Below are 72089 nucleotides of genomic sequence, written 5' to 3' on the forward strand. Positions count from 1 at the left end.
AAGAAGATGCCATGAGCATCATTCCTGGGCATGATGACCCCGTGGCCATTACTATCATACTGGCTAATGCCAACCTCCACCGAACACTGGTTGATCAGGGAAGCTCATCGGACATCCTATTCAAATCCTCCTTTGACAAGCTCGGACTGTAAGAAAAATAGCTCAGAGCTTATCCCAATTGTCTGTTCGGGCTCGGAGATGCCTCGACCCAACCCCTCGGGTATATCCCATTACACACAACTTTTGGAAAGGGGATCCAGACCAGAACACTGAGTATCGACTACATCGTAGTTGACGTGAGCTCCGCGTACAACGCCCTCATAAGTCAGACAACGCTAAATTAGCTCACCGCAGTAGTCTCCACTCCACACCTATGCATGAAATTCCCAACACTAGAAAGGATAGGCACCATAAAAAGAGACCAGAAGCTCGCGCGATGCTGTTACAACGAAAGTCTGAATCTTAAAGGCAACCCCAGAGGAAAAGAGACCAACACTATAGAACTCGGTGGAGCCCGAGCCCGCGAAGGACTTCGCCCTCAACCAGAAGGCGAGACCGAAGAGGTCCAAGTCGGAGATACTAAAGATAAAATAACAAACATAGGCGCGAATCTAAAAGGATACCTAAAGGAGCTACTAATAAGGTTCCTAAAGGAGAATTCCGACCTATTCGCGTGGAAGGCCACGAATATGCTCGGTATAGATCCCAGCTTAATGTGCCACAAACTATCGATGTATCCCGGATCTCGGCCAGCACAACAGAAGCGCAGAAAGCTTGGCCCAAAAAGATCACAAGTCATGGAGGAACAAGTACAGGCCTTACTAGAGGCGGGATTCATAAGGGAGGTCAAATACCCACTATGGCTAGCCAATGTCGTGCTGGTAAAAAAGCCAAATAGAAAGTACCTTTCCTTCATGGATGCCTACTCGGGATACAACCAAATCCCGATGCATCAACCCGATCAAGAGAAGACTTCGTTCCTGACCCCAAATGCAAACTACTGCTATGTAGTCATGCCATTCAGATTCAAGAACGCGGGGGCTACATACCAGAGTGATGAACAAAGTTTTCACCAGCACATCGGGAAGCTGATGGAAGTCTACGTAGACGACATGCTGGTAAAGACACAAAGAGAAAAAATGTTGTTACCCGACCTCGCTGAAGTATTCAGCACCATAAGAAAGCACAGGATGAGACTGAATCCCATGAAATACACTTTCGCGGTAGAGGCCGGCAAATTCCTAGGGTTTATGCTCACCCAGAGAGGGATTGAAGCAAACCCAGACAAATGTCAGGCCATACTCAACATGAAAAGCCCGGCCTGCGTCAAAGAGGTACAACAGCTAAATGGAAGACTAGCGGTCCTGTCTAGGTTCCTAGCCGGATCGGCCTTGAGGTCTCTTTCTTTCTACGCAACACTAAGGAAAGGAAAGAGGTTCGAATGGACCCCAAAATGTGAACAAGCCTTTCAAGACTTTAGAACATTCTTGGGGTAACCACATATCCTAACCCGACCTCGACGAGGAGAAGAGTTGATCCTATACCTTGCCGTGGAAAGTCGGGCAATAGCCTCATCCCTAGTCAGAAAAGATGAGAACGGATAAAAACCCATCTACTTTATTAGCAAGGCTTTGCAAGGGGCCGAACTAAACTATCAGAAGATAGAAAAATTTGCCTACGCCCTCATACTTACTTCCCAACGACTTCGACCATACTTTCAAGCCCACATCATTAGAATACGAACCAAACAACCCATAAAAGATATCCTGCAGAAAATTGACATAGCTAGAAGAATCCTACAAAGGGCGGTCGAGTTGTTCGAATTCGACCATAAGTACGAAGCTCGAATAGTGTTTCGAGAGTTACCTGAAACGATGATGTCGATCTCGAACAAGATCTTCTGGTGTGATTAGAGCTGCCGTATCTGATTTGTTAGAGCTGGAGGTGCTGCGGGTACTTGGTCACCGGAGGGTGGTGGTACTTGCAAGAGACTCCGAAGCTTAAGTTAGCACGGGCTTTAAGCAGGTTTTTTGTAGAATTGGAGTATGAGTTATACCTGATGGTGCGGTGTTTCTAACCACAGCTAACCGGCAAGTGCATCGGGTCGTACCAAGTAATACCTCAGGTGAGTGAGGGTCGATCCCACGAGGATTGATGGATCAAGCAATAATTGTTAAAAGATTTACTTAGTTAGGCAAGCAGAAAAGGGTTTTGAGATATTCAAAAGGTTTAAATTTGAAAATATCATAAGGCAGGCACGCAAGTAAATAAGTTGAAAATAAAATATTGGAGAAACAGTTAAGGCTTCAGAGTTATCTATTTTTCTGGATTAATTTTTCTTACTAACTATTTTAATCATGTAGGATTTAATTTATGGCAAACTATATGTGACTAGACCATAATTTCTTAGACCTTTCTAGTCTCCTCTAAAATTTATTAACTACCAATTCCTTGGTCAATTAATTCCAATTAGAAGCTGCATGATCAAATTCCAGTTTATATGCCACAAAACTCTAATTACCCAAAAATAAAAGGATTATATGTCACGTATCCCGTTAAATCCGGATAATTAAAATTTAGGAGAATATATTTTCAAGCTGTTGTTCAAGTAAAGAGATTTTCCAAGTTTTACAAGAACTCAAATAGAAAAAGGGTCATACTTCTGTTCCACCCAAATTCATAAGATGAAGAACGAAAACAATTCTTAAATTATAAATCCACACATGAATTAAAATAGAAAAAGCAATAAAATCAATCCATACAAATAGATAGAGCTCCTAACCTTAACAATGGAGTTTAGTTGCTCATGGAATGCGGAATGTAAATTTGTATAGAATTGGAAGTTCTCCTGGGGGCCTCTTAATTGAAGAGAAGTCTCTCCTTTTTATAACTAATCCTAATTAATTTAAAATCTAATATCTAAAATTAAGATAATATCTTTTCCTCTTTTAAAATCAAATTTGAATTTAAATCAGAATTAACTAACTACTCTGCGTCTTGTAACGTGGGGACCACCTGGCTTCACTGGATCCGTGTCTAACTTGGGTGCTAAAATGGGGCCTAGAAATCACCCCTAGTGTTTTTTGTGTTTTTTGCACGTGGCGCATGTCACGCGTACACGTTAGTCACGCGTACGTGTCGCTGGTCTTCTTCGCAAGTCACGTAAACGCATTGGTCACGCGCACGCATCGCTGTGCAAATCATCAAATCACGCGTACGCGCCAGTCACTTGCATGCGTCGCCATGGAAAGCTCCAAATCACGCGTACGCATTGCTCTTCGTTGCCATCTTCTTTGATTCTTGTGCTGCAAAAACTCCATCAAATCCAGCCGAATGCTACCTAAAATAAACAAAATTTGCAAAAGACTCAAAGTAGCATCCATATTGGCTAAAAGATAATTAATTCTTTATTAAACTCAGCAATTTAGATGCAAATTCACTAGGAAAAGATAGGAAAGATGCTCACGCATCACCTGGGTGCTCCAGTGTATTTATAGTAGTGTGGAGTGACCTTTCCTGAGATAAGTTAGTTATCCTATCTTATTTTTTGTGGGTGAGATCACTTATCTTTTGGCCAGCCACCTTTAGGTGGGCTGTAATCCTCTACTTTGGGCTTGCTTGGGCCTCTATGGCAATTGGCTGAGTTCTTTAGGAAGAGGTTGATGACGACCAACCTTACAAGAGATCGGTCGCTTTTATCTTCGTCCAACCCGGACCGTATAGCTCGGTCCAGGGTATGAACAGTGCCCCTGCTTGAGCTTTGATCTTCCCCTTGAGGTCGTGTTTTTAAACTTCGATCCCTTTGAGAAAGTCATGTTCAAGCATCTGCCCGGTTTCACATTTATTAAATGCTGTTTTAAAATGTGGAGCATTTTTGCCTTTCGCTCCTTTATTGCTGTGTTCATTTCTCGAGAGCATTTCCCTGGGAACGTGCGATTGCTTTAAAAGCCTCTTTAATAGGGTTTTCAATTTTCTTTTGCCGTTTCATTCCCTCCTTCAATTTGAATTTAGAGAAGTTTTCTTTCTTCCTTCTGCTTCCTTGTTTCTTGTTTGCGAGAGACTTTCGTTCGTCTGGCTCCTCCTTCCTTGTTTTTGGTTTGCCCCAAGCTTCTCTTCTTTCTTTGGAGTTTTAAGGAGTCTGTTGGACTGTTCACGCTTTTTGCTATGCGTCCGTTGTTACCTCTTGTTCTTCTCTGCAGGTTGGTATTTTACTTCATACCCTTTCTCTTTTTATGTGTTTTACTGCTGCATGCTATCTTTTCGGAAAAAGTTTTGATCTTTGCTGAGCTTCCTTTAAAAAGGTTGAAGCTTTCTGGTAATTGCATGTCTTTGTTTCTTTCAAGGTTGGAATTTTTTCTTTTTATCTCTGCTGCTTTGTTTTGGGGAAATGTTAGTGCTTTAGGTTTCCGTCGCTACCTCCGATTGTTTACTTTTGTTTAAAAGGTCTAGGGTTTTGGTTTATCACATTTCTTTTTCTGTATTCTGTACTGCTGCCTTCAAAGGGTGCCCCTGGGCTTTTGGTATTGATTCTTTCTTTTTATGAATCCTGGGGTGCCCTTTTACTACCGTACGTATTGCTTTGTTGGTTGTTTCTTCCTTTTTTGCTTCTGTTCGAGTTGTTTGGTAGTGACCCCTTTTTATTTTCCTTTGCTATAGGTGTAGTTTTCTATATGTCTTCTCGTAAGAACATTGTTGAGATGTCCACAAAGGTCCCTGCTGGTATGGCCGATTGGTTAGATTTCATAGTGTTGATGTGTGTCACTGTGGCCGACCCAGAGTACTGTGAGAGACTTAGGAGATTTCATAGGATTTGTGAGTGTAGAGAGGATGAGAAGAATTATGAATTGGTGTCGCCTGACCCTAAGGAGAGAGTTAGCTTTCCTCCCCTAGGTCGGGAAGAGCGTCCCTTTTTCTATGCCTTCGATCACTTCTTTTTCCAGCTGAATATTACCCTTCCTTTTACTGCCTTCGAAACCGAGCTCTTGTGGAATTGTAATGTGGCCCCTTTCGCAACTTCATCCAAATTCTTGGGCCTTTATAAAGATTTTCCAGTTGTTGTATCGAGAACTAGGTGTTCATCCTTCCCAGTCCCTTTTTCTTTACCTGTTTGTTTTGACCAAACCTGGAGTGGCTAAGAAAAAGACTTCTTGGATCTATTTTCGCGCCACCCAAGAAAAAAAGGTTTTTTCCATGTTTGACGATTCCTTTCGGGACTTTAAAAAGTACTTTCTTAAAGTCTGAGCTGTTGAGGGCGCTCGCCCTTTCTTTCTGGATGAAAATGATGAGCCAACCTTTCCTTTATGGTGAAAAAAAGACCCTGTAGTCCTAAAATACCCTTGGGAGAGTTTAGATGAAATAGAACAGGCCTTTGTGGGTGTTTTGGAGGAGCACTGGGGGAGCCTCCTCACTTGGATACTAAGAAGTTTTTGGGAAATTCTACTCTCCTCCGTTCCGAGCTAGGTAGTGCCCGAGCTCTTCTTTTGTGAAAAGTTTCTTGTATTGATTTGAAATTTTGCCCTCATCTATTAATGTAACTATTTTCTTGGCTTCCTTTCAGAGATGGTTGTATCCTCGGACTCCATGAAGGCTTTCCGAAAAGCCAAGAAGGCGGTGGCCACCCAAAATCTGTCGAAGAAGAAATTGGGAGAGTGATGCGTGAGCATCTTTTCTATCTTTTCCTAGTGAATTTGCATCTAAATTGTTGAGTTTAATAAATAATTAATTATCTTTTAGCCAATATAGATGCTACTTTGAGTCTTTTGCAATTTTGTTTATTTTAGGTAACATTCGGCTGGATTTGGTAGAGTTTTTGCAGCACAAGAATAAAAAGAGATGGCAGCGAGGAGTGATGCGTACACGTGACTGATGCGTGCGCGTGATTTGGAGCTTTTCATGGTGACGCGTGCGCGTGACTGATGCGTATGCGTGATTTGAAGAATTGCACAGTGACGCGTGCGTGTGACCGACGCGTCCGCGTGACTTGCGAAAAAGACCATCGACACGTACGCGTGACATGTGCCACGTGCAGAAAACGCAAAAAACACTGGGGGTGATTTCTGGGCCCCATTTTAGCACCCAAGTTAGGCGCGGATCCAGTGAAGCCAAGTGGTCCCCACGTTACAAGACGCGGAGTAGTTAGTTAATTCTGATTTAAATTCAAATTTGATTTTAAAATAGGAAAAGATATTATTTTAATTTTAGAAATTAGATCTTAAATTAATTAGGATTAGTTATAAAAGGGAGAGACTTATTTTCTATTGAGGAGGTTCCATGAAGGAGGGATTCCATTAGGGAATTCTATACAAATTTACATTCCGCATTCCATGAGCAACTAAACCTCCATTGTTAAGGTTAGGAGCTCTGTCTATTTGTATGGATTGATTTCATTGCTTTTTCTATTTTAATTCATGCATGGATTTATAATCTAAGAATTGTTTTCGCTCTTCATCTTATGAATTTGGGTGGAACGGAAGTATGACCCTCTTTCTATTTGAGTTCTTGTAAAACTTGGAAAAGCTCTTTACTTGAACAATAGTTTGAAAACAATTTCTCCTAAATTTTAATTATTTGGATTTAACAAGACACGTGACATATAATCCTCTTATTTTCGGGTAATTAGAATTTTTGTGGCATATAAACTGGAATTTGAACTTCACCCTTCTAATTGGAATTAATTGACCAAGGAATTGGCAGTTAATAAATTTTAGAGGAGACTATAAAGGTCTAAGAAATTAGGGTCTAGTCACATATAGTTTGCCATAAATTAAATCCAACATGATTAAAATAGTTAGTAAGAAAAGTTAATCCGGAAGAATAGATAACTCTGAAGCCATAACTATTTTCTCCATATTTTATTTTCAACTTATTTACTTGCGTGCCTGCCTTCTGATATTTTCAAATTTAAACATTTTGAATATCTCAAAACCCTTTTCTGCTTGCCTAACTAAGTAAATCTTTTAACAATTGTTGCTTGATCTATCAATCCTCGTGGGATCGACCCTCACTCACCTGAGGTATTACTTAGTACGACCTGGTACACTTGCCGATTAGTTTGTGGGTTATAAAATACCGCACCAGAGAGGGGTCCTCTCAATTGCCCCCGAAGAAGCCGACGTCTGACTCTCAAAGTCCAAGGAAGGTTATCCCGACCCCCAGAGTTTGGACAGTCTCTTCCGATCGACCTGTTGAGACCTCTGGTGCTGCCTCTTCCCCTTCTTCAGCTGGTCCTCCTCCCAAGAGGCAAAAAATTGTTGGGACTTATAATCTAAATGATAAAGAGTTTAATGGTGTGGGCTTTGCCACAGAATTGATTGCTCCTCATGGTAGAGTTCCTTTGGATGATGTGTCGATCCTCTATAATCTTGATTTTATTGCAAGTAATAGTATTCGGATGGCCAATGTTAGTGCTGCTTTATCCCGAGTCATCAAAGAGTCTCCAGTTCATGCTACTAAGGCTTTTATGGAAGAGTCCAAGGCTGAATTCAACAGGGTGAAGGGTCTGAAGGACGAGTTGGATGCCAAGGTTGCTAAATTGGAAATTGATGTAGAGAGGGAGAAGACTCGGGCTACTGCTGCAGAGGCGGCTGCAAATCTGGCTGAGAAAACGGCTAAAAAGTACAAGGAGAGATATACCCACACATATGGCGAGCTCTTGGAGACTAGGGAGAGGCTTCAATCTGCCCAGGATGATTACGCCGAGCTTCAAGGCCATATGGTGAGCAGTATGACCGACATGTATGAAAATCTGAAGGCCCAGGCTCGGGTTCTTGTTCCCGAGGTCGACCTCTCTTTATTCAGTATGGACAATGTGGTGGAGGATGACAAGATTGTCCCTGCCCCAGATAATGATGATGAGGGTCCTCCTTTTGTGCTGCCAGCTAAGGCTTCTTCAGCTTCTGCTACTGCCGCTCCTTCTGCCGAGGTGGTTCCTCCTGGGGCTGAGCATGATCTGGAGATACTAAGTGGCCCAGATGGAGTTGTCAATGCCACCCCGATCTCGGCCATGCCTCCTTCTCCTAAAGATGTAGCTTCTGGAGCAAATTTGGATCCTTTATGATGTTCTTTTTATACCTCTGTTTTGATTATGTATTGGTATAGTCCAACATGTGGATTTGTTGAACTTTGTTAGTTTCTGTAATTTTCTATGGATGACCTTCTGACATTTTGCTTTAGTTGCTTCTTAGCAACTTTTTGCCTTTAATAAAAAATACTCTTCAACTCTTGGGTTGCCTTTGGGCAGCCTTCGAGCCTTTAATGTTTTTAACCTTTGTGTTTTGCTTGATATGTTGAAATAACTTTTGAGATGCCTTCGGATTTTAGCCCTTGCATGTTTTTGTGATGTGATCCTTTTATAAGCTCTTATGCCTTAGGATATAGATGTTTTGGGATTTCCTGACTTGACACCTTTCGAGACAGTGTTTGTTTTTACGGGATTCGACCTCCTTTGGATCACACATTCTCTGGTCATGTTGATAACCTTTGTTTTGGTTACTCTATCTGGCAGCTTGCCGTCCAGGCTTCTTAGTCGAGTTCTAATAACCTCAGGTATAAAATATTTTTTGGTTTGTTTGGATGACTTTTTTAGCCTTGTTTTGAGATTATGCTTTTGCCTTTTGAGTAGTATCTCCTTTCAGGAGTTTTGTATCCCTTTAGCTAGGCGCTTCGGCTCTAGGCTTTTCAACCTTTTGGACCTTTACTTGTTCTCTTTTTCGAGATCGTATTTGTCTCTTTGGGTCGTGCCCTTTCTTGGCTGGGGTCGACCTGTATGCATTCGCTATCCGGGCTTTTAATCGTATTCCAACAACTTTTTAGGTAGTGTTCCGATGGGGAACCTTTTCTTTATAGTTTGTTTGGATGACTTTTTAGCTCCGTTTTGATATCGTGCTTCTGCTTTAAGTAAAATCCTTTTCAGGGCTTGTACCTTTTTAGTTGAGCACTTCGGGCCTTGGTTTTTAACCTTTCTTTGGCATTTGCGAGATGTTTTTTTTATATTATTTATTTACATGAATACTTAACAGTATAATCTCACATATTAAACTATTCCATCATTGATCAAATGACCAATATTTCCTTTAGGATCCTCAGAGAAATCAGATATTTCACAATGAGTGGTGTAATTTTTAGAATCATTTGAAACAAAATTCGTCTCCTTTCCTTTGTCGTCTTTTTCAAAAGTACTTGATAAAGATCGACTAGGTACCTTAGGGTACGACAGGTACGTGACCAATGGCCCTTTTCACCATAACGGAAATATTTATCATCTGTTGATTTATTTTGCCATTGTTTCTTTCTTTATTTCACTTCTGGTGAGATCCTTTCTCGTGAACATAAATTTTCTTCCTTTCATAATTTTTTTTATTGCCAAAACCTTGTCATTTACCTCTTCTGAGGTTATGATTTACCGCATTTGCTTCAGGAAATGGGGCGGTGCCAGCTAGACATGATTTATGATTTTCTAAAAATAACTCATTGTTGCGTTCAGAAACAAGAAGGCAAGAAATTAACTCAGAATATTTTTTAAATCTTTTTTTCGATACTACTGCTGCAGGAGCACAATCGAGGCATGGAAGGTTGAGAAAGTTTTCTCTAACATATCATTATCAATTATCTTTTTCCCATATAATTTCATTCGTGAGGTGATTCGAAACATTGCTGAATTATATTCATTTTATGGATTTAAAATCCTGTAGAAGCAAGTGCATCCATTCATATTGAGTTTGAGGAAGTATCACTATCTTTTGATGGTTATACCTTTCTTTAAGGTCTTTCCACAGATCTACAGAATATTTTAATGTGAGATATTCATTTTTTAATCCTTCGTCAAGATGATGACGAAGGAAGATCATGGCCTTGACTTTATCCTTTTGGGATGCATTATTTTCAGCCATAATGGTATCTCCAAAATCCATTGAATCAAGATGGATTTCAACATTTAATATCCATGATAAGTAGTCGTTTCTAGATATATCAAGAGCATTAAATTCAAGATGAGAGAGTTTTGACATAATAAAAATTTATTACCTGAGTTTTTCTAAAATTTGATTAGAGTCTCGTGCTAATAACGTGTTGTAAATAAATAAATAAGGAAGATATAATAAATATAAAATAAAGAAGTATAAGTAGAAGACTCTAGTATTAATATTCACCACAGTTAATATCTCAATATAATAGAAATTATTTATATATATAGTAGCGTATATAAAAGAGAGAGAATAGTGTTTTAGCAGTATAAAAGAGTGAATGAGAATTTTATTTATTGTTGTTGTGTATTTTGCTTTTCCCGATGCCTTCTATTTATACATATAAAGTGTCTTCATTTTTAACCTTCAATAATTTGAATTCTTCTTTGAAAATTGTAAGACCTCAAATTTTTCTAAACTAAATATTGTTATTTAATGATTTATATGTTGTTGTATTAATTAGATTATTTTCTTTTCTCGTCTTTGTTATTACAAGTTTTTTATAAGAGGGATAGAAGTTGTATGTTTTATATGTATATTATATTATAAGATATTGTGTAAGGAGTCTTGTATATGAATCTATGTCTGCTTGTACTTTTCTTAAGATAAAATAAAATATTCGTTTCCGATTTTCTAAGAAATCAGCGATACAGTGTCGAGTCACAGGCTTCTATTTTTAATATTTAATATGTAAAGGAGTCGTAATACTTCTTGCTATCAGAGTCGCGTAGCCGGAAGCGTAACTTCTGATAGTGAGGGTGTTACAAAAATGATTCCTCTAATGTTTAATCGTCCAAGTCATAAATAGCCATTTAGGTTTTTGTTCTTATCACAACACTTTTCAGATTTTTTATTTTTTTAAAGAATTATTTGCAGTTGACTTCTAGATGTGTCAATCAATTATTTATTGTGCAATTTTATAAATTTGGATGTATAAATAAATCATTTTGATATAAATTTTGAATGTATTAATAAGATAATTAATATACATTTTTATAATTTTAGATATATATTTAAGTCTTATTTTTTCTTTATCCAATATGCAATCTACAGCTATAATGACAAAAAAAATATACTTGTGCTGATCTTAAAAAAAAACATCAACTAAAAAAGTTTTATGATAAGTCTCATGAATACAATAACAAAAATATTAAAAAGAAAGTTGAAGTTGCACATTTTGTCTATGAAAAATGCTTAGTTTCTATGGGAATGGATCCTCTCAATTTTTTTTAACAACTAACGGAGTAAAGTGTGATCTTCCATTATTAATTTTATAAGTAGGATAAAAAATAAATATAAGAGCAAGAGCAATGAAGAGTTAGAGATTACACTTTACACTCTCAATTATTTTTAATAATTAAGAAAATTCATTCCCAGTTTCTATATGATTTGTGTAGAAAATTTACGTGATAAAAAATTGAAATTACAGATTTTATCAATGAGAAATGCTTAGTTATACTGTTTATCTATTTGGTTTGTGCTTAATAACTTTTGTGATTTTTCACAGAAGAAGAAAAGTGGCACATCTTCAAGTTAGTTACAAATATATAATAATTATAAAAATAAAATGAAGATGGTAGTGATTTCTTAAGTATAGGAAACATGATTAATTAACAAATTAAAAAATTAAGGTAATGTTTGTTTTTAGAATTTGAAAATTGAAACTGAAAGACTAAATTTAATATTGTATTTAGTAGTTAGTGATTGAAATTAAAATTTTAATCTTAGGATATAAAATTTCAATCTTTATTAAAAATAAAGGGACCGAAATTTTTAGAAATAAAAAATAAAATTTTAATAATATTTATTTTTAAAAATATATTTTTTTAATTTTTTTAATTTTTATTTTATTCTTTTTATCATCCTCAATTTTCCAACTTCACCTCCATTCTATCATTAATTTCTTATCTTGCTACCGCATTTATTTTTACCAAATAGTATTAAGAGTCTGAGTTTAATGTTGTATATTTTATACTAAATATAATATAAAAATTTAATTTAATTTTTATTTTTAAATTTTTATCTTTTAATCTTTGTCTTTCGATCTAATATATTAAAATGTTTAAATTTATAGACAAGTAGCATTTTCCATTTACAATGATACTTGAATTGTTTTTAACTCTCTCTGGCCGAAAACAACCCTTATAAATATAGGCCCGACCCACTTAGCTGTAATTGGGCTGAATCGAGACTCTCTGAAGCTTGATCCACGGGTCGTCGGTATTTCTTTTCAACCCATTTCTTGCACGACGCTCTTCCTCTTGGGTTGTTGGATTCCATTATTATTATTTTCGCGTAAACGATCAACAATGGTGAAAGCCGTGGTTGCAGAAGAAACTCGCCTCAAACCCATCGAGGATCGTCTCGCCCAATCATCACTTCCATCCGAGGCACCTCTTTTTTTCTCTCCCAATTCCACCTTCCACTTCTTTTCCCTTCTCATTTCTCACTTTTTCTTCTGTCTCGATTTTTCAGGTGGGTTTAATAATCGGCAAGTTCAGCTCCGGTTTGGACCGGGCGTTCGTCTTCGACCTAATCCCAACCCCGAACAATGATTCCGGTGACCCTGCCTCTTCCATCTCCGAACCTGAAAAGAAGAAAGGTTCCAAATCTGACACTTCCTCTCTCTTCATTGATAAGGATTGGGTAGCTGAACATGCTCGTCAGGTTCGTTTACTTCTCTAGTTACCATTCACTATTACTATTCTGTTATGTCGTTGTAGTTAGTTAGTTAGTTAAAATTAGTTAAGAAACGCTTGGGTCAAGTTAGATTGGAAATTATTCTGTACACTTGAGTTGTATCTCGGTTTATACACATTCAGTCGAGTGTATTATTATTGATTGGAGTTTAACTTTTGGATCAAGCTCCTCTAAAGTGAAGAAGTTGATAAAGTGATAAAATAATATTTTAATCACCCTTAAATCAAGATAGTGAGTTCACAAATGATAAAAGTTACAAATTAAAAGGTGATTAAAGTATCTTTAGATGATTTTTTCCTTAACTTTTATGCACTGGATTGTTTTACAAGGTCATCCAATCAGAAGCTTGTATGTGTATGACTTTTGAAATAGTGGATAGTTATATCTACCTCTTTTGCGGAGATGACAATTTAGATGTCTGGGTAAAAATCTTTCATACTAACAGTGTGTATAGAATAAATTGGTTTGGGATTTTGTTTCATGAAGGTGTCTAGAATGCTTGTGGGTGGGATGAAGGTTGTTGGCATATATGTTTGGATTAGTGACGGAGCCTTCAAGAACTCTACCATAGTTCTTTGCCAGGTGCGTGTATTATGTGAATTTGCCATTTGATTTTAATTTTGTTTGTTAGTGGCTTTCTAAATTAATGCTTCATTGCAGACGGTGAAAGTGGTTGCTGAAGCAGCGGTAATTGTGGAGGCTGAGTGGGATGAAAGGCTGCTTCTTCACATTTGTTATAGCCCAAGAAGGTAAAAGCAGGGCTTTTGTATGTATTTATTTAACAAAACAGTTGACATCATAAACAGGATTGTCTCACTGATTTTCTTTGATTTGGAAATGATACTTGATTACTCATATCATATTATTATTAGTGCAGGTGGAGTTGTCGAAATTGCTCCCTATCTTCAAACATTACATCAAGTAGTCTGAGGCCTTGTGACTTTAAAATGGGAAAGGTCTTAAATTATCTTCAGACGTTTAAGTGCATGTACAATTTTACTCTTAGGTAACATTTTTCCCTCCTTTGTTAACCTTAGGGTCATTGAAGCCCTATGTATGTTGTTTCTTTATCAAGTATTGATCTGTTTCTTCATGTATTAAGGTTTTCAAGCTAGTTCAGGTGCCAATGTGTGATACAGTGATAGTGTGAAACTAAATGCATAAACTTGACTATTGAATTGGTATTGTTTTTTCTCTTCTATATATTGGAAAAAACTTTTGTTTAGATTGAGCTTCACTTAGGAATAACAGGTTCTGGTTATGTATAGAGTAATGACAAATTAAGTCTATAGTTGGTTTATTTCCACAAAGCAAAGGTAGGGTAAAAGTCCTAACAAGGAGAAGTTGCTCTTTTCATTCTGGTAAAGATATCTACAATATCAAAAGCTCCTCTAAAGTGGCTATATAAGTTGTATCCCTAAAATCAGTTGGTGGGTGGTCTAGATCAACATGCATGTTTTGATTAAATTAAGGGTGGGCAATGGATATGTCCTTGCTTGTTTTAGATACATTCACTTTGGAGGAATCTTTCAGTCAAAAATAGTTTTTGGGGAAGAAAGTCTTAGCAATCAAATGAAACATGGGAAAAAGGGACATGGCAGCTATTTTACCAACCATATATTATTTTGTTATTTCTTTTTTATTTTCTGTGTGTGTGTGTGTTTGTTGGAGGGGGGGGGGGGGGGGGGGGCTCTGTATATAGTCCCCTTTTCATTAGTTTCTCGTCGTTCATTCTTGTTGGTGACAAATACCTTTTGGTAAATTGATCTTTCGTAAATGATATTGTATTTTGCAAGGTTGCCTATATTTCATGACAATGCGTCAAAATTCCACACATTTAGTGATGTTCTTCGTCATGCAATATCTCTTCATGCTAAAGAACTTAAAGGTGCACGGGCCTTGATTGATGGTAAATTGGTAATTAATCTGCTCTCACTGATTCTTAAAGTACATTATGCACAATTGTTCTTGTTTGTGAAATTGGAAGGAATATATTGCTAGCACACATAAGTAACTTGGACTTTGTGATTCTGTTAATGCAAAGGACAAGTAACTGACTCCTTTTAGCCCCTAACAATATTCTACTGAAACATCAGCATGTAAAAAGAATGTGGCAAATTTATTTGCGAAGGTTCTAACTACAATAGAATTTTATCCCATAATAGATTGAAGAAGGCCACTTTAAATGCTATAGCATTCGGCTTTAGTGAAAGAAACTGAGTAAGTGCATGCCCATAACACTACTACAAAACATTATCCTTCTTTCAATAAAAACTATTGGACTTTTTGGAAATTGCTACAAGCTGTGTACACCAAAGATTTACTGAATGGATCAAATTGCCTAACCTGAATGCTATTGACTGATAAATTGTGTATAAATAGATTGCAACTTTCTCTGAACTTGAAATATACTCACTCAATAAATCCGTTAAGTTATTGTTCTTTGCTAGGCCTGTGAATCAAGGTTGTCAGGCCATTGGTTTTGTCCGTGTTTTGTGCTGAATTGTTTGTTAGTTCAGCGGTAAGATTTTCCTTGCTGTTATCAATTATCATTTTGTCCAGGTTGTTGATGGTGAGCCATATTCAACAGATGGTGTGCATGAAGTTGAATTGCTTTTACCATTTACGAGTAATACTCCTTTTGAAGGTAAGTTTGTCCATACTATTATATTATTTATGCTTAGTGCTAATTTGTTGCTATTTGTTTCTGTTATATTAGAAGTTTTCATTTTTGTAACTAACATTTAATATTTTTAAAGCGTTCAGCCAAAGAGACGTTGTAGGTATTCTTTCATTCAGTGGTTTGGTATGTTCTTTTGCATATCTGAATTCAAAAGAGCCAATCTCACAGGCAATCACTGACATAAAGGTAATCACTAACTCATGTCTATTCTGATCATGATTTTACTGTACAGTTCTGTTCAATTCATTTATTCATGGCTTGAGTTAGATTGCCCATTATGGAAATGTCATTTTCTGAATTAGTAGTTGATTGTGCAATGCTCTTCTGGGATTACGGAATGAAATATAACATTGGAAATCTATAGTCTAATGTTTATGATCTAGAAGAGTGTAGCATATTTGTAAAGTTATTCTAGAGAACACATTGAACCAGTGACTTTCCTATTTTAGCTTTTTTATTAATAATATTTTTTTTTCTTTTCCTAAACAATGGATTTTTAATATTCTTTAGCAGGTACTCTGACTTTTGTTGGCACATAACCTAACATTTTTAAAGAGGTTTCTTTGGCATATCAGCTGATTTAGGTTTGTGATATGATTAGGCAATTGGATTCCTTTTGGGGTAAAGCACATAGTTATGTTTAAGAGGATTTCCCTAAATGATATTCAGAGGGATGGGTAGCTTTTGTTGTTGTTGTTGTGTTGTTTTATTTTCCCTTTTGTTCCGTTGTTGAAGATATGCTGTCCTCTATTTTATTTGTAATATTCTTTACAATTTCTTAATCAATTTCTTTTTGTTATGAAGAATAAAGTATTTTCTCCAAACTTCACTAACTTGGTCTCTCTCTTGGTTTTTCCTATACCTCCCGGGGTCACGCCGTGTGCACAGGGAGATATCATTATGAGTCTGCAAAGTAGGTTGGATATAATATGTGATGAGGCAGATGCTGATTCAGGTTCTGGTCCAGATGTTGGCAGGGAAGCATCCAGCGATTTATCAACCGAGAAGCCTGTTTCCCAATGTGTGCTACATTTGTTAAGGTCTGTAACTTCTAATAACTACCTCTGGATAGAAATTAATATCTAATTTTAACATGAGGACATTATTGAAAAAACATGATTGTTAAGAGTAATCTACGTTTAGTTTACAAAATTACTCTCATGACAACTCTCTTAAATTAAATCCTTACCCTTTCTCCTCCTTAATAACGGTGTGATTGAAAATTTTTTAATATTGTCTAAGCTTTTTCCAATGGACAATGATTTGTTAAAAAAACAAAATCTCATAGGAATATATTTGATCCCATGGAGATATTTAAGTTTTTGTTTATAAGAAAGCATTACAATGAATAGGTGCTTTCTAAGTTTCTATGCTCTAAATTTTTACATTAAGCACTGCAAGAGGTGTTTATTTAGGGCATAGAGCTCCATCTTTTGTGGTATAAGGCCATCGATTTGTGACCTGATTATTCTTGCTCACTTGAATTTTCTTCATAAAATGGTTTAATGAAGAATTTGTTGTATTTTACTTTCTTCATAAACTACTAAATTATAAAGGAAAAGAACAGTATGGCAATGTGGGTTTTCCTTTCACTCTTTTGGTTGTTCAAACACATACAGGCTTTTCTGGGGCAAAAAAAGGTCCTAAAATGTCAATAATTTACCTGATACCTCATGGAATACCTTGTTTCTTAGTTGGTATGCAATAGGTTTTGGGTGATTAAGTCATTTGTGCCTTAATTGTAGAAAAAAGTGATCGTCTGAGATCTAATTCATACACTTGTTATTTTAACTGCTAATACTGGTTTGAACTTTGAAGCACTGTTTGTTTGTGTATAACAGAAAAGGGTGCATGCTTCCGTTTCCTAGACGAGTCTTTGCACCATGGCTGGCAGGAATTTATGTGTGTGACTACTTACAGCCTTCCGATACAGTTGAGGTTAGTTCCACTGCTATAATCAGAGTATAGGTTTTGTGAGTGTTGGATTTGTTTGCATATCTCTGATTGTTTGAATATCATTGCATTCTTTTTTTTATTGCTGCTGAGAAAATTATTTAAATTTTGGTATACGTTCTATAAAGAAACAATTAAATTATGAACTTGTCTGGTGTGCCTCTGCACAACTAACTGGTATTTCCAAGCCCTTAACATAAAAGTTGTGTGAACTCAGAATTTAATTAAAGATTGGCATGAATTCTAGAGGGACATGGTGATATATTTTCTCAGAGGGATTACCCTCAGCCTTCATGAGCATAAGCTGATACTGCTCTCTGATTTCATTCCACTAGACATTCAATTTATGACTGATTAATCATTGCTGTTTACTTCATTTGGCATAGGATGTTATCTTGTAAAGGACAAAGGAAAATAATCACCCCTAACATAACTATTGCTCTTCCATATGGTGATCATATTTTAAGATTCTATCTAGATTCTAACATCAATCTGGTTTGATTGCTGTTGTTGTTTTATAGTCTCCATGCTGCACTGTTGTGAAGAAATAAGAAATTCATATATTTGATCCCACTAACATGATTTATTTTCTCTTCTTATCTTAGGTGTTAAAAGATCATTGTACAGAGTTATTATCCATGAAAGCTCCAACTGATGTTTCAACAATTCTGGAGCTAGAAAAAGAAGCCATTTCTGTCAAAACCAAATCTTTCTGGGATGTAGCAGTGCCTTTCTCTTCAGCAATTCCGCAGCATCTGGAGAAGAGCAAAACTGATGATAGTAGAGAATTGACGGAGAATAATAAATCTGCAAACTCGGGTCATGTCAATCTTATGGCTGCTATTTTCATTCTTTTGCTGTCAATCTTACTTGGGTTCGTGTTCTTTTTGCAAAAGAGTTGAAACATTATGTTATCCACTATGAACTGAAAAGTCTTCTCAGTGCAACTAATTAGTTTTGTGGAGTACTTGACCAATATTGTTTGCATGGAATGGAGATGGATGATGGATCATTGAAAGGGGAACCCCAGTGGGGCTAGATGTTAGTCATTGCCTTGCGGCCAAAGGACACTGAGGGTTTACGCATTGTGGGGAAAAAACTTCTATGAAAGGAAACACAAAATCAGTATATGTATTGGTTGTGGAATTCTTTTTATCTCGTAGGATACTATATAATTAATTAAGTGCATTCTATGGTGGTTATGAAATTTTGGTAACACAAAAATGTAACTAAAATTAATGTTATACTTTTTGGAAATGTTTTTTATTTTGAAAAAATAAAAATACAAAGTTGTTCATTGGCCTAATACATAGCCAAATCTAAAGTGAATAAAATTCAATCTACAGATATTAGTCAGGTCAACACCAATTCGATTTCATAAAGGTCGGTCGTAACGATGTCAGACTTGGAATTACTTATTTAAATAAGTAATTAATCTTTATAATCTCTTGTACTTATTTAAAAAAGAAATTTTAACAACTTTCCTAACAAAAGGAATGACTACTCACCATCAAAGGTGGAACGACTTTAAAAGACGATTATTGACTTTACATCTATAGTTATAAATATTTTAACATTAAAAACCTGCTAAAATCCAATTTATTAAAAACTTGTTAAAATTCTTACTAATTTAAGCATTAGATTTCTTTACAGGTACCACCTTCCACAACTCGAATGGATTCATCCTTGTTGAAGAAGATGTCGGACAAATCACCCAAAGGCGTTTGGACTTCACATTTAAGCCCAAAGCAACCCAATTTCATGTAATTCTCGAAATATTGGAACAGTTGCCGGAACCTGGAAGTTTACACCCAATCATAGTGGACGATTAACCTGAAGATGGATATACAGCATCCAAATCCGAACCAGAACATCACAATGATGATTATTGCAGATATCATAAATAGCCTTATTTGTATTAGTATGTGTGAATAATATATTGCAGATATTCTTGCAACTCGCATCATAACAAGAGCTTGTCCAGATATACAATTTTAACAAAAACGGTAAAGAAGTAGCAGACTTAACATAGACAGACATATGTTTAACAGAATTCTAAATTAGAACCAAACTCAACCTTAACAGGAGAAACAATAACCAGTTCTATTCTTCTAGAAAGTCCACAAGCCTTAACAATTAACATGCTTCTGTAGATTCTCAACCTATGATAAAGCAACAAAAACACTATGACGATGTTCAGAAAACAAATACGAAATATTTATCATAGTAATCATTTCACGAATAAATTTCACAACACAAAAACCATCCAAAAAGACTCAACAATGTTTTTTTCTGAAAAAAAAAAAAAACAATTACCTGCTTCCACCCAAGAGGGGTTAGTTGTGCATCAAAAAGATCATTAGAGAAGCATGCATTAGGGTTCTCTTCTCTTCCTCAACATTATGAACTCCCTGGGCATGCCTAACCTGTATTCAATCATAAATCACAAATACATATAGGAAGTGAAGCAAAAGATTCATAATCTCAAAAAACAGAGTAAAGTAAAAGGAAATTAACCAACTGAACCAAAATAACAAGATACTTTGAAAATCAAGTCTATTAGCTTCTTTAGTGGAGCAAATACCAAGATTGTTGAATTTAGCTAGTTTCAAAGATGAACTAAAGTACAGGGATTTCATTATCTTCTTGAAGATCAAAAAAGGCATTCTTAATAAATTAACACCAACTAATGCAGAAACTCATATACTTTCTTGGCAGAATTTGACTCCCTTTTCACTGCTGTTACTTCTTTTTCAATTCTTTCTATCTCCTTTCACAAGTTCGCATCTACATTGTTTGAGCTTTCGAAACAAACGGTACATCGGTGATTCTAGAAAATATTCTCTCTAACTATCCTCTACAATACTGTCCACTGCTTCATTCTCATACCACCTCTTTTGAAACACTAATATCAAGCTTTGTTGTAATTTCCATCTTTTTGTTGTCTGGATAACTTTTATCCTTCTGTCGCCTGGATAACTTTTTTGGTAATAGTGACTGTCAAGTGGCTCTGTATATGATGTAACATAATCCTTTTGATGACACATTGAAAACTAAATGATAAATTATTAAATTTGTTAAATTTTAATAATAAAAAAGATTTGCAAGTGATTTAAAATCTTCATTCTCTTCTTTTTTTCTCCAAAATTTACTTCGAACATAGTCCTAAACTATTTCTGAGTTACATGCCTTGATCTACATCTATTTTTTAATGAAGGAAGGAAAAGAATGAAGATTCTAAATCACTTGTAAATTTTTTTTTATTCAAATTTAACAAATTCAATAATTTATCATTTAGTTTTTAATGTGTCGTCATCAAAAAGGTCACATCACACAATGCACATCACACAATGCGCAGAGTTATTGGCCGCCACTACTGCGGCTGAAAAAGTTACTTAGAAAATGAAAAGGTAAAAATGACAAGTGCTTGATATTGGTGTGTACAGATGACTCATTAAAAAAACTAGAGTATACATTTGTCTACCAAGCAAAAATTTATGTGTACTTTTGTCCATTCTTCCTTTATTTAAATAAATGAGCCTAATAATCATAGTAAATACTAAATTCCATACAATAGAAATTTTATCAACCAAAATTAACCGAATTATAAATGAATTTTAATCTATCTAAAAAATATGGAAAGCTTTTTCTTAAAAAGATTAGGGAATTAAACTTTTATTTTCCCCTAAACTTTCAGTTTTAAGTTCATGAAATAAAGTAATAATAACATGCATTCATATTTGTGTCTATTAAAGAACTAGTTTCTCCATCATTCACCGATTTACTTAATTCCATATAACTACTTGAATATAGTTTTCTTTCTTTTATTCTATGAAACAAATACATGAAACTTTGCTTGTAAACGCAATTAAGATTAAGAATTCACTATATCCTGGACGAAAATCTCATCTATATACTAGTCCATCATTAATCACCGAGGAAATAAGTTATTAATTAGTGGATCCATTGGCTGAATGCTTATCATCAGCAAGATCACTGGGAAGATCAGGGCCAGAAGGAATCTTGCCAGGATAATTAGTACTTGACTCATCTGATCCAATCATACTGGACAATGCACGCAAACAAAGTTCAAGTGAGAAATTAATTTGATTTTGAGTGTAAAAGTAGCTTGTTGAGCAAGTAAAATCCTCACCCTCTGTCAACCAGAACAATTGAACGTAGCTCACAATTGGCAAAGCTGTATAAACAAGAAATACAAAATTGTCAATAAGTGTTATCAAGTCTACACGTATAGATCAACAACTTAGTAGTTTAAAGCTAATAACATTTTCCAATCAAATGAACTTCCTATATTTCTGTATCTTTTAATTGATTTTTTGTAGTCATGTCAAGGAACATATAACTCAGAAACTTCAAATTAAATAAGTTACCACTAGAGTATGATTCACCTGAGTTGTTCTAAACCAACATAAGTCATTATGGTTATTTTATTATTATTATTCTTAGGTTTCTGATATTTCGTACCTCTTTTAAAAGGATGAGATTTCTTCCTTCAGTGCTATTCTCTTATTAGACACATACATAAAGGATCTAACTATTTATAATTTCTTTTTTCTATCATATATCAAAAACCTGAATATTCTATTCATCTAGTCTAACGTTTTCTCAGAAAATGCTTACTGTTTGCCTATTTCGCTCTTCACATTTGGGTGACAATCATTTCCAAAAACACTTAGTGTATTAAACAGAAAACTGCTGTGAGTAACGATCGCTATTTCCTTCTCTTGGCGTGTCCACAACCTGGGCAATAACAAAATTTGGGGAAAATATGTCAGATTTGTTGGTTATAGCCTTATTGCCATGCTAACACCATGAAACTTTGCAACTATTTGTCCAGAACATATTCAAGCTGGAGAGAAAAAGACGAAATATAAGAGTAGTATTGAATGTTAATATTGGTTCTATTGCCAAAGTGCAAACATATATACAATCTGAAGCCATCAATGAGGGGCATAAGATTCAATGCAAAATCATGGTAGAAATTTCAAATGCAAAATTAAAAATGTTTTTCTAAGAACTAAAATTAAGATATAATGAACCTCCCAACACAGTCATTGGCAAAAAGGATTATTCTCCGGCCCTCCTTATCTGAGTTATCCAACACGATAATCTTCTTGGTAAATAACTAAATATGCAAAAGTCATTGGCAAGAAAACAAGAGGAAATTATTTAATAATACTAAATTACTAACCAGTCAAGAAACTTCAGTCCCCTAGCAGTAACTTCTTCTCTCTTCTCTCTTTCTGGAGTCCACCAGGTGTCCTCATCAGTTTCAATCTAAACAGATTTTATATCAAGCATGAATCCCATTCAACCAAATTTTTGTTATCAACTAGTGAGTAGTGACATATATATAAGAATGAGATTTACTGTGAAAGCTGCTAGAGACAATGTACCAGTGAAAAATCAATTGCTGGAAACATATTCCGGTATTCACTGATGGTTCTTCTCTTATCACAAGGATGATTCCCCTGAATTACAGGCATAAAACATTATATAAAAGCATATTGATTTATATGGCAAATGAAACTTAGGAAAGGGTTAAGAGTTCTGTTGAATTTTCATATTTCATTTTTGTCAATAGCTACAGGTGAACTGGTCATGTAAATAAATGCGGAAACAAATTATTCAAAGATGCCAAGCTGACTCCATATATGATACTAAAATGATCCAACCAACCAAATTAGGATACTTTAGAAAGACTCAGGAAGCCTAGTTAACGTTGTAGTGATACAAGCTAACAAAGGAACACACCAAAGCTCAGAGTGACATCGTAAATACCATACTAGCCATTTTCAAATAAATTTAGGTAGTTTTTTATCTGGTATATTTCCTAAAACTAATGTTGTGGCATAATGAAAATTTCAGTCCAAGGGAATGATTCATGTAATTAGTTGAATCAATAATCCAAACTCCAGAACTACACCAAAAGTAAATAGCATTTATGTAATCATTACATACTATTTGTTCTCGGCATAGCTCTACTGCTAAAAATGGTGGAGAGTTAAGACTAGAAATTGCAGGATGATTGCTATCTCCAACATTTTGTGTCATCAAAGGAGCTTCCTTATTCCCATCAGCATGTGCTTCACCACCAAAGACACCAGCTGCTGTTTGCATAGTCCTGCAAATAATGCAATTATGAGCAATGCCAATATATGAAACTTTTACCAAGATGATTCAGTTTTTCAAAAATTGAATGGTTAATATCCTACATTTATCCATAAATTGAATGTTATGAAGACACTGGATGGTAAAAATTTTCCATGCATGTTATAGATATTCTCATTTGCGTCGGTTTGTGTGAACACACATCATAAACAAGAGCTTGTTTGCTCAGATATGGTGTATATATATATTTTTTAAATATGAATAAAGGAAGCGGCAACAGAATTAACAAAGTGAGATTGACATGTCTTAACAGAATTCTAAACATTATAACCAAGCTATACCTCAACAGGGGGGAAACAATAACTAGTTCAATTCTTTTGGAAAGTCCACAAGACTTGACATGGTTTCGCAGATTCGCAACCTGTCATAGAGCCACAAAAACACCACCAAGCTGTTCAGAGAACAAAAAGTGAACCATGAAAAAAAGGGAAAGAACAGGACAGATTTGTCAAATTCATGTTATTCTTTTCACAAAACTCCAAATTATGGAAATTCCATGGAACCTCCACCAACACCGCCAATACAGGAAGTTTCAAACATTTATCATCACAATTGCTTCAAGGAGGAATTTTCACACAGCAAAGACCAACCGGAAATATTTGTTGACAACATGACATTATCCAAATTCAAATACGCACACACAAAAAGAAAGAAAAGAAATAAAAAATAATTACCTGCTTCCAACCAAGAGGTGTTAGTTGCGCATCAAAAAGATTCTCAGACATATAGGCATCATGGTTCTTCTCTCCCTCAACATTATGAATTCCTTGGGCATGCCTAACCTATATTCAAACATGATTTAAGACATTAATGCTATAACTAGAAAGCAAAGCAAATGGTGTATGATCTCAAGAACCACAATACAAATATACAACATACTTTAGAACTCAACCTATGAACTTCTAATCACCTAAATGTATTCAGTATCAATTATCAACTAAATTTCATGCACTTCATAAAAAAAAATTTGAAGACCACACAGCACGGAATTTCATTGAACAACACCAGTAATAAACACCAATCCATTTATAAAGTACCACAGCTGAGTACATTTTAAAATTTCATATATCAAACCTCCATCAGGTTGGAATTTAAAAATAAAATAAAATAAAATAAATTTCTTAGCATAAAAAAAAAAAAAAAACACAAAAGTGCTTAAAGGATAAAATTGTCACATACCAAGTGAATAGTTTTGCAACGATGCAATGGATAGAGACTTTGATCTACGGCAGCGGTACCCATACCTGTAAATAAATAATAAACTGAACTATAGAAAAAGAGACGATGAATAAAATATTAAAGATCAAAAAGAGAGCTAAAAGGTTTAGGCATAGATACCGGCGGTTATGCAGAGTGGCAATTATAATAACAATAATAAATTAATAATAATAATAATAATATAAGTAGAAAAAGCGAGAATCTAATTTTGGCATAAAACCAGCATATGCTACCGTACATATGGAATGGAATTTCAACAACAGCAACAGTGGATATAACAGTGAACACTGAACACCACATCATTTTTTTTCCCTTACCAAAATTTTTAATTCAAAATCACGTATTCAAACACAGCAAATGTTCACGAGATAAAACTTATGTTAAATCCGCGATTCTATCGTATGATTGGTAAGTTTGTGTTGAGTTTATAAAGTTAAAAATCTTGCTTCCTTAAAAGCGTAAGAAGAAGAAGAAGAAGAAGAAGAAGAAGAAGAAGAAGAAGAAGAAGAAGAAGAAGAAGAAAGTGATCGAAATGCTAAGAAAATTGTGAATGAAGTTATGATGAGCTTTCCAAAAGTGAGGAATTATGAAATTCTAAAATATCTGATCTGAATAGAATACTTTTGGCTATTAATATCAGATCGAAAGAAGTAGCGTAATTGATAAAAGTAGCTGGATCTAAATATCTAATAGTAGTTGATATGCACTACTATTTGATCGATACCGTGGAATCAGCAACATTCGAAAATAATAATTAATAATTAGTAATTAAATACGAATAATAAATGCAGAACAATTAAAATTTAAAATATGAATTGCAACTATAGAGGAATGAATGAAAAAAACGAAAGACAAAGAAAAGGCGCGAGAGAGAGTTTGAGGTTTGACATACCAGGAGAAGAAAATTTTGATGCGAGGGAGGTGCGAGTGATCAAGGAAGGGATAGAAGGAAAGTAAGAGGGTAGTGTTTGAAAATGAGGGCAAATGTGGAATTTGGAGTCGGGGTTAATGGAACGATGGAAGGACGGTTAGGAGTTAGGAGAGTTGGCGGCTGATGCGAGTGATGGGAAGATGGAAGAGTTCGTGTTCGGTTTTGGTTGTAATGCCTTTTCCCACGTGGACAAGTTGCCAACTGCACAACGTCAGTTCGTCAAACGTGTACCGGGTTCAAGATTTGGTGTGACTCAACTCAGTTGGAATTCTTTTTCTTGAATTTAGATTTTTCATTTTTATGAAATATAATTTTTGAGTCGGATTTGTTTCATATTTTAAATAGACTTGTTCCGATGGTAATGAATTTTTTAATTTTTTTAATTAAACATGTAAAGTCTAAAATCTGATCTTTAATTCTTGAATACTGCTTTTTTATATTTTTTTTTCCTCGTATAATATATGATGAAAAATTACATTTTATTTCTTTAAGTAAAAAAATTGACAAAATCTAATTGAGCAATGCTAGGAGACCAGCAACTTTTGTGATTGGTAGCCATCAAATAGCTATCAATGATGATTTAATGGTGTGAGATTGGTGTGAGGTTTCATCCAATGACTCACCTTTCTCTGTTGGTTACATGCTAGCCAAAATTCAATAAAATTGCTGGTCCTTAGACTTTTCCAATCTAATTTCTATTTTTATTAGTATTTTATAACTAAAATATATTTTTTATCGTAAAATTAATAATAAACTATATTTTTTATTAAATAATATTTATATTTTTTTTCTTCTTTCTATTTTCTTAAACTCTTTGTATTTTTGTTTAGTGTATTTTTTTATTTTTAGTTGTGTCTGTTTTAAATTCTTCAAACATTTTTCGCTTTCTTTCATTCTTCAATTTTAAGGTCGGTATTTTTTGGGTTTTTTTTACCTATATGCGCATGTAAAATATATTTATTCCCAAAATGCGCACGATTTGAAACTCCTCCTCAAATACGCACTGCCAACTCGCAAAGAACAAACACGAAATGGAAATATGAGGCATATCATGGGGGTGTCTGCGAAATGGCTTCTGGCGATTAACACAAACCATTTTAATTGCGTCAGCCACGAAATGGGTCACCTCAGCAGCACACACGAAATGGATCACCTCAGCAATGGCACACACGAAATGGCCCATTTATTGTATGACGAGCACGAATTGGCCAACTCATGGGAGACACACACGAAATGGCACTCCTCACGTGTGGCAGACACGAAATGGCTAGGCGGACAGTGAAGGCAGCAACTCCTAGTAGTTACAGTTCCCGTATGAGCATGCATTGAGTTGATTGGGAGGCAATTTATTGTACTCTTGTGGGTGAAGCAATATAAAAAGGGGGTGGAGGGGAAGGGACCAATTCGAAGGGGTAGTAAACAGGAGAGAAGTAGTAGGGTTTAGTGTGTAGTTGTGTATTTTGGTGGGGTAAAAAAAAGTTTTTGTGCTGGAGGAATATTTTTTTAATTCATAAAAATGAGTGGAAGTGGAATTAATGTGGAAGAAAATCTTAATAGGTTGGATGAATTTCACATTTCTGCTCATTTACATGTGAATGTGAGTTTTTTTAATAAATAAATAAAAATTTGTTAATGATAACAACAAATTGTTGTAAATTGAATATTTGTGTTTTGATATATGTATTTCAATTTCAGCCGGCACGTGTGTTGCCTCCGCATGGCACACTAGTTGATGTTTTCTCTTCAGACGAAGCAGATCCGAGTATGGAGATTAGAAAGCAGATGCTTGAACCGTATTTAAGAAGAGCCGGATTCTGTTATGCGTCTTTAATAAAGTATTTTGAATATGACAACCCATTGATTAGCGCTCTTGTGGAAAGATGGCGTCCTGAGACCCACACATTCCACCTCCCATGGGGTGAGTGTAATGTTAATCTGGAGGATGTTGCCATGCATTTGGGGTTGCCATGCATTTGGGGTTACCAATTGACGGTGAGCCGGTGAGCGGCACTCTAAGGTCATGGAGTAAGTTCCACCAGAGGAATATTCGGCAATGGTGTGAGGAATTCCTCAGTGAAGTTTCTGACAGACATGTTGGGACCATGAAGTATAACAAAAAATTGAAGTGGCTCAGGAGTAGACTACAACAGATGCCTCTTGACTCTCCCGATGACGCCCTCGTACAGTATGCATGTTGTTACGTTATGTATTTATTGGGTGGCATTTTACTTCCTGACAAAGCGAACAACACGGTTCACGTACGTTATCTTCCTCTCCTGGCCAACTATGACGCCATTAGTACATATAGTTGGGGCAGTGCCGTGCTCTGTTGGTTGTATAGAGGCATATTTCTAGCGACTGATTATAACGTCGAGGGAATGTCTGGCTATCATACATTGCTGATGTCTTGGATATACTTCAAGCTTCCTTTCTGGGCATCGGACGTGACGAGCTCATACACGCTTTCGTTAGCTACAACGTAATATATTATATTATGTTACATAACTTCCGTATTTATGACTTGTGTTGTTATTTCATTTGCATCAGAATTTAAATGTGGTCATGATCATGGTGTTCTTTCATAGGTTTGGGCGGGCAAGAGAGGAAAGAATGACTACGCCGAGCAACGCTTGCAAAGCCACCGTCTGAGGTTGGACACTTTGATGGTGGACGAGGTAATTATTATTGTTGTATGTTGGAGCATGAATTTGTTTTTTCCCCGAAAGTTCGTCTACCTGTGTAAATGACACTTGGTTTTGGTAGTTTCTGTGGATGCCGTACAGGGATGCACGTATTCTGTCGAGGGTGCCTGTGAAATTTCTTGGAGCTCCACATAGGAATTTCTATACGGCAGTTGTGCCACTGATTTTGTTCTGCTGGATCGAGATTGTTAACATCGATAAAGTCATGCGGCAATTCGGTGGCAAACAAGGTCCTTTGAACCCTCCGTTAAACATAAACACCTTCCATCGCCAATCGGCTCGCAACGAAGATGGTTGGTAGCCCATCCACCCCCAGACATAGTTTGAAGTATGGGCAAACCGACAAACTGTGTCAATATCGGCTATATATTGATCGGGCAGAAATCTTGCAACCCAGTTGTGATTATTATAGGTGGTATTGCTCGAAGACAAAGCAGTTTTTGTCATCCCTGTATGTGTTGTACAATCCTTGAGTCTACATAGATTCTGGCTATTAGCTTCTGCTACGCTAGCCAAACCTTCTTGTAAGACACCTTGTATCCGTACGCCGGCTCCACAGATCCCTGCAACACCTTTATGCAAATGGTCGCGTTTGCCTGAACCATGGGGGAATATGTGCTGGCATATGACATTTGAATCAAGTTAAGCATAATCTTGCAACGTCGCAGACGCCAAACAACTGTGAGGCCCCTGGTATTTTCGAACTTCCCAAAATCTGGACGCCCTCATCTTCGCAACCCTCACCATCTAGCAACATTGGTCACCAAAAAGTTTACATCGACATACATACGGAGTATGATCTGACTCCACTACTTTGAATTCTTCACTTCGACGGATGTTGTAGTTCTTAATAGCAAGCATTGCTGCATCTTTATTCAGAAATTTCAAGCCAAGCTCTAGCTCCCTTTCACCGGTTAAACCATATTTACTTGGTATGTCCTCCGCATTTGTCGAGTTTATTGGACCAAGACTCAGGTGCAGGTAGTGGTCGAGGGTACTGTTCGAAAGACCTCCAACCCTTGCCACATTTATCGGTTCGACACGAGTTGGGATAACCCTGTCGCCCTCAGACGGTTGGGTTTTCGGAACAACTTCTGCTTCCTCTCTGCTATCATCCTTAATCTCGTCTTCCTCAGAGGAGTCAGCCAACCCGTTGGCCATTCCTTCCGGATATGCGATATGGACAGTGGGGGAGGGACGTCAGTCAGGAGTTTCTGCATTCTGGGTGGGGGCCACGAAGGCGTTAAAGGACGGACTGCGAGCCCTACCAAACTCCGAAAACGGAATGCCTTCACTAGCACTAGAATTTTGCATTTCCTCTACGTTATTCGAACTAGATGAGCTACCCCCCACATCTTGGAGCTTCACACATAGTTCCATCGAATAGATGCTTCTAATCCTACGATGATACGAAAACATCATCGACACGTGCTGGTCAGATTTAATATGCATTTTCTGGTATGCAAACAAAGTTGCCACGGCAACTGGCATCCTGTAAATCAGCGTACTAATCTCCTTTTTTCCAATCAACCCAGTGTTCATTTGAATCATATTTTTTAGTTGTTGCAGAGATGATTGTGGGGGAATCGTTATCCAAAGTGGGTCATCACACATAAAGGTCACTCCTTCGGCTGTATACGAAATTTCTCCATTGGGATATATGACCACATAAATGTGTTCAGATGCCATTACCACACCAAAAATTGGTGAAGGCAACTTCTATGGAAATAGAATTTTCGGAGAGAAATGGAAGGTAGAAGAAGTGAGAATTGAAAATGTGGCTTTAGTTCTGCAGGAGAAGGGTTTTAATAGCCTAGCCGTTGTTCCAATTCGTGTGTGGTACACACAGATTTGTCACTTTCGTATGCGGTACAACAGACATGGAGTTTTCAACTCACCTCCGCCGTGCCCCTATTTCGTGCCTGGCATCCCTGACTTGTTCCTTCCATTTCGTTGCTGCCACGAAGGAAATGGGCTAACTATTTCGTGCTAGCTGAACTTGATATGGTTCGCTCATTTCGTGGGAACCTTGGGTGAAATGAGGTTGTAGTCCATTTCGCAGACACCGTGCAAGAAATGGAAGTGCACATTTTCAGAATAGTTTCACACCGTGCACGTTTTGGGAATTAAAGTATTTTACATGCGCATTTAGGTAAAAAAGTCGTACTTCTTGTCCTTTTTTTCTCCTCGTGCTTTTTGAAATCATGTTTGCCTATATTCTTAATTCTTTTGTTGCATTGAATTTAATTTTATTGTTATTGGCTTCATTGATGTGAGTATAATGTTGATCCTTTAGAAATAAATGGGTGTTGGTTGTTGTATGATAAAAATAGTTTCTTTTTTCTTTTTGATGTTTCTATTTTGCATGCTTGAAGTTGCTAGTGTTTTGTTTGTGTTGGAAGATTTGTTGCCCTTCAAGTGGCAGTGGTGCCACTACTAGTGTAACATCCTACCACGTAAAATTTTACGCTTAAGTCGTAAAATAGAGGTGGTGAGGTATTACGATATATATATATATATTTGAAAAATTCGTAACTAGGAGCCTTAAAGGAAAGTTAAAGCAAAACTGTAAAAAGAAAAAATCAACACACTCAAAAACATAAAACCGGATAAACAGAAAGGATAAACCATAAAAATAAGGAGTAGAGTACCAAGAATACAGAATATCAAGGTTTAGACTCAACCTGCGAAGCCAAGGCCAGCTGTAGTATAATTACATACATACATATAAACATATCCCAGAGTATCCCAAAAGACATAAAATAAGCCCCCTAATTGTCCAAAAAGTCTCTAGGAGGATTAAACATAAAGTACAAGAGGAGAAGAGTCTATATACATATATATACATAGTAATATGACAAAATATAATATCCCCACTTCGCTTGCCATAGGAACCTCCAGACGCTCACCGAGATGCATTTCGACCTACATCTAAAAACAATAACATATGTTTGGAATGAGAACCGGAGGTTCTCAGTATAGTAAAGTTGCCAACGTACATAATATATAAGATCCTGGGAAAGTCAGCAGCAATCCTAGAACTCTTGACACTCAAAATTAAACTTAAGGAATAAATTAAACCAAAAATTTGGTAAACTGTCTAAGGTTCTCAGGTTCCGAATCTAATCCTAACTCAACACTTCACTCGTACCTCCTCCAACCCTCCAAAACAACGGTGGAACTACCCTCGTCATGCCTCCACCATATGAGGGGTCTTTCAGTTGCATAGACATACAATTCAAGCAAGGAAATACAAATAAATGCAGTTACAACAATAGGCAAATTAACAGATGAACATAGTCAAGCAATTAGGCAAACCAAGATAATGCATAATCAAGCAAATCATTCAAATTCACATGATGCATGTCTTTCTTATGGCTGGTGATATCATCTGTCGGTTACATAGCTAGCTCGACATATCCTGGTAGCAAACCTTGGACAGTCTCTCTGTACACGCATCCCTAAGTTCAAAATTATCCACAAGAAGAATCCCAAGTTTACATGGGAGAGACAACACCCCAAACTCAAACATATCTATGGGAAGAATCCCAAGCTGACATGCGGTAGTACCCCAAGCTCAATTCATATGTATGTGCAAGCCCATAGGGAAACCCAGAGAGTTAAAGTGTCCAGTCACATGTTACGTATAGGGGTCAACGAATGTCTCAAAAATCTTTAAACACATAAAAATCATGTGATCATTCAATCATAAATCATCAATGTCAATATCAATCTCATTTCATCTTAACTCATTCAACACTATCATCATTGCTATTAGTTATAGATCATTTATCATTATTCACTTCATTGCCTTAACAACTCAACCATTCATCACTTCTCAATCTCTTCTTAACTTTTCACTTAACTTCTTCAACACGCCCACCCTTTTTCTAAAGCTTGAAGACTCGTTAACGGATTTTAAATAGGTGTTAAAAAGATTTAAAAAGATAGAGGATTGACTTAACACTCAAAAATATCATTTTTGGCGAAAACAGAGGCTCGTGTACGTGAGACTATGTCTGCATACGCGAGATTGCAAAATAGAGGGAGTGCTCGCGTCGCATGTACCGTCCGCGTACGCGAGACCATATTCGTGTACTCGAGATTACAAAATAGTGGGCATATTTCGCGTCGCTTGTGCAGGTTGCGTACGCGACATTCCCTTTTCCTCAAAAGCGGTTAAGTTTGTAGAAAACCAGATTTTTGAACCGAAGTTCGCACACGCATAACTTTCTCGTTTTAAATTATTTTTATCCGTTCTTCAAACGGCATGAACTTCACGAACCCAATTTTGATTCAAAATAAGTTTCACTTAAATTGGGGGTCCGAAAGCCGAGTTATAGCTTACCGAAGTTGGTCAAAATTTCACTTTTTAACAAAATATCAAAATCCCATTCTTTCCAAAATCTTAATTTTAAACCATTATTTTACTCCTCAAATTAACACCAAATTTCATCCAAAACAATTCCATACCCTTTTCACCCATTTCTCAACATACCACTATCCAATTCCATAAATTTTCACCCAAGGAATTCCTAATTATACCACATTATTCATAAATCATCAATCTATTATGATCATTACTCATAGTCATTTTCAAACCTCATCAACAATCAATGATTCACCACATTCTCGTCATTAGTACATACAAACCTCATCAACACACTCAAAATATTCAATTCAATTATAACCATTATTCATCAATTTCATCATCAAAATTTACTATCATTATCCACCATCAACAATTGTCAATAATCTAATTATTCTTATCACAACACAATGTTTTCACCAAAGCTTGATAAACCTTACAATTCAACTTAGTTCAACTTATCCTACGATCAACTAGCCTAAGTTTTCACGTAACAATATATATTATCTACGAGAAACCAAAACTATACCTTAGCCGATTTCTCCCTAAGCCAAAGACACCTCAATTTCAGCATTTTCTCAAGCTTTCACTTCACCAAAATCACACCAAAACTAGTTCCCAGCTTCTGAGGTTTCAAATCCACAAGTTCAACCACCAATAGGACTTCAAATCAATATAATTCAATCTATTTCAATCTTATATTAACATAATCAACATCAAAGCTTATTACTTCAACAATCCACATAAGGGTTTAAGGGTTCTTACCTTCCTCAAGCATCAATGGAATAAAACCTAATAATTTCCTCTAGCTAGTTTGATCCTAAAACACTAAAACGTTACAAATCTCAATATCCAATTACCCAAATTTTGAAATTAGGAAAAAGAGATACTGAGGTTGAAGTTGCGATATCCTTACCGAATTAGTTAGTGGACTTTGTAGAGCTTGACATGGTGGTCGTGTGGCCGCAAACGGTGCTGCGATTGGAACTCCGGATTGAAAGTTATGGTGGAATGAAAATTATAGCAAGGGTTTGAGTATTCTTCCTTTCTCCTCATGCAAGTTTTATCCTGTTTCATTTTGGGAATAAGGAAGGAAGAGCTGAATCTCTTAGTATTGGGTGAATTGGGTTAGGCCTTGGGCCCAATATGGGCCCGATTCATTTGGTTTGGTCCGTTTGGTCCAATTTTAGTCCAAAATCTCTAAATTTGTATTAAAATTCATATTAACTTATTTCTACTTCTTTAAACAAAAAAATTTAATTTTTTAATTTTTTTAAATAATAATTAATTTATTAGCTAATTATTTATTAATTTTGCATATTTTACAACTAGCATGGCAGTGCCATTACTAGTTCCTTGGAAGTGTGTTTGTGAGATTAGGTATCTTTGTGCTTGTTTGAATAGTGCCACCATTGCTAAAGGTCATGGATACGAAAACTTTAGATATTGCACCTGATATTGTAGTATCTAAAGTATAGGTAAGTCAGAATTTCTCTAAAATTTCTGTATCCATCATGAAAACTACACCTAATAGTATGTTATCTACCCACTCAACACTCTTGGGTATGTTAGAAGGAATTTCAGATATTGAAGATCGAGACATAGAGGTTGAGCATCCACAAAAAAATGCACAACTACCTTAAAACTCATAAGAAATTGGTTTTGCCAACAATCAAAGGAAAATGGGTGAAAAATTATTCATTTTTGCCTACGCTCAACAATGGTAGCATTACTCAAATAGGCACAAAGACAACCAATATCACGAACTCACAATCAAGATACCAATGACAGCACTACTATCCTAGTGGCGGACCCACCACCACTGGAGGGACAATATACAATACCCATGTATTATTAAAGGATAAAAAAAACTATTTTTTTTTATCATTTTTATCCTTTTTAGCATATTGAAAAAAAGCATCAGAAGGAAAAAAGAAACCATTTTTATCATCCATTTTTATCATCATACAATATACAGTACCCAGTGACGGATCCAGAAAATTTTGCTGGTGGGGGCAAATCATACACAATAAAAACAATAATTTTTAGGGTAAAGCGTATTTTTTGTTCTTAATATTTACAATTTTTTTTAAAATACACCTAATGTTTAGTTGCATTCAATTTTGTCCCTAATATTTTTTATTTATGTCGAAATTATCCCTAAACGTCAACTTATATAAAATGTTAGGAATAAATTGAAAGCTTATAGGGATAGTTTTGATACAAATTAAAAACGTGTAAGAACAAAATTGAATGAATAAAATATATTAGAAAAAATTAAATAAAATTAAACATTAGAAATATTTAAAAAAACCTAAATATTGGGGAAAAAATAATTTACCCTAATTTTTATAATTTCACAAAAAATTAAAATTATAATATGAATATAAAAACTCAGCAAACCAATCATAGAAAAATATACTAATAAATTTTATTATACAATAACCATTAATCAAAAAATAAAAATATTACACAAGAGTATAATTATAAAATAAATGTAATATAATTTAATAAAAGAAAATTTACAAAAAGATAAAAATAAAATTTTAATTAAATCAAAAGAAATTAAAAAATAAAATAGAGAAAATAGAAAAATAGAAAACTGGAAGAAAGTAAAAAAATATAGTAGCAAAAAAGTTGATTTTGAGAATAATTAAGGTTAGGATTATTTATTTTGACTTCTCATTTTTTTTATTATTATTTATTTAATTACTCTTTTATTAAATAGTTAAAATTAAATTTTATATATTTATAAAACTAAATTTAATTAAATATCTTTCAATAACATTAAATTGTGAAGAGTGGGGTCAAAATTATTTATATAGTGGGGGCAAATGAAATTTAATACTACATACTACTTAAGAATTTTATAAAACTCAATGGGGGCACTTGCCCCCACAAACTACCATGTAAATCCGTCCATGACAGTACCCATTTATTTCTAAAGGAACAACACCATACTAAATCAAGAATAGAGGCAGGCATATTTTAAAAAGCAAAAGGAGAAAAAAGAGGACAAGAAGTACCAACCTGAGAATTGAAGAATGAAAGAAAGCAAAGAATGCTTAAAGAATCTGAAAGAGGCACTACCAAAAGTGAAGGAAAATGCATAAAGCAAATGAAGAAGGCAAAAATACGAAGAGTTTAAGGGAATGAAAACCAGAAGAAAAAGAAAAAGGAAGAGGAAACAAATATAAATAATGCTTTATAAAGACAAAGGAGTACAATATGCTAAAAAGGATTACAACTTGCGCTTGACTTGATTTGAGAGGCAAGTTATAGCCTGTCACCTTACTACGTCAATTGCTATCTATGTTAGTTTATAAATATACCCAATGACAATGTACTTCTATTTTTTGTGGGATTACAAGTTATAAGAGAACTTCAAGTGTTTAAACCACGTACTTAATATTTTTCATACCACTTGGATAATATAAATCAAAACTTAAATGCTAGTGGTAACGTATAAGTACTTTTTCAAGGTTTGAACCAATTTCCAATAACTTATAGGAAGCTATACTTTTCACACCACTTAGAAATATAAATGATCATGAAAGTAAAAAGTTTAAGGGTTGGGAGAATATGCAAGCACAATATATTTTAGTTTAGTGTAATATCTTTACCTATGTCCATTCCTTCCCATCAAGGTGCGGAGATTTCCTATATACCACCAAACTTCTAGGGTGTTTGATAAATCACTATAACAACGAGCACTTTTATACACTTGTCATATCACCACTGACTACAGTATATTAAGACATGCTCCACCTTAGAGACGTCGGCTCCAAGGACTCAAAGTAATTCAAACTTCAAGTACATTTTCCTTGAGCGTATAGTATACATCATGGTATCCTCGCTGACTATACTGTATCGAAAGCCTCGTGTAACACCCTACCACACAGAGCGTTATGCCTAGGTCATAAATCAAAGGCAGTGAGATGCTATGACCTCTAAAAATAAAATACATGCATATATAATAAAGATAATATAGCTAGGAGCTTTAAAAGAAAAGGGGTACAATCAAACCAAATTTGAAGATGCATCGCTCACGAAATACGATAAGACAGAAAGCTTATACGTAAAACCAAAAGACGGGTATATAGAGTTCTAATGGATAAGTATAAACAAACTCTAGACTCGACCTACAAAGCCAAGGCCGGCTAGACTATATATATATATATATATATATATATATATAACTCAACACTAAACCAAAAGACAAAAACAAATCCTAGTTTTTCATAGTCAACCTCTAAGAGGGACAAAACATATTTTTATACAAAATCGGAGAAAGTACATACATAGATAACTAAATACATAATATAAAAAGCCCAAAAGATAATTCTTCACTTCCAAAAAAGCAAATCCAGCACACTCCGAGGCGCGTCACGTCCTACATCTGAAAAATAACAAATACGTATGGAATGAGAACTGGGGGTTCTCAGTATGGTAAAGGTACCCACAGGATAATATCTTTGACAGCCCTTCTTCGGCACTTGAGCCGACTTACCTACTGGTTCAGCGTCTGTTTCGGTTTTTGGAGCGCGAAAAGCGCCAGATCATGCGCCGAATGGATCAGATGGATCAGGCACTCATCTCCCTGGGCGCTGAGTTACCTCCGCTCCCAGACTCTCCAGCCTCCGATGAGCAGGATCATCAGGAGGAGGATGTTGATGAGCCGATTCAGCAGGATGCACCTCCAGCTGCACCCGACGCCACAGAGACTCAGCATCCCCATAAGGAGCCGGTCCCACAGCCTCAGACAGAGTCAGCACCTACTGGTGTCCCTACCCCTGATCCTCAGGATTAGCATCGGGGGTGATGATTAGTCTTAAGTGTGGGGAGGTCGCCGGTGGCACCATTAGAGGACCGGTGAACATTTTAGCTATTTCCAGTTATGCTGCCTAGTTATCTTATTTTGCACTTTTGTATATACTTGTCATTTTGGTTTATTTTGGATACTCTTACTGTGTATTTTGGATTTTAGATGTTTTGGATGCTTCTGGATACTTTAGATATTTTAGATGCTAGATTCCCTACTCTTAGTTAGATTTTTCTTTATAAAACCTTTGCATATTTCATATTTCTCTTTAGCTCATGGTTGTGATTAGAAATTGATTGTGAATTGTTAAAACTTATAGTCACCATTTTGCATAAAAAATTGTTTTTAATTGAAAAAGAAAAGGGTAAACTAAGGAATCTTTTTAGGAATTCTCAATCACAACAATACTTAGTCAAATATTGAGATTTTCCAAGAAACTTAATTATAGGGCATAGGGCACCAACCCAATTGATTGAAGAAATTATATCTTTATGTAACTTGCTTGAATTTCATATTTTGTGAAGCATGTATTGAGCTTAGAACACAAGCTTATGAGACTTGAGCCTATTGATGTGGTTACATTTTATAACCACTTATTTTCCATTCTTGTGTGCAATTGTTCCCTTTCTATGATTGTGATCCTTGATTTGCTTGATTCTATATGTCCATTTATTTCTTGTATTCATGCATTTGTATGATTGAGGCCATTATTTCATTAGCCCACGTACCCAAATAGCCTACCTTTTACTCTCCATTGTTAGCCAATTTTGAGCCTATGCTTAACTAACTTGTTCTCATTTTAGCACATTACAAGCCCAAGGCGAAAAACCAATGGAAGTCCCTTGCTTGGATCTTTGATTAGCCTAGGCTAGTGAGAGTGTTTATTATTCAAAGATGGTGAGGCTTTGGAACATTGGATGGGATAAAAAGGGGTAGTACACTTTCATATTTAGGAATTGGGAATATATTCATGTATTGATTGAATGTATAAGACCTTATGCAATTGATGTTCTTGTACAAAGTATAAAAAGAAAAGAAAAAAAAGGAAGAGAAGAAAAAGAAAGAAGAAAATGAAAAGAAAGCAACCAAAGGGGACAAAATGCCCCAAAGTGAAGTTCAATAAAAGGGAATCAATGCATAAGTGTTACGAATCAAGAAATAAGATGCATGAATATGTAAGAAAAAGTGAAGCATGGGTAGTTAGAATAGCTTGAATTTGTATAGATTATTATATAGTTAGGTGGGAAAGTCTATGCTAATCCAAGATCTAAACTGTAGTCCACTTAACCATAAATAATCCTACCTTGACCCTAACCCCATTACAACCTAAATGAAAGACCTCATGATGAATGTATGCATGCATTGAATAGGTGTTGATTGTTAGAAGGAAATCAAATTTTGGAAAGCATGATCAGAAGAGAATTGAGTGAATTAACCCTTAAACACTCGAGTGAATAGAGAGGATACACATCCGGTGAGGGTTCGAAAGTTCAGTTACATGTGTTCACCCATATTATCTATATTCTTGCAAGCTTGAATTTCTTTTGATAAGTTTCAATACAATTGTGGTTTGGACTCAATTCCTATTGTCCTAGCTATTGTGCTTATACATGTCTCTTGGGAATTGATATGTTTGGACTAAGCATTTCCATTTGCTTTAGATAATTGCATCTAGATAGGACTCATATAGTTTAGTTGCATTTAATAAATGTCCTCCCCTTAGTTCCTTCTTATTTTAGCATGACGACATGCTAAGGTTTAAGTGTGGGGAGGTTGATAAACCCTATTTTTAGGGTTTAGCTTGTATTGAATTTAGAGTACTTTGATGACCTTTTCTTGCATTTAACCTATGAATTAGCATGGTTTTGTAATCTCTCCCGTATTTGTGCTTAAGTGTAAAAACATGCTTTTTAAGCCTTATTTTGATGAATTCTAATTCCTCTTTGATTCCTTAAGATGCCTTGATGTGTTTGCTAGTAATTTCAAGATTGTAATAGGCTAGGCATGGATTAAAGGGAGAAAGGAAGGAAGCATACAAGTGGAGAGAAGCATAAAAAAGTCAAAGAAGTGAAATCAGCCAAGCACGCGCACGCGCACAAGGCGCTCTCGCGCACATTGCAGAATCGGCCAGGGACGCGCACGCGTACCGTGCGCGCACATGTCGCAGTCCGCACATGACTTCATTAAAGCAGCACGTGCCTGGCGATCTTGGGGAGTTTCTGAACCAACTTTGGCGCCAAAATGTACTAAAAGGACCAAGGATAGAAGGGGAAGGCATCAACCTATCATTGAGCATCATTAGTTTTAGTTTAGAGTAGTTTTAGAGAGAGAAGCTCTCACTTCTCTCTAGAATTAGGATTAGGTTTAGGTTAATCTCTCTTCTTAGATCTAGGTTTAATTCATGCTTTAGTTCACTTCTCCTTTATCAAGTCTTAATCTTCTCCTCTTCCTCTTTCTAGTTATGAGCTTTAATAATTGTAATTCTTCATTTTGTTTTGGATAGATTGTTGTTCTTTTGTTTTCTTTCAATAATGCAATTTGAGGTAATTCATGATAATTGTGATTTTCTTGATTTGTTGTTGTTAATTCTTTGCAATAATTGTTGTTAGATTTCATTCTTGTTGTCAATTTACTATGCTTTTCTTTTGTGCCTTCCAAGTGTTTGATGAAATGCTTGGTTGGATTTTAGTGTAGGTTTTGTTCCTCTTGGCCTAGGTAGAGTAATTAGTGACTCTTGAGTTATCTAATCCCTTTGTTGATTGATAATTAGAAGTTGCTAATTGATTTGAATGCCTCTAAAGCTAGTCTTTCCTTTAGAAGTTGATTAGGACTTGAGGAATCAAATTGATTCATCCACTTGACCTTCCTCCATGGTTAGAGGTTAACTAAGTGGGAGCAATGGACAATTTGTTATCATAATTGAGGAGGATAACTAGGATAGGACTTCTAGTTCTCATATCTTGCCAAGAGCTTTGTTAGTTGTTAGTTTATTTTCTTTGCCATTTATATTTCTTGTCCAAAATCCTAAAAACCCCAAATATAACTCACAACCAATAACAAGACACTTCATTACAATTCTTAGGGAGAACGACCCGAGGTCCAATACTTCGGTTTATAAATTTTAGGGGTTTGTACTAGTGACAAACAACTTTTTGTATGAAAGGATTATTGTTTGGTTTAGGAACTATACTTTACAACGAGAATTCATTAGTGAAATTCTAAACCGTCAAAAATCTAATCATCAAAGGTCCCAGAAAAGGCAAAGGCAATCCTAGAACTCCGACACTCAGATTTTTAACTTAAAGATTATACTAAACCAGAAATTCGATACTCTTATCTAAGGGATTCTATTTGTAATCTAACTCCTCACCTCATGTCATCTCAAACCTTCTCATCACCGATGGAACTACTCTCAGCATCATCTTTTCCAGCATGAGGAATCTCTCAGTTGCAAAGACATACAAAACATACAAGTAATACACAATTAAAGAAATAGATACAACATTTAAGTCATGTAGCATATAGACATATATAAGCAATTAGGCAAACTAACATATGCATACTCAAACAAATCATACAAATGCACATGATGCATGTCTGCCTTATGACCGATGATATCATCTATCGGTTATCCAGCCAAACCCGACATGTCCTGTAGCGAACCCTGGACAATCCCATCGATGCGTAGCTCAAGCATATGCATATATATAAATAATCAATAATCCATCGCGCGGCTGGGTCAAAGGGACATCAAATTTCAACTTGGAACCAGTTAGGGTGAGTCACTGTGTTTGCCCTGGGGGACTATGATCAATCATAAATACCATCCTGGAGCAAGTGGGGTGACCACTGCATCTACCCAGGAAGCTCACAATCATCTCAACCTGGAGCAAGTGGGGTGCACCACACCCTTGCATTTACCCAGGGAGCTCAAACCATCTCATCCTGGAGTAAGTGGAGCAAACTACACTCTTGCATCTACCTGGAGAGCCTCAACTAACCAAACTGGAGCAAGTGGGGCGAACCATAACCCTTGCGTCTACCTAGGAGGTATGTTCTCATAGGTCCACGAGGAACAAAGGAGGGGATCCTAACCTCCCACCATCTCGCCGGAGGCGATTTTACAATACCAGGAGGAACAAAGGAGGGGATCCTCAGCTTCCCTATCTCACTGAGGTTGCACTTTCGAAAAAGAGTGCTCGAGATAAAACAATCACAGTTATAATCAAATTACGCCCAATATTATATTTATAATTAACTTACAGTTCTTTAAACTCATCTCCATTGTACTTCATCATCTTCTCTCTAATCAACATCAAAACACTTCACGAAACTACTCTAGTTAATCTACCCCCAGTACTCCGTAATCCTAAGTCTCCGACTCTAGATACAAAACAGAACTACCCCTTCTATTTTTACCAGTATTCTCTTGCTCACCTCAAAAGTCTAAATACTCGCTAATGAATCTCAAATGGTAATTTCAAAGGGTTGGAAATCTAGAGGTAGGGTTTGTAACTTAAAAACAATATTTTCAGAAAATAGGGATTCTGTGTACACAGGCCATGTTCGCGTATGCACCCCTTGTTCGCCTACGTGAGCCCTTGGATAGGGAACTATTCTCGCGTCGCGTAGAATTGCTCGCGTATGCGAGCCTATCATTTGGCCCATTTCGCATAAGCGAGAACGTCTGGGCAAAGCCCAAGGTCTGTGTTGCGTGCATGTCCACGTACGCGCCTGTATCAGAAACTTCAAAAAGTATGTTAAGTCAGAAAAATCAGTTTTTCATACACAACTTTGAACTCGCATAACTTTTTTGTTAAAAATAATTTTGAATTCGTTCTTCGAACGATATGAACTTCACAGACCCAATTTTTATTCAAAATAATTTTTACAAAATAGGAGGGTCCGGAAGCCAAATTATGCCCTGCCAAAGTTGGTCAAAAATTAGTTTTTTTACCAAAAGAATTCAAACCTCTATGTTTCCAAATCATAAATTCAAAAACCCATAAACCACAACCCAAAAAAGATCCAAACTTTAATTCAACACCAACCAAATCAATACTACTGCCTTTTTTTTTATTATACCTCAATCATACCACTCCTAATTATTCAATTAAATTCACGTTCCACCATTCACAATTCTCACCTATTTCACAATCTCCATCTATTCAACAATTCCATTAATAATTTCTAACCAATTTCAACATTAATCATCAACAAATCAAGTTATATACATATACCATTTCTAATCAATCAAACCAACCAAATTCATGTCACTCAAACCTATCCTAAGGCAACAAGCCTAAGTTTTTACGCAACATTATATATTAACTATGAGAAACTAAAATCATACCTTGGCCGATTCCTCCTTACGCTCAAAAACGCCTCAAAAGTCCTCTCCTCCACAAGCTCCAAGTCTCCAATTCCAAACCAAACAAAATTTCTAGCTTCCAAGGCTCACTTCAAGCATTCAACATCCACTAATTTGATTCCAATTGCTCTAATTTTGCCAATTCAACACAATATCAATTTAATTCATATAATTTCTCAAGATTAGTACTAGGGCACAAAAAATTGGACAAATCAGAAAGGTTTAAAATTTTCTTACCTTACCAGTATATGTACAATCCTCTCTTGTCACATTAGAAGTATGTCAAACAAATTCTACGATACACTACAAGAAAAATACTGAGAATCATTGAAATTACCGATGGATTTAGTGTCAGACTTTAGGGGCAAATTTTGCTTCGAATTTACCGTCGGATATGGGAATAAATTCTTCACACTAAAATATTACCGTCGGAGTTGATGTTCCCACAGTAACATCAACAGTAATATTTGGAGGGAGAAAAACAAATTTTGGCACGCTAGCTACCGTTGGATTTAGTGGCGAATAAATCCAACGCTGAACATAGTTTAGTGAAATGTTGCATTTTGGTTACACGAAGTACGTTACCGTCGGATTAATCCACCAGTAAATCCGACAGTAATCGTACCCTAAATTTGAACCGTGAATCTCTTTTTCTTCATTTTGAAATTTCATTCTCTCTCTTTAAACCCCTCACCTTTTCCCTTGCCGCCGTTGCCGTTGCCCTGCCGCCGCTGTTGCACTGCCCTGCTGCCACTGGTGAGACTGTTGCCGCTGGATACACCGTCATTGTTCTCTGTTTCCATTACCCCTGCCCTATCGCCGCTACTCCAACCATCGATTTCTGTCTTCTCTCTTCTAGTTTCATTCCAGGTTAGTTAGTTGATTTTTGGTAATTAGTTAATCTTATTTTCATTTAGTAAGTTGATTTTTAGTAATTAGCTTAATAGATTATTTGCTGATGTAGTTGATTTTAAGTGGATAGGTTAGGATAATTTCTAGTTAATCATATATTTGTGTATCATTATGGTTTGTAATATAACATAAATATTTCAAACAAATTAAAGTAGTGAGATGTCTAAGTATCAATTATATGAATAGAAACAATAATGACTCTGAATTATGTTGTTAGGCTTGGTTTTATTATATAGCTAGAAGTTTGAGAATATATAATAATAATGTATCTTAGCATCTGCTTGCATTGATCTGTTGTAGCAATTACATATATTTTTGTGTTCTATATATTTAAATAAAATTGTCTTCAAACATATGTTTTCAATAATAATGATGTTATTCCTTAGCATATATAAATCAACTAGTATTTTATTATTCATTTTAAATAATATAGAAAGCTAAGAAATACAATAGTGATGAATAATAGATATCGCTGGAAATGTTCCCTTAGCATATGCTGATTGATATTGCTACTGGTTTATGCTGATTGGTATTTGCTGGTTGCTATTGCTTTGTTAGAATGCATTGTTAGTTAAGATATTTTGAAAAATTATTTTAAATTTTAGAATGTTTTGAGAGTTAGAATGCTTTGTTAGAATAATGCTATGAAAGTTAGAATACATTGAAAAGAAAATAAGATAGAATAAAGTTAGAATATTTTGATAGTTTAATTTAATTATTTTGAAACTCTAACACTATGTAATTTCCTTTTTTTAGTTAGAAAACTAAACCACTTTTCAAATTATTTATTATTTGTTCACTTTCTTATGTTATTATTTATTGGTGTTTGTTATTTTATTAATATGTTTTTAATATATTGAACTATACACACATGACAATGGGCAACTACCTCCTAAACTTTATATCACTTAACAAACATATCAAGGCATCTAATGGAATCAAGGAGAATTAGATTTAGCTATTTTAAGACCTAAAAAGCATGTTTTCACTCTTAAGCACAATTAAAGGAGAATATGCAAAACCATGCTATTTTATTGAATAAATGTAGGTAAAAGGTGATAAAATCCCCTAAATTCAATACAAGATAAACCGTCAAATTGGGGTTTGTCAGCAACAGAGGTAGGTCGCTAAGACATGTGGTCGCGGTAGCAAGCGGGCTTCCACCGAATCACCCAGGACAGCCCATTCATCGCCCACTACCCCAACCACTCCGTCGATTCCTATGACGTCACAGGGGTGTCCGTCAGACCAGCAATTTATTATGGTCCCAAACCCTAATTGAGTGCCTCCTTCAGCTATTCCCCTGCAGATGCAGTAACCTCGTCAACAGAGCCTGTTGGGGGTAATACTTCCAATGCCGCTGAGCAAGATGCCCCTCCACCATTGTCCGTCATCCGGCTAAAGATTTGGCCAGATGGCATGCAGTCATGAGTTAAACTTTTTAATATTAAGTTTTTTTAGCTTAAGTTTGATTATGTCAATCTTGTATATCTTTAGTTTTTTCTCTAACAAATTTGCACCGAACCCCAATGCTTGCACATAGGAGATTACAGAGGTCATTAAGTTAATGTATGACCAAGCATGGCCGACCTGCACGCAGATCCCAGCTGACGTAAGAGAGTGGTGGTTTCAGAAATAGGTTGTAAGAACCCATTTTCGCTTGAATTACTTAATTGTATATAAAATGTATTTTATTCCGACCAACTAATCTTGGTGAATCACTTTGGGCAGTTGAAGTTCATATGGGATGTAGCACATGACGTCATCATCAGAAAGACCCTAAACCGCCGCCAAGCGGTTTCAGTAGATGATGTGCGACGTTCATAAGGGGAAAGACCACCTGACGAACTGGATCTGTCCAAAAATCCTAAGTGATTTGGAGGCTTACTTGAGAGATAACAACAAGTTCAAGTGCTGCCACCTGACAAACATCACTAACAGGGCTTCGCTCAGGTCTTCCAAGTATATAGGTGGATTGGCGACCTTCATGAAGATGAAGACCAAACTGGTACGAATGTTGGTTTAATTTACTATTTTAGTAGTTACTTGAATTAGTTTTAGTGGATTTAGGTGGTTAGTATAGGTTAGAATATGTTAGATTAGGCTCTGAGATTGCTAGAAAATAATGTTGGATTATTGAACTGTTTGCTAATTCCTGCCGCTAAAATGATTTGGAAAATGCTTGACCGGAAAAATAATGGTTGATAATTGGTTTGGATGGAACCCTTCATGGGTGGCTAAATCCGAATTTCAGGAAAGACTCTGTCGAATGTTTTTAAAATATTCAGTGAAATCGAAAAAATTAGGGGAGACTCTGGCAGAGACCTTCAAGTATACTCATACTTTGAAGGAAAAACAAGGAGAGATTTGCTGACGAGCAGTCGGCGGCCTATTATGTGAGTTTAAATTTCAACTTTATTTGGTTTAAAGTTAATTATTGAACTATTATCCAAATCATAACTCTCGTGTGTGATGCAAGAGGAGTATCATCAGAGGCTGGAGGCCACAATTCAGCAATCTTAGCTACCTGGTGGACTCGACAAAGCCAGCTCTGATACCTCCGTCGTGGATCTCGATAAGATTTGGTGCGAGACGGCCTCTGAACCCCACAAAAATACCTCTTCGGGTTGGGCTCCTTCTTTGCTAGCGGCCTCTACTCGTTCGGGTTGGTAGCTTCCTCTGCCTCTGCCTCTGCCACCAACTCTGCTAATCCCCAGGAAGTTGTCGAGTTGAGGGAGAAGGTGCAGAAGCTGACATAGGAGCTTAACCAACAACAGGAGCAGTATGAACATAGGTATCGATAGATTCTTGCACCTGTTGTCGTCAGCTCAGACCTGACAAAGAAGCTAGAGCAGCTCGAGCAGTTGTGGTAGTAGATGGAGGAGTACAGCCTACAGATGCACGCTGGAGGCAGCGGCACTGCTGGTTCCATCGGTGCTGGTTGTTCCAGCGAAGCCGTTGCTGGTGGGGTACCCACGTCAGCACCTTCACAGCCGCCTGAGCAGAGGGACCATGACGACGACGGTGACGACAACGAAGACTATCGGGATTTGTAGGGGTCTTTATTTTAGTTCTATTTCTTTGTCTACTTCATTGTACTATACTACTGTGACATTCATTTGTATTCTGACCGTTTATATTTAATAAAATAATTTGTCGATTTTTGCTAATTTTATATTTTTACTAATAATTTTATTATTAGTAAGAGTTTTAATTTTAGGTTTCTACTAATTGTGACTAGGTTGTTCCAAAAAAAATTAAAAAAACTAATAACTACAATCAGATTAATCCAACGGTAATCAGCAACCGGTCTTGACAAATCCACGAAAAATTTCAACGGAAAATTCGCCGGTAATTAGCGTTGGACAAAAAAATTCACTGGTAAGCAGTTTCTGGTGATGTTTATACCATCAACTCTAAGATGTCGCTAAATCTGACGGTAACTTTATTACTAGTGGAATTATTTGACTAATCCGACGGTACTCAGCTTTTTTCTTGTAGTGATACTTGGTTGGTACCAAGGATCAAGTGATCTTCTTTCAACCATGCAATGGCTTTTGATTGTTTGCTTTTGCAAATTCAGATTGGGGTTCGGACACAGATGATAGAAGGTCAACCACGGGCTTTTATGTCTATTTAGGATCCAATATGATCTCATGGGCAAGTAGGAAGCAACATTTAGTCAGCAAATCCAATGCTGAAGCTGAAATTCAAGAGCAATGCAGTAGCAGAAACAGATGTTCAATGGATCCGTCACCTGTTTATGGAACTTCAAATCAAATTCACTCACGTTCCAGTAATTTATAGTGACAACATTAATACTGTGATGCTCACAGCCAATCTAGTTCTACACAACAAAACCTAGCACTTTGATTTGGATCTTCATTCAGTTAGAGAAAGAGTCAATTGAACACAACTTGTTATAATGGACATTCCAGCAATTGACTAAGTAGTAGACCTCCTTACCAAACCTCTCTTCCTTCACGGTTTTGAGAAATTCAAAATCAAACTCAGGGTATTGTCTAAGAAGATCATGAGTTTGAGGGGAGTATTAAGTATGAAAGAGTCGAAGTAACTTAGTGAGCAAGAAGAAGAAGAACTCTTCTTTCAATAATTCTGTATTATAACTACTTTCAGATGTCATTACTAGTTTAGGCTGAGTCAGATATATTTAATTAGCTCTTTCTATATATAAATAGCAAGACTGCTTTGATTGTAGAGTAATGTAGTTACACTTTTCATAATCAATTCCATTATGTTCTTCATCAAGTTCTTCTATGCTTCTGTTTATCACATTGTTAGTCATCTTTCCGTTGATCTCTGGTACCTATCATTTTGGTTCGATTCATTTTAGATTGTGCTTGTTTTATTAAACAAATCAGGTTTAATTTTTTTTTTTTTGATATAGAATGAGGGCATGTTTGAATTTTTTGTAAAGTCTATTAGTTAAAAAAACTAGAATATAGACTTTAAAAAAAAGCTATGAGTTAGTTGGGTTGGCTTATCAAAATAATATTTTTGTAAAAATAAATTATTTTTAGTTTGGATTTGGTAACTACTCATTCATAATAAATAAAAAAAATTAAAGAGTAGTAAAAAACTAGTGAAAATTGTAGCTTTTTTCCTTGTCAAAAGAAAAAGAGTTTAAGTTTATATTTATAGTTATGATATATAACTAACGATCGATATATAAATGAATTATTATTTATAGGAAAAACTACCATTTGTACCCATGAACTTTGCGAACACTGACAAAAGTACCCATAGAAGAAGAAAAGTGACTTTATACCCATGAAAGGCTGGATCCGTCTGTCGATAATACCCGAACGTCATTAAAACGTTACCTCCGTTAACTTAAAGGCCAACATGGAACGTTAAGTGCTTACCTGGCTTTTGATTTTTAATTTTTATTTTTTAAGAACCTTCCAGGTGGATATAGAAGAGAGAGAGAGAGAGAGAGAAACGTTAGAGGCACTTCACGCCATTCCATCTTCTTCCTCACGACCTTTCAGCATGCCCTAGCAGAGAGAGAGAGACATGAACCACGTATTGAACCCTATGCCACCAACCAATCCGCCCAACCACCTCCGTCCGCCCGAAACACCACCGGCGACCTGCATCGCCCAATCCTTCTTCCATTTTCTTCTCCATTTCCCCATTTCTTCCCTCCTTTGCGCGAGGTAACCCTGTCTCTACGCGAACAGCCCCTGCTTCACATCTTCAGTCCGGCGAGGAACCAAAGGCGGCAAAATTTTGTGCCACTACGACCGCCACTCCTCCGTCTCGCCCACTTTCTTCGTCCTTCCCTCTCATCAACGCAGGTTCCATTTCCTTCCCCTGCTTCCCTGTCTTTCTTTTCTTTATTTTTATTGCTTTTTCATTCTATTTTAATGATATGGTTAGGTTAAGTTACATGATTTCTGTGTTTTGGAGTGAATGTGTTTGCTGTGGATGAACTTTCTGGGTTGTTTGATACCTACATCGAACTAACATGCTGTTTGAATTTGTTGCACACCACATGCTCGATATATCGCATGAATGGAGTTTTTTATTTAAACCTTATGTCTAATCAGCATAGGGCTTAAGTTTTGTTTTCATTAGGAATTTTAATTCACAAATATGCAGTTTTCTGAACTTCTTGATGATGATTGTGATTAAACTTTGGTTATGCGCTAGTTGAATGTCCTTGTTGAACACCAAATTGGTGAATTTGTTTAGTTAATATGTGCAGATTTTAGCTCTTAATCATATTTTTGGTGAAATTTGTAGCAGTACATACCATATTTTGTTTAGTGAATTGCTGAGTTGCTTACTCATGTGTTCTTGAACATAAATGAGCATATACAATAGTAGGTGTATTGAATGAAAGAGTGATTCAAGTCACCAATTTATAAAATTTTCTCTTGCTTGGCCATCAATGATACACAGTATATCTCTTAACGATGGTCCTAAATTTTCTATATATTATTGTCACTCAATGAAGAAATACCTAACAAAATGTAATTTGGTAAATTCTTCATATTTTACACATTTGAAAACAATACCACCACCACCATAAGATAATTATAGTTTTCAGGGGACATTTTTCTGAAAATATTCATTATTTTACACGGGTTGGCAGCAAGCATAGCCTATTACACATTCCTCACGAAACATCATAACATGTATATCTCAAATCATTATTCTATAAATTAATTATTGAAACCCCATTTTTCATGTAATAAATAATGGAAAGCATTAAGGGATGTATTGGGCTGATGAATGCAGTTTAGCTTCTCTTATTGCTTGTCTTAAATAAAGTGCAGCTGTTTTCTGAACTTCTTGATGATGATTGTGATTAAACTTTGGTTATGTGGCGCTAGTTGAATGTCCTTGTTGAACACCAAATTGGTAAATTTGTTTGGTTAATATGTGCAGATTTTAGCTTTTAATAATATTTTTGGTGAAATTTATAGCAGTGCAAACCATGTTTTGTTTAGTGAATTGCTGAGTTGCTTACTCATGTGTTCTTGAACATAAATGAGCATATACAATAGTAAGTGTATTGATATGGACTGTTCATTTTTTGATGATTTATTCATGTCTTAATGTTGAAAAAAATTGGGTGTTGGGTAATGTTATAAACTGATTATGTTTATTAATGGTTCATTCAATTTTTGATGATTCATTCATTTGGGTGTTAGGTAATATTAGAAGATATGAAATTTATTTTTTTTATTGACAGAAATGGCTACCACGACGCATATCATGTTAGTAATACACCAAAGAGCAAGAGATGTATTGGGAAGAGACATTGGAGGAGCAGATGCTGAAGCATCAGCTTCAGATTCACCCAATGTAAGTTATTTATATGCACTCTCTTCTTCTACTTATTGGCATGAAGATAAATTTATCTTGCATTAAATATTTGACTTAATGTAATTACCCATTTATAGGTGAATGTTGATGATCTGAACTGTGTGAATCTTTCGAAAGAACCTATGGCAGTAAGACCTCCACCTTCTAACTCCTCAGCTGCATATGTGCCACCTAGACCTATCATGAATCCAACCATGTCCAAGAGACCAATTAGGAGGAGAAACGTTAAGAGGCCACCACTGTCACAACCTTCTCCCCTCAGACGTGACCCACCACAACCTACTCCCATAACGCCTACCACACCACAACCTTCTGTTGTTAGGCCTACATCACTAACTAACCAACCTCCTCCAAAAGTTACCAGACAAACAATGCATGGTGCAAGTCGAGGGACGACTACAAGATTTATGCGATTCATGCAAACTCCACCATCCACAATTCAAATAGCAGGTAGATGGCCAGCACCTGGGTTCTGCTCACCAACAGGAGTATCTTCAAGTGGCAACAACAACGGGATTTCTAGTGGCAGCAGCAACTCCACACCCAACAAATAGGAGTTTCTAGTGTGACTTTATTTTTTGATCAAGGACTTACTGTAATGAGAGCTCTATCAACTCCGATACTATGATTTTTTTGTAACTTATGCCTAGGGCTTATATTTCACAACCTGATGCTTTCATGTTCATGGTTTGTATTGGTACTATTAGGTACATTTGATTTGCTACTGCTACATCAGACTCATACACTTGTTTTGAGGCTTTTGTTGCTAAATGCTTCTGTTAAAATTATGTCAAGGTTTATTATAGCTTATGGAATGAATATTTAGTTCCATTTCTAGGTTACAATTTCGCTATTTAGTATACAATACCGGGTTTACGGCTAGATTTGTCAAATTACGACATTTATATGTCTTTTTTTGTCAAAATTGTGTTAACTCCAATATCACAGATATCAAATACATTAACAATCATGGACATTAATGTCATGACACAACTTGACTTTTTTCACAACAACTGAATATATTAACGGAGTTTTGAGGTTCATCATCAAAACCAAATAGCTTTGAAGTTCATCATCATTGAAACCAAATAGCTGCACAAAGAGACCCCAGGACAACATATTCCATACCCACAGTTACATATTGATTAATTGGAGTAGATTCAGGCCTACACAAATTAATAAACTCAAAAATATTGTTATAATCCATGACCTAATAGTTCTAATTTCACCCTGGAGCTTCCCTATCTTTAACAAGATCTTCACACTATTCTCTTGAATATCTCTTCTTTGCCCAGTGACATTGACCTCATGGTTACCATAGGAGCTATCTTGATTTTTTCTAACAAGGGCTCTTGCCAGTCCCTCCCATCCTCCGTTAATCTCATCCACCCATACAAAATACTTGCAATCCATCGTTTGTAGCGTGAAAGGGGGGAATAAGAAATCGTTCACAAATAAGTTAATCTGAACAGAACCACATAAACAAAAAGACTAACATTTCATAGAGGACACCTTATGAACCATCTCCCAGGATTTGTTAAGGTTCCAGATTGTAGCAACACCACACCCTGTCCACAAAAGCATCTTCTAGACAAAGTCTTCTCTTCACCCATTTTGGAAGACAAAGTCTCTTCTTCGCTGATGCTTCCATTCGAACCTCTGCTTCTCCTAGACATTCTAGGATTTTCAAATTGAAATTGGGAAAACAGTTGATGATAAATTAGGGAAATGAATGATGTTATAACGGTAACAACATGCTTGGACACATCAGACTGCTGATTCAAAGCTAGGTAAGTACTTAACATGCCATGTTGGCCTTTAAGTTAACGAAGCTAACGTTTTAATGATGTTCGGGTACTATCGACAGATGGATCCAGCCTTTCATGGGTATAAAGTCACTTTTCTTCTTCTATAGGTACTTTTGTCTGCGTTCGCAAAGTTCATGGGTACAAATGGTAGTTTTTCCTTATTTATAAATTATGAATAAAAAATTTTAGAATATACTAAATGTTAATTTAAATTTTTTAAGTTTATTGTTTCCAATTAAAGTTTAAGAAATAATCTTTTTAAATTGATTCATAAGCTTGTCAAATTTTTAAACAGAACCGCATTCAAACCTAAAAAAAAATTATTAAAAATAATAGACTTATATTTAGGTCGTATATTTATAACATAGGTCAAACTTATCTAAAATAAAACTTGTCTTGATCTCACCTATTTTTCCTGCTAAACTAGTTTATAAAGGATCGAAGGGCTATTTGTAACGCTCCAAATTTTAAAAAAATCAAATAATCAGTTATTTATGAGTTATTATTATTATTATTATTATTATTATTATTATTATTATTATTATTATTATTATTATTATTATTATTATTATTATTATTATTTTCTTAGTTTAATTTATATTTGGCAAAGGCCATTAAGAAAAATAAAAGAAAATTAAAGGAAGTAACGTGGCTATATATATGTATGTGATCATGACGCATATACCTCCTTTATTTAATAACTAATGACGTTGGAGGAATCATCATCAATCACCTTTGTTCCTTTCATTTTTTCCACCGAACCAAGCTTAAGGAAAATAAAAAAAAGAGAGACCGTGGGTGAGGGAGGGAACCGTGACTTCCTGGATTTTTGGGTTTCGATTTCTTGCGATTCGTAACTCCAATAAAAAATCTAATCCGATAAAAGTGTTCGTATTCTTCTCCTCTACACGTTGGCGTTATTTTTGTCCGGTAGAAGTTGACGATGACGTAGCTCCTCTTTCCCTTGAGTTCGACCAACTGGAGTTCTAGGAGACACAGATGATTTCTGAAGCTTTCCTCTTCAGCAGCTCGGTCAGAAAGTTTCTCCGAAGTTTTCATTGATTTTGATTTCATACGAAGGTAGGGGATTTTGTTTTGAAATTAACTGTTTTTAAACTATGAATGCCATGGAAGTCTAGTGGGTATTTGTAAATAATTTATGATTGTCTGAAATGACTGAATGATGAGTTTGAGTTGTGTTTGTGACGGAATTTGATGAATATGTATTTGATTTCTCGATTGAAAAGAGATTGAAAATGGTTCAGTTGGGACCCGAAAAAGGGTGGCTAACCACGAGTTTTAGGGGAAGTGCTGCCAAAATTTTATAAAAATCTGAGGTTTTATTTGAAAAGTTATTTTAAAAGATTTGGTTTTCGAAAATTAAATTATTTAAAATATATTGTTAAGTAAAGATTTGAGCTCGGTTTATTAAGAAAAAGAATATATTTATTAATGAAGCGTCTGCCACAGGAGAGCAGATGTGATATTGTTTGGGCCTTAGTGCCAAATGTAAAGTGGGGACGCCCACACACTGAGAACTATTTTCCAGATGTACGCTTATTGATTTGGAAAGTCACACTGTATGCGGCCTGGCCGTACGACTTAAAGTCACACTGTATGCGGCTTGGCCGTACGACTTATAAGCACACTGTATGCATCTGGAAAGCCATATCTGGGACTTGTGCCCGGATAATGTCGGAAGCGGGTAGGCAACCGACACATGAGCTCATGGCCTGCATTAGGAATAGACATGCATCATGTTGTTTGCACATTTATATTTGGTTGTGTTTGCTTGTTATATTTTCTCTGTGATTGTGCTGCTTGACTTGTTTGTCTTATTGCAATTTGTTTGTGTGTTGATCTGTTTCCTGTGGTATTAGTTGGTGTATTGAGGTGACTGAGAATTGGGCTTTGTTTTTAGTTCAAAAAATTAAAAAAAATAATAATTAAGTATATGAGGTAAGAGTAAGAAGTATTTCCAAAGGTTTTAAAAAGGAGAGAAAAGTTTTATTAAGTAAAGTTAATTATTTGCATTAAATTCATTACTTTTACGGCATTCCCATTCCCTACTGAGAACGTGTGGTTTGTTCTCACCCCAAAATCTTCCACCCTTTCAGCGACACAGGTTCGAAGATTCAGTTAGAAGATGCAGACGACTAGTAGATTTATTTGTGATTCCTGTTATTTTTATAGAGTTCCATCGCCCTTGTTGCTTTAAGTTTTATTTTATCCAGAGGGATAGGTATTGTATTTGAGTTTTATATTGAATTCATTTGTATAGCACTTATTATTATTAATAATTGTGTGATTGTAATTACTACAAATAATTTTCTGGTATTTTTCTTATAAACTGAAACGCGATATCGACCTAAAGGCTTAATATTAAATAGTAAATAAGGAGAACAGGTTAGTAACTCCTTACTTTTGGTACGATCATGACGTGCTAAAGGTTAGGGTGTTACATTATGGTATCAGAGCAGTTCGTCCCTGTTAGAGCCTTGGGAATGGACTGACTATGCTTCATTGCATACTCTGAGTGTCTGTCATGCTTTATAACTTGTTCTGATAACAAGAGTTTATGTTTTATATGCATGACTGTCTGATGATTAACGCTATTAGTTTACCGTTGCATATCTCATGATATTAAGTTTGGCCAACTTAATACTGATGATTTGTGTTTACGGAAACACTAATGGGTTATCATGGGCGAAATAGAAGTAATAGGTAATGCGAATCACAGAATTTGGGAACGTTAGAGGTTAAGTTTTAGGGGTAAGCTTCGTTTCAACGTATAATCCTTACTTGTGCTAATGTAGCTTGAAGTCATCTCTTCCTTGATTGCTTGTAGTGAAATTCTTTGTTTCGAACTTCTTTCTTGAGATGTGTTTTGAATAACTCCCTACCATATCTTGTCATTCATAAGATATGATTTCTCTCACGTTTGAAAAATTGAACATGTTAAATCTTCCTGTTTTTCTTTGACATGTTTAAAAGGAAAGTTAGTATGAATCTTTTTCAATTTATATCAATTTTCGAGGACGAAAATTTTTATAAGTGGGGTAGAATGTAACGCTCCAAATTTTAAAAAAATCAAATAATTAATTATTTATGAGTTATTATTATTATTATTATTATTATTATTATTATTATTATTATTATTATTATTATTATTATTGCTTATTATCATTATTATTATATTATTATTATTATTATTATTATTATTATTTTCTTAGTTTAATTTATATTTGGCAAAGGCCATTAAGAAAAATCAAAGAAAAATAAAGGAAGTAACGTGGCTATATATATATGTATGTGATCATGACACATATACATCCTTTATTTAATAACTAATGACGTTGGAGGAATCATCATCAATCACCTTTGTTCCTTTCATTTTTTCCACCGAACCAAGCTTAAAGAAAATAAGAAAAAGAGAGATCGTGGGTGAGGGAGGAACCGTGACTTTCTGGATTTTTGGGTTTCGATTTCTTGCGATTTGTAACTCCAATAAAAAATTTAATCCGATAAAAGTGTTCGTATTCTTCTCCTCTACACGTTGGCGTTATTTTTGTCCGGTAGAAGTTGAGGGTGACGTAGCTCCTCTTTCCCTTGAGTTCGGCCAACTGGAGTTCTAGGAGGCACAGATGATTTCTGAAGCTTTCCTCTTCAGCAGCTCGGTCAGAAAGTTTCTCCGAAGTTTTCATTGATTTTGATTTCATACGGAAGTAGGGGATTTTGTTTTGAAATTAACTGTTTTTAAACTATGAATGCCATGGAAGTCTAGTGGGTATTTGTAAATAATTTATGATTGTCTGAAATGACTGAATGATGAGTTTGAGTTGTGTTTGTGACGGAATTTGATGAATATGTATTTGATTTCTCGATTGAAAAGAGATTGAAAATAGTTCAGTTGGGACCCGAAAAAGGGTGGCTAACCCTGAGTTTTAGGAGAAGTGCTGCCAAAATTTTATAAAAATCTGAGGTTTTATTTGAAAAGTTATTTTAAAAGATTTGGTTTTGGAAAATTAATTATTTAAAATATATTGTTAAGTAAAGATTTGTGTTCGTTTATTAAGAAAAAGAATATATTTATTAATGAAGCGTCTGCCACAGGAGAGCAAATGTGACATTGTTTGGGCCTTAGTGCCAAATGTAAAGTAGGGACGCCCACACACTTAGAACTGTTTTCCAGATGTACGCTTATTGATTTGGAAAGTCACACTGTATGCGGCTTGGCCGTACGACTTAAAGTCACACTGTATACGGCCTGGCCGTACAACTTATAAGCACACTGTATGCATCTGGAAAGCCATATCTGGGACTTGTGCCCGGATAATGTCGGAAGCGGGTAGGCAACCGACACATGAGCTCATGGCCTGCATTAGGAATAGACATGCATCATGTTGTTTGCACATTTATATTTGGTTGTGTTTGCTTGTTATATTTTCTCTGTGATTGTGCTGCTTGACTTGTTTGTCTTATTGCAATTTGTTTGTGTGTTGATCTGTTTCCTGTGCTATTAGTTGGTGTATTGAGGTGACTGAGAATTGGGCTTTGTTTTTAGTTCAAAAAATTAAAAAAAATAATAATTAAGTATATGAGGTAAGAGTAAGAAGTATTTCCAAAGGTTTTAAAAAGGAGAGAAAAGTTTTATTAAGTAAAGTTAATTATTTGCATTAAATTCATTACTTTTACGGCATTCCCATTCCCTACTGAGAACGTGTGGTTTGTTCTCACCCCAAAATCTTCCACCCTTTCAGCGACACAGGTTCGAAGATTCAGTTAGAAGATGCAGACGACTAGTAGATTTATTTGTGATTCCTGTTATTTTTATAGAGTTCCCTCGCCCTTGTTGCTTTAAGTTTTATTTTATCCAGAGGGATAGGTATTGTATTTGAGTTTTATATTGAATTCATTTGTATAGCACTTATTATTATTAATAATTGTGTGATTGTAATTACTACAAATAATTTTCTGGTATTTTTCTTATAAACTGAAACGCGATATCGACCTAAAGGCTTAATATTAAATAGTAAATAAGGAGAACAGGTTAGTAACTTCTTACTTTTGGTACGATCATGATGTGCTAAAGGTTAGGGTGTTACACTATTTTCTATAGCCCAAAATAAATAAATAAATAAATGATAAAATTAATATGATATGCTAAGTATCAATAAAACTATTAAAAAAATTTTTTTTAGTCGGATGGATTGGACAACCCCCAATCCTAGGTATCACTACACACTCACACTGCACATTCTTCCACACAACACTAAAGGGTCAACTTGGTGCATACACCAAGGTTCAAACCTGGATGTAACGTATTAAGAGATACATGATTTACCATCTGACTTAAGCCCTCAGCTACAAAATAAATAAATAAATAAATAATTATCTTAGAATAAGTAGTCTTCGGAATTTGGATGGAACTTCTAAGCTTTAGTTAATGGATTCTTGGACGGAACTTCTAACCCAAATGCAACCATTTTTGCTTATGTGTAGTTTGGGTTCTATTTGGAACACCTTTGTGTGGACTTGAACTTGAGTTATGTAAGACATATTTACTATATTATTTTTGCATATGACTTTATTATAACTACAACTTATTACTACTAAGTTATGCAAACAATGGTGTTGGACTTATCAATGGTGTAACAATTGCATGAGACTTAACGTGTGACAAAAGAGAAATGTTCTTGTACTATAGTTTTTAAGGCCTTCATTGGTATAATAGTTGTTGCAAAAATTTCAAAGTAATTTGCTTTATTCATTAGAGAAGAGAAAAGAAGATAAAGGGCTCGTGTGGGCATCCATGCTCCGACAGAACAATTGATGTTTTTATTGACTCCTATTTTCGTATAAACTCTACTATTGAAATTAAAGCTGCTTTTGAAAAAGATGTAAATAAAATAACAATATCCTAACTGAGGAATTTTTATTTATATAAAAGCATGGAAAAAATATTACTTCCCATAATGCGCATGTCTCAAAGTGTTTCTGAAATGCGCATGGTCATTTCATACCAAATATTTACGAAATGAAATTAGCCTCCATTTTAAGGGAGGTGCACACGAAATGGATGAGGAGTACTGTGCACGTGAGAGAACCCATTCCAAGAGAAGCAGACACTAAATGAAGCAACTCATGTATACCAGCCACAAAATAGAGTAATCTGTGACTGACACACGCGAAATGGAGACTTCAATGGAGCTAAACACGAAATGATTTACTACTTGTATAAATGATTTATTCTTCATTAACTTTAAAATATAAATATCAATAAAAATACTCGAATTTAAATTCAAATAAAATATCAAAAAAATTAAAACAAATAAAAATATAAATATAATTTTTGTATTTTGGTTCAAATTCTAAAAATTTACATTTTTACGAATTTATAAATTCAAAGTGAAACAATAAATAATTTTTAAAAATTTATTAAAAATTATTCTTTGACTCATTAGCATCTAAAGAGTCATAAATAAAACTTTTGATGTTGAAAAAGTTAATATAAAGTATAGCTCTTCAAAATGGCATATGAATTAAAATTTGAATTTTTCATAGTTAGAAATAACGTATAATATCATCAAAACGTTTGTTCTACACTTAATTTTACAAATTAAATGATAATTTAATTGATATAATATTTTAATTACTTTTAAAATTATATATTGTATAAATTAAATTAAATTGATTCGATTTCAATATATAGAAGTATGTATAATTTTGAGCTTCATTTATTTTATTTATATAAATGATTCAAAATTAAATTTATATAATATTTTATAATGTTAGCTATTAAGAGCATGAGAATGTGCAATATAATAATAGGGATAATCGTAATAAAGCTCATCAAATTAGTGTAATGTTGGAAAATTTTAATTTTATAATCATCATCACATTTTATTGCATATGCGGAGTAAGAAATTCAATTGATTTAAGATTGAACATTAAATGTAGAATGAGTTATGCACGCAGCTGAATAATGTATGACCCAACACCCATATATGAATGACCATTTCGTGTTCAACTCCATTGAAGTCCAAAAGTGATCCACTTTGTGTTTAGCTGCATTGAGGTTCCCATTTCGCGTGTATCAGGAGTGCTCTATTCTATGACTGGTATACATAAGTTGCTCCATTTCGTGTTTATCTCCCTTAAAATGAGTTTCTGACGCGCAGTACTTCTCACCTATTTCGTGTATACCTCCCTTAAAATGAAGACTAATTCTATCTCGTAAATACTTGGCATGAAATGACCATGCACATTTTAAAAACACTTTTAAAATATGTACATTATAAAAAATAATATCTTTTTCATGCGTATATAAATAAAAAAAACCCTAACTAAGGATCGGATGTATAACTTAACGTGCAAGACACTGTAATTAGAGTGTTATATTTTTCACATTATGTCTTATTGATATTGTTCTGCATCACTTTTTTGTTTGCTCCATTGTGGTAAGTATTCCTCTTGTTTGAGTTTTTTAATTTTTTTGAGTTTGGAATTGTTGCTGCGGTTGCTTCAGAGTTTGATTTAGGATTTAATTTTAGTTTTTTTTTTTATTTTTTTGTGTTTTAGATCAATTTCAATTTTATTTGATTTTTTTATTTAAATTTTAGGTAGAAAGCCCAATTGAAGAAAAAGAAAGAAAGCTGGGGATTTGGATATCCAATCATCATTTATACACTCCTTGTTATTTCTTCCGTTTTAATTCAGTTCATTTATCTATTTTGCTTTTGGAATAATAACTGTAGGTAAATTAGTTTGAAATATTATGTTAATACTCTTCTGAAATCTGTTAATACTTGTGCCTTTGACCATAATTCGTAAATAATATATTATTGGTGCATAAAAATTAAATTCTTTGTAATTTTGTTCTAATTAAGTTATCTACTGTTACCTTTTTTTTTTAATTTCATAGCTAAATTTGTAGTATATTTAAAGGTTACTATTTATTATTGATAGTGTTAAAAAAGGACAAATTACTCAATATATAGAACACGTGTCACATCCAAAATGCTCCTCATGTTTTTATTTACTCTACTGCACAACCTTATCTCTATATGGAGTATTGACCTTAGACGTACATGAACACAAGTCAACAATTAAATTGTTTGCAAAAACTTAATAAAAATAAGATATTAAAATAGATATATAATAATACGTTTAAATATAGAATAATCTCATGTCTGCTAATTTATGACAATTTTATCAATTTTTTAATTATTTTATTTTTAGGGTTAGGACAAAATTATTTTTTAATTCTTAATATATGTTGGGACTAAATTTTAATCGGATTCTTAATTTTTTAATTGTCTTATTTCAATTTCAAAAAATTTTAAAGGGATTTAATATTGCCTCACCATTAAATTTAACATGAACAATTAACATAATAAAGAGTCAATAATTTTTTATTTCAATACATAAATAAAATCAGTCCACTAATAATCACTAATATAAAAGTTTTTTCTTTAATTCTAGAGCATTAATAATTAATTGATAAGATTTGGGATTTATTTACAAGAACAAAATTAAAAAGAATAAGTGTTATAGAAAAATTTTGGTTATATTGTTCTAACATACGAGTTAACAGTAACGTTAATGTATACAACACTCACTTTATTAATTATTTGTGTTAAATTTAACGTTAGGACAATATTAAATCTATTTAAAATTTTTTAATATAAAAATAAGTCATTTAAAATATTAAACACAAAATTAAAATTTGACCTAAATTTTAAAGATCAAAATAATATTTTATTCTTCTAAAAATAAATAACTAGGATCAATAACGGCCTAATCTTTTAGATTTTCTCATGCAAGAACACATTAATTGAGACCATAACATATATGGATTAATAATTCTTACTACCTTAATTATTTTTAAATAAGAATGAATTTGTGTTTAGAAAATCTCACTGATCATTGGCTTACCAGATAATGCAATAATTGCAACACTCCCTTTCTGGAAAAAAAGATTATCCAAAATAATTTCAGTTATATCTCTGTGAAGGAACAAAATCAGATCAACAATCAAGTGTAATAATTTATAATGCTTTATAATTAATCAGATTCTGGAGATTTTATTTTCTTGTTTAATTCAACTACATTTTTGTCTTTAGTGCTTCTATATATGTTTGAGAAATGCCGAAGCTTATTAATTGGAGAACTAATGATACTTGCTGCATCTTCTTTCTTTCTTTTTATTTTTCCCTTTGTTTTTGGTGAATGAAATGTTGTCTAATTAAATTGTAGTGATCGATAAGATATCAGCCAGACTAATAAGTTAACAATGTTGTGATTAATTCAGACAGCTAATAAATTAGTATGTTTTAATCACAACTATTCTGTAATTCAAAAAAAAAAAAAAGAACTAGCCTAATTCTACAACCAACCACATGAAAAAATCAACTTATTACAGCCACAATTCTAATCCGATAAATGACCAACTTGAAATTATTACAAGCAATTACATGTATATATAATAATTGGCAACATGTGTTCTATTTGTTAGCCTTGAGAATGAGATCCGGTTTTTTGGGTCACATCTATAGTTATGATTTTTTATCATGACAAAAAAAAATTATAGTCACAGTATTTTAAAAAAAATAATTTAAACCAGTTTATAATTATAGTTTTAGGAATGATCTAAAGAAATTTATGATCATTTTTCTAGTGATGAAAAAGGATTTATAGTCACAATTTTTTAAAAAATGATGACCTAAAAAGATCTATGGTCATGATTTTGAAGGATGGCCTAAAGGGGTATATGGTCACGGTTTTGGGAGATAGTCTAAAAAGGTCTATGGTCACGATTTTGGGGGTGACCTAAAAGGGTTTATGGTCACAGTTTTTTACAGTGACAAAAAAGGGGTCTATAGTCACAATTTTTCGAAATAGGGTGACTTAAAAAGATCTATGGTCACAATTTTTGGAGGTGACTTAAAGGGTCTATGGTCACAAATTTTTTAAAAAGGGTGACTATAGAATACATATGGTCACGGTTATTAGGGGTCGCCTAAAGGGACGGTTTTTTTCATTTTATTAAACTCTATCTAAAACGGTGTCGTTTCTCCCTTCGAAAATCTACATTTTTTATTTTTTTAAATCCCTAAACCCAAAACGACATCCCCCTCCCAAATTCCCCATTCCCTCGTAAGTTCTTAATAACCTAGGGAAAAAAAAAGAAGATAACCTAGCAGCCAAACCCTCTCTCCTAGCCAGCCATGCACCCTCCTCCCCTCTTTCATCAATCACCAGCTTTGAAGCCCACCGTCCGATGTCGCCTTGCTCCAACCTGTGAAGCTAGGCATCAGCCGCGCTTTGGCCTCCGTCCGTCATTGCTGTCTGTTGGGTTGTTCGTGGAGCTTGTCTCGAAGTCTCAAACTCCTCGCCGTTTGTGTCATCGTTGTGAAAGCCTCAAAGCCCTCCCTAGATTCGCGAATCACCAGCTTCCACGGGCCTGGTGTGCCCGCTCTTCGTATCATCACTCACTCACTTATTTACTCCATTGAGTATTTCAAGTATGTTTTTTTCTTACTTTTTTTTTCTTTTCTCATGCATGCAACCTGTTTGATAATTTGACTCTGAGATTACTAATGTAATATTTTTTTTATTTGTTACTAATCTGAATCTGGAAAGAAATTTGTTTTGAAGTTATCAACCCAGAACGGATTATAAATATATAAATATTTCAATTATGTATGTGCTCATCGTCATATATACTTGGGCAGTAAAATGTGTTGAATTTTTTTGTGTGCTTCTTCTTATTATCAGTTATATTTCTTGCAAACACATATATTGGGATTATATACGCAGAGACACTAGTACTATTCAAATGTGTCATTAGCATATTAGTTTTCCTGAAATCAATAATATATTCATATTAAAAGATTCTTCCTTCTTTTACTTATTATTTCATTGACTATTGGGAAATATTTATAGTTTTACCAGCAATGCCGAGAAGTGGATTTATGGTTCCAATTGAATTTTTCTTTTCTTTTTATTTTAATTCCTCACTATTGTTACTCCAAGAACTCTGGCATAAAGGATGAGTACTGAGTAGGACAGTATGATTTTTAGATAGAATAATTTATCTGAGATTAGAGCAAATGACAACAACGATTCTCTATAGAGGCCATGGATATGCGGAATTGAGAATAATGGAATTGGTACTTAGCACCGATGTATTTAATTTTTATATTATTTCATTAGTCAGGGGAAAAATGTCTCAGAATTTTTATGTTAGTGATAAGTATCTTCTACATATTAAGCTGCTAAATAATGATGAATATTACTATCATAATATGCACTCTACTCTTGGTTTAAAATGAAACTCGAGTACCTTGATAAGGTTTGATTCCACAAACCATTTTCAAACACCTCTATTCGAAATATTTACACAAATTAAATATATTATTTTATTTCAATCAAACATTATATTGTCGTAGTTTGGGAAATATTCATAGTTCATCATTATAGGATCTTGTGAGGTGTAATTGATTTATTAATGTCTGTCTATGCCATCTAAGTCTGCATATATGCATCTTGAGCATCAAATATTTACATATTGTCCTTGATTCCGATGTCTTAAGAATGGTAATGAGTTTGTTGATGTAAGTGCTATAAAAAATGATTGGTCATGAGTAATTGTTGAAAATACTTGTTGAAATTTTATGATTTTATAAATTTTCAAGAATGTTTGTTGAACTTTTTTTCTTTTAAATTTTTGTTGCCGATGAGATGAGTATTGTTGCTGATTACTAGATTCGAACTTAGAAGTTAATTAGAAATTTTGGTTACATCCTTATCATGAGCTTGTTCTAAATAATAATGCTTTTTTTTCTTTTATTACTTTTGTTTCTGATGCAGGTTTATTAGTGATTTTGTATGGCGCCTTCCTAGTTTCTCTTTCTTTGAATATTTGGTCATGTGAACTAACTCAATTTTTGCAACCATGAACAACCTCAAGGTAACACATACACTATGCAGCTGACTATGTCTCATATTACTCTTGATTTTATGACTTATATATGCTACTTGTTCATTTTCAATTTTTCACAATGAAATATTCAGAGACAATCTTTTTAATCAATACTTTTTAAAATTTTTTATTTTTTAAAATTTTTATCATCAAATTAAGATTAAATTAATAGAAAAAGACAAATATCCTCTCATTTAGAATTTTTTGCATCTTACTCTCAATTATCTCTTAGTCTTAATTTTTATCTCCTTCGTGTTTAGCTCTTACATATACACCCAACATCATTAGTCTCGTTCAATCTTTCTTTATTCTCGCACTGCTCTGCTCTATTTCTGTGTAAAGTCATTTTTTGCCTTTATATTCAATTTTTTTTTGCCGCTTTGTTTGTTTTATCTTGCCACCGCTTGTTTTGCATAATCTCATTATGCTTCTACTTTGTTTTGCAATGTCACCGCTACTATTTTATTGTTATTGAAGCTTGCATCTTTTTAGATCTGTGTTTGAAACTCGTGTTCTTGTTGAAGTTTATATCTTTCAGATCTGTTCTTCTTTCTTTTCTTTTACTAATAATAATAATAAAATTGACAATTGTGATAATATAAGGTGTATTAAAAATTAAAATAAAGCTAATAATTCACATTGATCATCGATAATTCATGATCAGAACAATAATAATGATAATAATGTATTTTTCCTGTATACAAAACAAAACAAAACAAAATTCAAGAGAAGGTAAATAACATTCAAGAATAGGTAAATCAAAATAATCAATTAACAAATATTTATCCTGAATTAGTATAAAATACAAGATATTTTCTATTTTAAACTTCTATTAAAACACATCGACAAGATAATTTTAACAAGAGGGTTGGCTAAATAAGCAACAGCAATATTAAAATATATCAACAAAGTACTACCTCAATTTGCAACACTAAATCAACAAATTTACTAGCTTGAAATTGATAAACTAAATTCAATATAAAATTTCAATAATAACGGCAAGCCCAAGATTCATGAGTGTTCAATTTGCGGTTCAGAATTCACATCTGGACAAGCACTTGGTGGTCACATGAGGAGGCATAGGACAACTATCATCACTATTACTAGTCCTCAACCAACGCTGGAGGTTGTTAAGCTGCCGCAGAATCTTCTGGATTTGGATCTTAACCTTCTGGTACCGGCCAACGACGACCACCACCACCGGGATTCCCAGTTTTAGTTCTCGGTCACACAGAAAACCATGATGCTTTTTGCTGCGCCACCTTTGGTGGATTGTCATTATTAATTAATTAGGCCAGGTTGGGAATTAGTTGAACAAGCTAAGCTAAGGGGAAAATTTATTATTATCATTATTATTTTTTGATCATGAATTATCGATGATCAATGTGAACTATTAGCTTTATTTTAATTTGCAATACACCTTATATTATTACGATTGTCAATTTTGTTATTATTATTATTAGTAAAAGAAAAGAAAGAAGAACAGATCTAAAAGACATAAACTTCAACAATATCATGAGCTTCGAAAAAAGATCTAAAAAGATGCAAGCTTCAATAACAAGAAAACAGTAGCGGTGACAACGCAAAACAAAGTAGAAGCGCGATAAGACTATGCAAAATAAGTGATGGCAAGCTAAAACAAAAAAAGCGGCACAAAAAAGATTGAACAGAAAAGCAAAAAAAATGACTTTACACAGAAATAGAGTAGAGCAGCGCGAGAATCGAAAAAGATTGAACGAGACTGATGATGTTGGGTGTACGTGTAAGAGCTAAACACGAAGGAGATGAAAATTAAGACTGGAAGATGATTGAGAGTAAGATGCAAAAAATCCTAAATGAGAGGATATTTGTCTTTTTCTATTAATTTGATCTTAATTTGATTATAAAAAATTTAAAAAATACAAAATTTTAAAAATTGTTGATTAAAAAGATTGTCTCTGAACTTTTCATTGTGAAAAAATTGAAAATGAACAAGTAGCATATATAAGTCATAAAATCAACAGTAATATGAGACATAATAGGCAGCTGCATGGTGTATGTGTTTCCTTGAGGGTTGTTTATGGCTGTAAAAATTGAGTTAGTTCTCATGACCAAATATCACTACAACATTCTTACTAATTGGTGGAGGTTTTATAGTGAAAATTTTTAAAAATCTCCCCAACATAATCTATTTGTAGCAATTTACAAACCCCCCCCCCCCAAATAAATTTACACAGCTTAAAACAACCACACACCCAAAGGCCCATCCAAATACTCAAAGTCCATACCAAAGATGCAAAATAAGGCTAGCTTTGAATGAGAAGGAGAGTGAACAAGACCAATTGATCGAAACCCTAAATTGTAGTCTTCGTCGACGTCGCTACCGCCACCATCGGCACCACCACCGCCACAGCCATTCATCTCCTTGCCACTAGCGCCAATGCCACCACGTGCTTCGACAATCTCTTTTTCCATCTCTTCTTTCGCCGCGTCTCTTGAGGTTGCGTCACGATAACTTTTGAGATCTCCTTCTGCATTCTTTTATACATTCTTATGGAAGCTTTTTTTTGTTAATTTTGTGATTTCCTCCACATTAATTTAGTTTGATTGATTACTCCTTTGATTTTGAATTTGGCTTGTTACTTTTGCGATTATTCAATAACTTGATAGCGATACAATTAGTATTGATATTTTTTATATTGGTTTGAATCTCATATCAGCTGAACAGACCTGAATTGCGACACGCTCTCGTGTTTAAATTGCTAATGCTATCTCCTAAAAAATAAAACTGTATCCAATCCAAATGGCTGAAATTTTCTAATTTGATGTCACTCTCTGAAGTTATCAGTTTGAAAGGTATGCCTTTGAAATTCGGAAAAATCTATCGTTAGATTGGTGTAGCCAATACACTTAATCCACTGCTTGTAGCGTAATATATGACAAAATGGAATTTAGGAAGAAAATTTTGTCTTGTTGATTTGAATTAAGAAGCCATCTTTAATGTAGGAGGAGAAGTAATACGAAGCTACTCTTAGTAGAGGAATTATTTGACTAATCTGACGGTAAATCCGACGGTACTCAGCTTTTTTCTTGTAGTGATACTTGGTTGGTACCAAGGATCAAGTGATCTTCTTTCAACCATGCAATGGCTTTTGATTGTTTGCTTTTGCAAATTCAGATTGGGGTTCGGACACAGATGATAGAAGGTCAACCACAGACTTTTATGTCTATTTAGGATCCAATATGATCTCATGGGCAAGTAGGAAGCAACATTTAGTCAGCAAATCCAATGCTGAAGCTGAAATTCAAGAGCAATGCAGTAGCAGAAACAGATGTTCAATGGATCCGTCACCTGTTTACGGAACTTCAAATCAAATTCACTCACGTTCCAGTAATTTATAGTGACAACATTAATACTGTGATGCTCACTGCCAATCTAGTTCTACACAACAAAACCTAGCACTTTGATTTGGATCTTCATTCAGTTAGAGAAAGAGTCAATTGAACACAACTTGTTATAATGCACATTCCAGCAATTGACTAAGTAGTAGACCTCCTTACTAAACCTCTCTTCCTTCACAATTTTGAGAAATTCAAAATCGAACTCAGGGTATTGTCTAAGAAGATCATGAGTTTGAAGGGAGTATTAAGTATGAAAGAGTCGAAGTAACTTAGTGAGCAAGAAGAAGAAGAAATCTTCCTTTAATAATTCTATATTATAACTACTTTCAGATGTCATTACTAGTTTAGGCTGAGTCAGATATATTTAATTAGTTCTTTCTATATATAAATAGCAAGACTGCTTTTATTGTACAGTAATGTAGTTACACTTTTTTATAATCAATTCCATTATGTTTTTCATCAAGTTCTTCCATGCTTCTGTTTATCATATTATTAGTTATCTTTCCGTTGATCTCTGGTATCTATCATTTTGGTTCGGTTCATTTTATATTGTACTTGTTTTATTAATTAAACAAATCAGGTTTAATTTTTTTTCATATAGAATGAGGGCAGGTTTGAATTTTTTATAAAGTCTATTAGTTAAAAAAAACAAGAATATAGACTTTAAAAAAAAGCTATGAGTTAGTTGGATTGGCTTATCAAAATAATATTTTTGTAAAAATAAATTTTTAGTTTGGATTTGGTAACTACTCATTCATAATAAAAAAATTCAAGAGAAGTAAAAAACTAGTGAAAATTGTAGCTTTTTTCCTTCTCGAAAGAAAAAGAGTTTAAGTTTATATTTATAATTATGATATATAACTAACGATCGATATATAAATGAATTATTATTTATAAATTATGAATAAAAAATTTTAGAATATATTAAATGTTAATTTAAATTTTTTAAGTTTATTGTTCTAAATTAAAGTTTACGAAATAATCTTTTTAAATTGATTCATAAGCTTGTCAAATTTTTAAACAGAACCACATTCAAATCTAAAAAAAACTTATTAAAAATAACATACTTATATTTAGGTCGTATATTTATAACATAGGTCAAATTTATTGAAGACAAAATTTGTCTTGATCTCACTTATTTTTTCTGCTAAACTAGTTTATAAAGGATCGGAGGGCTATTTTCTATAGCCACAAAATAAATAAATAAATAAATAATAAAATTAATATTATATGTTAAGTATCAATAAAATTATCAAAAGATTTTTTTTTAGTCAGATAGATTGTACAACCCCCAATTTTAGGTATCACTACACATCCACACTGCACACTCACCCACACAATACTAAAGGGTTCCTTTTTAACTTGGTGCATACACCAAAGTTCAAACCTGGATGTAACGTATTAAGAGGCACATGATTTACCATCTGAGCTAAGACTCAGCTATAAAAATAATAATAATAATAATAATAAATAAGTAAATAAATAAATAAAAATTTATCTTAGAATAAGATCCAGTTTGGGTAACCAACTTAATTAAGCTCCTTTTGATAAAATAACTTAAACAATAAATGACTCTGTTAAAAGTAACTTATAAATAAGTTATTTTGTGTTTGAATTTTTAACTCTAAAAGTGCTTATTTTATAGAAATGTGATGAAAAGTAGAAGTATTATGAGAGAAGTCATTTTTTTTAACTTCTCTATAAGCTCCTAAATAGCTTCTTAGAAAGTTGTAATTTGATTTTGAAAATTGCACCAGACATTAATACTACTACTTTTCATAAGTCAAAAGTTAAAAAAAGTTACTTCTAAAATTTCCAAACGGGCCCTAAATAATCTTCGAAATTTGGACGGAACTTCTAAGCTTTAGTTAATGGATTCTTGGACAGAACTTCTAACCCAAATACAACCATTTTTGCTTATGTGTAGTTTGGGTTCTATTTGGGACACCTTTGTGTGGGCATAGAACTTAGAGTTATGTAAGACACATTTATTATATTATTTTTGCATATGACTTTATTACCATAACTATAACTTATTACTATTAAGTTATGCAAACAATGGTGTTGGACTTATCAATGGTGCGAAAATTGCATGAGACTTAACGTGTGACAAGAGAGAAATGTTATTGTAATATAGTTTTTAAGGCCTTCATTAGTAGGAGTGTGTGGGTGTATTGTGTACCTAGAATTGCGGGTTGTTTAATTTACCGACAAAAAAAATACCTTCATTGGTATAATAGTTGTTGCAAAAATTCCAAAGTAATTTGCTTCATTGATTAGAGAAGAGAAAAGAAGATAAAGGGCTCGTGTGGGCATCTATGCTCCGCCAGAACGATTGATGTTTTTATTGACTCCTATTTTTTATAAACTCTACCATTGAAATTATAGTTTTTTTTGAAAAAGATGTAAATAAAATAATAATATCCTAACTGAGGACTTTTTTATTTATATAAAAGCATGGAAAAAATATTATTTTCCATAATGCGCATGTCTCAAAAGTGTTTTTGAAATGCGTATGGTCATTTTATGCCAAGTATTTAAGAAATAGAATTTGCCTCCATTTCAAGGGAGGTGCATACAAAATGGATGAGGAATACTGTGCGCGTGAGAGAATCCATTCCAAGAGAAGCAGATACTAAATGAAGCAACTCATGTATACCAGCCACAAGATGGAGCAATCTGTGACTGACACACGCGAAATGGAGACTACAATGGAGCTGAACACGAAGTGATTTACTACTTGTATAAATGATTTATTCTTCGTTAACTTTAAAATATATCAATAAAAATACTCGAAATTTAAATTCAAATAAAATATCAAAAAAATTAAAATAAATAAAAATATAAATTTAAATTTTATATTTTAGTTCAAATTCTAAAAATTTACATTTTTACGAATTTATAAATTCAAAGTGAAACAATAAATGATTTTTAGAAAAATTAAAAATTATTCTTTGACTCATTAGCATTTAAAGAGTCATAAATAAAACTTTTGATGTTGAAAAAGTTAATATAAAGTATAGCTCTTCAAAATAGCATATGAATTAAAACTTGGATTTTTCATAATTAGAAATAACGTATAATATCATCAAAAGGTTTGTTCTACACTTAATTTTACAAATTAAATGATAATTTACTTGATATAATATTTTAATTACTTTTAAAATCATATATTGTACGAATTAAATTAAGTTGATTCGATTCCAATATATAGAAGTATGTATAATTTTGAGCTTCATTTATTTTATTTATATAAATGATCCAAAATTAAATTTATATAATATTTTACAATGTTATCCATTAAGAGCATCAGAATGTGCAATATAATAATAGGGATAATCGTAATAAAGCTCATCAACTTAGTGTAACGTTGAAAAATTTTAGTTTTATAATCATCATCACATTTTATTGCATATACGGAGTAAGAAATTTAATTGATTTAAGATTGAACATTAAATGTAGAATGAGTTATGTACGCAGTTGAATAATATATGACCCAACACCCATATATGAATGGCCATTTCGTGTTCAGCTCCATTGAAGTCAAAGAGTGATCCATTTCGTGTTCAGCTGCATTGAGATCCCAATTTCGAGTGTATCATCAGAAATGCTCTATTTCGTGGTTGGTATATATAAGTTGCTTCATTTCGTGTTTACTTCCCTTAAAATGGGTCTCTGACGCGTATACTATTTCTCATTCATTTCGTGTTGAAATAGAAGCTAATTCCATTTCGTAAATATTTGGTATAAAATGGCCATGCACATTTTAAAAACACTTTTAAAACATGTACATTATGAAAAATAATATATTTTTTCATGTGTATATAAATAAAAAAACTCTAACTAAGGATCGTATAACTTAATGTGCGAGACACTATAATTATAGTCTTACATTCCTCACACTCTTATTGACATTGTTCTGCGTACCTCACTTTTGTGTTTACTCCATTATGGCAAGTATTTCTCTTGTTCGAGTTTTTTTTTTTTTTTTTTTTTTTTGCTTTGTTGAGTTTGGAATTGTTGCTGCTGTTACTTCAGAGTTTGATTTAGGATTTAATTTTAGTTTTTTTTATTTTTTTTTGTTTTAGATCAATTTTAATTTTATTAGATTTTTTTGTTTAAATTTTAAGTAGAAATAAAGCCCAATTGAAGAAAAAGAAAGAAAGCAGGGATTTGGATATCCAATCATCATTTATACACTCCTAGTTATTTCTTCCGTTTTAATTCATTTCATTTATCTATTT

General features: G+C 34.4%; 2 protein-coding genes across 5 annotated transcripts; one reads left to right on the top strand and one right to left on the bottom strand.

Annotated features, from left to right (window-relative positions):
• Positions 1-12209: 12209 nt before the first annotated feature.
• LOC130942044 (uncharacterized) lies at positions 12210-18704 on the top strand. The gene is made up of 11 exons (XM_057870720.1): positions 12210-12349; positions 12435-12626; positions 13146-13241; positions 13320-13408; positions 13537-13665; positions 14456-14576; positions 15222-15306; positions 15419-15528; positions 16231-16382; positions 17184-17280; positions 17901-18704. Exons 1-11 carry the CDS (start codon positions 12269-12271, stop codon positions 18195-18197), a joined length of 1449 nt encoding a protein of 482 aa, XP_057726703.1. The 5' UTR covers positions 12210-12268; the 3' UTR covers positions 18198-18704.
• Positions 18705-21008: 2304 nt separating this feature from the next.
• Positions 21009-25783, bottom strand: LOC130942045 (phosphoglycerate mutase-like protein). 4 transcript variants are annotated; one of them, XM_057870721.1, is made up of 10 exons: positions 25598-25783; positions 24667-24731; positions 24162-24269; positions 23769-23848; positions 23278-23440; positions 22713-22787; positions 22508-22593; positions 21937-22056; positions 21449-21493; positions 21009-21360 (listed from the first exon to the last, which is right to left on the bottom strand). In XM_057870721.1, the coding sequence occupies exons 2-10, from the start codon at positions 24727-24729 to the stop codon at positions 21246-21248; spliced, it is 855 nt and encodes a 284-aa protein (XP_057726704.1). In that variant the 5' UTR covers positions 24730-24731; positions 25598-25783; the 3' UTR covers positions 21009-21245. The 4 variants fall into 4 exon arrangements, with proteins under 4 accessions (XP_057726704.1, XP_057726705.1, XP_057726706.1 ...); XM_057870722.1 differs by having other exon boundaries at positions 24667-24749; positions 25598-25766; XM_057870723.1 differs by having other exon boundaries at positions 24667-24754; positions 25598-25738.
• Between the last annotated feature and the right edge of the window lie 46306 nt (positions 25784-72089).

The sequence above is a fragment of the Arachis stenosperma genome, chromosome 7 (genome assembly GCF_014773155.1).
Source record: "Arachis stenosperma cultivar V10309 chromosome 7, arast.V10309.gnm1.PFL2, whole genome shotgun sequence".
Lineage (NCBI taxonomy): Eukaryota > Viridiplantae > Streptophyta > Magnoliopsida > Fabales > Fabaceae > Arachis > Arachis stenosperma.

Bases quoted from the DNA above. Each gene is read 5' to 3' on its own strand.
- LOC130942044 (XM_057870720.1), top strand. From the start codon at position 12,269: ATGGTGAAAGCCGTGGTTGCAGAAGAAACTCGCCTCAAACCCATCGAG. The intron at 13,409-13,536 runs GTAAAAGCAGGG...TTATTAGTGCAG, and splicing joins ATTTGTTATAGCCCAAGAAG to GTGGAGTTGTCGAAATTGCT. The intron at 16,383-17,183 runs GTCTGTAACTTC...TGTGTATAACAG, and splicing joins TGTGTGCTACATTTGTTAAG to AAAAGGGTGCATGCTTCCGT.
- LOC130942045 (XM_057870721.1), bottom strand. From the start codon at position 24,729: ATGGGTACCGCTGCCGTAGATCAAAGTCTCTATCCATTGCATCGTTGC. The intron at 22,057-22,507 runs GTTAGTAATTTA...GTTATTGCCCAG, and splicing joins GGACTGAAGTTTCTTGACTG to GTTGTGGACACGCCAAGAGA. The intron at 21,494-21,936 runs GTAAGCATTTTC...TTGTTTATACAG, and splicing joins AAGAGCGAAATAGGCAAACA to CTTTGCCAATTGTGAGCTAC.